The 72,089-nt window shown below is 42.0% G+C and overlaps 1 pseudogene; it reads right to left on the bottom strand.

Annotated features, from left to right (window-relative positions):
• Positions 1-8,153: 8,153 nt before the first annotated feature.
• On the bottom strand, positions 8,154-25,533 carry LOC135543057 (pseudouridine-5'-phosphatase-like; annotated as a pseudogene).
• Between the last annotated feature and the right edge of the window lie 46,556 nt (positions 25,534-72,089).

The following is a 72,089-nucleotide window of genomic DNA, read 5'->3' on the forward strand; positions in this document are numbered from 1 at the left end:
CATTGTAAATAAGAATTTGTTCTTAACTGACTTGCCAAGTTAAATAAAATAGTGCTGGCTGCTCATTCCATGTTGGAAGGCAAAGATTCATAATTTCATGTTCATTCTCGTCGATTTCATTATTCTTTTTTTAAATGATCTCTGGCTATATTAAAACATCAAGGCGGACATTTTGCTGCTTTAAATTAAATAACTAATCTATACAATTGAACTGATTTAGCATATTTATCCAGAACTTCAGGATTAATAAATGTTGAAAGTGGTGCACTCAAACACTGTATATCAAAACATCTTGAATTGTTGCTTGTCAACCCTGTTATGTGACATATTTCATTCAAAAGCTGTCACCTTGGAACATTCATTCAGTCTCGAGACTCTTGAGTTACATCAAAAAACTCCATCGACATCTCAATACAAAAGGACTGTGTCCTTTCTATCCTTTGCCTTCCTTTCAGACCGACCGCAATGCAAATAAAAGTAGATAATAAACCAACAGACATGCAGCCAGGACCATCCAGTGCTCCTACAGAAAGCTCCTATACAGCTCTCTGGTTTCAATGTCAAATCCCCTTTCAGAGTGACAGACACTCCATTCACACTCCATTCTGTTTCAGTGACACTGACGAGGCTTTGTTTACTCCCAGGGAAGCGAGAGAGACACTTCGTATTCAGACCAAACACGTTGCGCGTGTCCCAAATGGCACCCTATTCCCTATATAGTGCACTACTTTTGACCTAGAACGCTATATAGGGAAACGGTGACAGTTGGAAGGCACACATTGTGTAACGGCCGTTGGTGGTGGAAGAAGGTGAGGACCAATGCGCAGCGTGGTATGTGTTCATGATGTTATTATTTAATGAATCAAACTGAACACTGAAATACAAAACAACAAAGTGAAAGAACGAAACGACCATGAAACAGTCCTGTCTGGTGAAGACACACAACAGAAAAGAATCACCCACCACTCAAGGGTGAAAACAGGCTACCTATGTATGGTTCTCAATCAGGGCCAAACACAGAAATCCCAAATCATAGAAAAAAAGAACATAGACTGCCCACCCCAACTCACTCCCTGACCATACTAAAACAAAGACAAAACAAAGGAACTAAGGTCAGAACGTGACACACATTCATGATTTGTGTTTTTCAAACGGTCACAGATGGATTTCTTTGCCTTTGCCTGTACAAATGGTAGTTTGCTGTTCGCTGCTGAAATGCATCCTTGAAGCGCTGATGTATTGTACCAACAAATACAACACAACATTAAAGGCATTGTTGAAAATGTGATTTTTTTTTCAGCTGAATTCTGTAGCCTCCTTGAGTGTCACGGCCCCGGTTTAATAAAGTATTTCAATCTGTTCAGAATGTGAACCCTTATTTCAGAAACTCAAGTATTCTACTATGTCTTTATTTGAACATCAATTACATTTTTTGGTGTTTAGTTTCTTCTTTATAATTAAAAAAACATTTGTTCAAAGGTTTAGCAGACTCATTTTGTTCTTTCATATATGTGTTTTATTATAAATCTTTTTGAAGATTTATTGAAACAAACATAGCAATATTAGACCAAAAACACCTCAAATCCTCTGGGATTTCAGCACCAGGGACAGCGACTATCTCCCACATCTCTGGTGTGTGTGTGTGCCTCCGTTCATTCTGTCCAGCCAGCAGAGTTGTGTCCTGCATGCCCATCAGACAGACAGGCTATGGGGGCATCATTTACAGTCTACCCCAGGCCCCAGGGGAAGGGAGTGAATACAAGACTGTTAGCGACCTGCTATATTTCCACACTGTACAGCACATATGATCTGTAGTAGAACACTCACACACGATTCGGAACCACTGTATAGTGAGTGTGTGTGAAACCTCCGTCGTTGTGTTTGCGTGCGCATGTGTATAAATACTCATGTGTAGTCTACATGCACGCATGTCCATACACACACACACCCCACCAACATGTGCATTTATTTATTCGTTATTTTACCAGGTAAATTGACTGAGAACACATTCTCACTTGCAGCAGCGACCTGGGGAATAGTTACAGGGGAGAGGAGGGGGATGAATGAGCCAATTGTAAACTGGGGATTATTAGAGACCGTGATGGTTTGATGGCCAGATTGGGAATTTACACATTACACATTTACACATGAATAGATGTTGAGTGGAACTTACAGTAGGCAAACTGATGCACATCCATAATGCAGCATATCAGAGGTAAGCGGCAGCCCGGTGTTACTGCCGTGTTGTACATTCAGGCGCCAGAGGCCCTTTTAACGGCGCCCTGAGGACTCTTTACTGCACTGCTTAAACTCCTTAAATGGATTTGAGCCCTAAATGCATTTACATTCCAGTTGCTTACATATCTTTTAATGTCGCTTCTTCTTAGAGAGATCTATGGATGAGGAGATGGAGACGGGGGGCGGTTAGGTATAAAAATGTTTGTGAGTATTTGATTACATGCAAAGATAGGGGATCTAGGCTTACCACCAGACAGCATGCAGACTGTTTGTGGGGCTCCTCGGTGAGACTAGTGCTCGTTTGTAACTTTCGTACTGTGACGGTTGAAGCCCACTTGTCAGTGTTTCTCTGTTAGTGTTCCTGAACTAAGGATAGAGAGGAGAGGTGCATTGATCATCTGAAGAAGAAATTCTGTTAACACTGTATGTACATAACTACTGTATACCTTCTCATAAGTATAAGTGTTCCACTACACAAAATATGATATGCACATGTTTTTCAATAGCTTACACTACATATGGCATCGGAGAGAGCATTATTCGGTAGTCACATCTACTGGTGGAAAAGGTACCCAATTGTCATACTTGAGTAAAAGTAAAGATACCTTAATAGAAAATGACTCAAGTAAAATTGAAAGTCACCCAGTAAAACACTACATGAGTAAAAGTATAAAAGTATTTGGTTTTAAATATACTTAAGTATCAAAAGTGCATGTCATTGCTCAAATATACTTAAGTATCAAAAGTAAAAGTAATTTCAAATTCCTTATGTTAAGCAAACCAAACGGCAACCATTTTCTTGTTTTTACATTTACATTTATGGATAGCCAGGGGCATACTCCAACACTAGACATCATTTACAAACAAAGCATGTGTTCAGTGAGTCTGCCAGATCAGAGGCAGTAGGGATGACCAGGGATGCTCTCCTGAATTGGACCATTTTCCTGTCCTGCTAAGCATTCGAAATGGAATTAGTACTTTGGGGTGTTATGGGAAAATGTATGGAGTAAAAAGTATATTATTTTATTTAGGAATCTAGTGAAGTAAAAGTTGTTAAATATGTAAATAGTAAAGTACAGATACCCTAAAAAAAACTACTTAAGTAGTACTTTAAAGTATTTTTACTTAAATACTTTACACCGCTGCATCTACTGGACAAGGATTTATTTGCATTTGTAACTGAAACAAAAATCTGATCCTTACTCTTAGCTTTAGGTTGGGCGTTTGTTATTTGGTGAACTGTGAAAAAGAGATGTGTTGTTGCCATGTATTATATGATTGTATACATTCATATAAGGTGGCGCCAATGCCATGTGCAACATGTGGCACCTCCTTCAACTCTATCCTCCTACACAAAGATTTAGCTACATGTGAGCAGTGATGACTGCCCAACTATAATATCTGAAGTTCCGTTTGTCAAGGCAGACTATACGTGTCGTCTCATCTTCCTTAGTCTTCGTTTTCAACCCACACGTGAAAATGACTACTGACACGTGCAGCCTATTTCTATATCTGCGTCCATAATGACACCCTATTTCCTTTATAGTGCACTTGTCACGCCCTGACCTTAGAGAGCCTTTTTATGTCTCTATTTGGTTTGGTCAGGGTGTGATTTGGGTGAGCATTCTATGTTCTTTATTTCTATGTTTTGTGTTTCTATGTTTTGGCCAGGTATGGTTCTCAATCGGGTACAGCTGTCTATCGCTGTCTCTGATTGGGAATCATACTTAGGCAGCATGTTTTGCCACCTTAGGTTGTGGATGTTGGTTTTTGTTAGCTCTGTGTAGCCTTCAGAACGTGACATACTTTGTTCTTTTGTTGTTTTGTTTGGTGTTCAGATTAAATAAAGTATCATGAACCCGTACCACGCTGCACCTTGGTCCACTTCTTCCAACAAGCGTTACAGCACTACTTGTGACCAGGGCTCTAGTCAAAAGTAGTGCCTTATACAGGAAACAGAGTGTGCCATTTGAGACAAATCCTATCTTATTGTTATGATCTGGTGGCACACTGTGAAGAACGATCAAACGAGTGTGATTAAAGTCTAAATAATGAATCACTTCACAAGATGAATTAGTATGTGCAGAATGGATGAAATTACAAGCATACGACAGTATTAACATTTGATATGGTTAAATTGAATGTTGCAATGAATTTCAAATGAAAAACCAAATGTTCCAGGTTTGCGCTCACAACCCAAAATAGCACAAGGGACTCGGAGGGAGAAACCAGGGGAAGGATGAACATTTCTAGTTCCATTTCACTTCATATCAAATAGATTCATCAGTATTTCATTGTTCTATTTAAAACACGCATTTCTTGTTTCCTTGCATGCACAAACGTGTATCCGACGTTGTCATTTGTAACAAGCTACCTGCTCGTGTAATAACATCATACAATAATGCATAAACCATGAGGTGTAAACCCATATATTTGCATCTTTGAAGGATTGTTTGGTCTTGTAGAAATCGCAAAGCACTCGTCGCCATATCCTCTGCTACAGAAGACTGGCTCCTCTTGGCCAGCAGTCTTTCATATCTCAATCTGAGCTCCGCGAGATCCTTTGGATGCCAAGATCTGATTGAAGAACCCCCGATGAATGACATTTCTTCATTTTCATATTCCCAAGTCTACAGTTTTAAAGGAAAAGTGTCAAACTGATCATCATGGTGATGGCGCAAGTGATACTTTGCTTCCCGAAAGTCCAATATGTTGAAGACTTGACTGCTAAAATGCTAAACATTTTGGCACTGTATCAACAGTGGACTAATGAAATAAATACCTTTTTTTGTGTGGATTTGTCCTTTAAGGCAGTGGACTTAGTGAGTGGGAATATGACAATGGATCAACTGCATCCATAAAGAGCTTTTCAATCAGATCGAGCATTCTTTTGTGCGCCCTTCTTTTGCCGACTCAAATGCAGGCTGCAACCCAAAGATAAGCTAAAACAGCATCCAAAGTATGCCTAACAACTGCACACCAAATCTGTTTTGAAGTCGTCTTGGGGGCGACCCACCTTGCACACAGTGCAGTTATTTGTTTAGAATATTCTTGTCAGTAAGAACAAACAAAGAGGTTTTCTTTATTGTCACTATCATGGAATGCTACTCCAATGAACTAATTCCGTTCACAAAGTCAGCCTCCCTCATGACTTGGCACATGGGCTCCTCAACCGCTGAACTGCTCTTTGCATAGTAATGGTTTTCTATGTTGTTCAATACGAACTTGGAACTTTCGGATAAGAAATATCTTGAGGACCAAGGCCCATAGCCACAAAGTCTCAGAGACTGAGAAGGAATCCGTTCTGCCTTAAAGATCATAACAAATATGAGGGGGAAGCTGATCCTAGATCAGCACTCCTACTCTGATGTGAATATGGGCAACCAAATGTTTACCGTAAACAGTTTGTTGGCCCTTGCTGCTATTAATAACTGAAATCAATGACTTTTATGAGTATATCCCAAAGCAATAATGTCTCTGTGTCTATTTAATCCATTGCTTTCATTTTCTCAGGTGCTTTATCACATTAACGATGACTGTCTCAATCCCTAAAAGGAAATACATAAAGCAGTTATGCTTTTTTTAATGACAGCCACCACATACTGTGTATCTCTTGATAATGCACGACAGTGAAAATGTACAAGGACTGTCTGCCGTGATCAGATGAGCTTTCTCATTGAGCTTCAACCAGTGGGCTTGTCAGCCAGTAAGAGGATGAAAAAAAAGGAAAAGCTTTATTATAACATTCTAAAATGAAGTCATTCCATACAATGTCGGTTTTTAAAACTTCCCCTGTTGAGGGACACTCGTCTGAGTGTCTGATAAAATCCTGTATAGAAAACCAACTGACGTTGAAGATGAATGGGGGTTCACGGTCCCTCTTCTGCCCTCCCCAGCACAATGTGAAGACGAACCTGAGAAACATGTTAGCTACCCTCTCTCCCCTCCCTCACTTGCTCTCGCTTCCCTCTGTTTCTCTCCCCCTCACTTTGTCTCTGGCAGAATGACAGTTGAAAGGTCTGTTGGGTGGGATAAAATAATAGTTATTGGCAGTAGATGTAGAGACTGCTAATTTCCTAGGAGAGTTAGGAGCCATTGGGGCACTTCTAGTCACGAGTACTCAGGTGGACTGGCATGACAGGTGGAAGAGTAAGCTCTGATATCACCGCTATAGTGCTTTTCCTAGGCAGGCAGTGGCTGGATCATGAAGCTAAACCGGTGGTGATTGGTTGCCCAGATGAGACGTAGCCAATAGGCTGCTCCTGGACGGACCAAGCACCTCTCTCTGTGTCTGCTCACCAGCGTAGTCATAGACCTTGAGGGGGAGGATAAATCCTAGCAGAAGAGAAGAGAAAGCGCTATTATGTCACAACAAAAGGACAATATGCTTTGTGAATAGCAACGGTACACTGATGGGCTTTTCAGTGTATTTCACAGAAACACAATTGAAAATGCATGTTGAATGTTGAATGCCCACTTGTTAACTCCATGTGCCTTTTACAACAATACTGGTGAACAATGTATCTGCATTGAGCTACTACCATTTACCACAATAAAACATTTCTCTGTAGTAAATTATTAGATACAAAAGAAAATGCATTTCCAACCGCAAATTATAATTCCTTTAGGCTGTGGCAAATGGCAATGGCCATTATGTACCAATCATACCCTGAACTCACTACATTTTTTCAGACATGATGTTCTAACACCATCACACTTATTGCGTAAGTACACACACATAATGTACAGACACACACATGCATATACACAGTGTACAGAACACCTTCCTAATATTGAGTTGCACCCCCTTTTGCCCTCAGAACAGCCTCAATTCACCTCCTCTCCTTTATCGAGTGGATTTAACAAGTGACACCAATAAAGGATCATAGCTTTCACCTGGATTCACCTGGTCTGTCTAAGTCATGGTCATAATGTATTGTACACTCGGTGGATATTCACACAATCACACACACACTTCAGGGCATGAGGGGGTAAATTACTTGTAAAATGGCTGAGTGATGAGGAGCAGAAGAGGAAAAGCCTCAGAGATTAGCCCAAGTTGAGGATGAAAGGCCAGGGATGCATGGAGGCCGGGAGGAGGAAGAAGGTTAGTGGACGGAAGGATACTACAGCAGTGAAATCCTATTTCAACAGCCTGAGGGAGGTGAGGGAACAGGGCTCTGCATTAGCGCTCAGTAACTCTGCTCCTGTTTTCAGTCGTTTCAGGGGTTTTCTCAGGGAAGAGAAAACATGTGAATTCCAGCAGCACTGCTGAGGCAAACATGAGTGAAGATGAAAGAGCGGGAGATCTCTCGCCATCTTTATTGGATTACACATCCAAGCTGGGAAAAGTGTCTTTGGCATTTCAATAGGCCCCGCTCGAAGACGAGTGGCAAAAGGTATGATACGGGGAAAAGAGGGAGAATCCAACAGCTTCATCGCCAGTTGGTTAAGAAAGCTGTTCAAGGACATTAAGACTCAGAGACTGATACATCTTTACCTAGAATGACTGTGTTGGACTCAGGTCAAAAGTAGTGCACTATGTAGAGAATAGGGTGCCATTTGGGATGCACTCCATATCACAATAAGAAGCCTTCAAACTGATCGGCAACGAGTTGCTTACAATACCAACCTATGTAAAAGGTTCAGACAAAAAGAATGACATCTCAATTATGTTCAATTCAACCATTATTCTCAGTCGTTCTCATTATTTGGCCAAAGCATAAATATCAATATTTGACTAACAACAACTTGATCACAGTTCCAAGTAACAATCAAATTCAGCATCATTGCATAATTTGGATCAGCATTGTGATCATTGTGATTAGCATCATTACATTGCTCTGGTGGAAATAGGGGGTAAAAAGAAGGGGTGAATTGGAGGTTCTCAGTCCTGAGCAGGAAGCAGATGGAGCTCAGTCATAGGCCGGCAGGCTGAACATCTCTGGTTTGAAGTCCTCCATGGTCCTCAGGACCAGTGTGGCCTCCTGGGTAAGGCCTCGGTCCAGTTTGTCATCAGGGATCCTTACCACCTGCATCCCAGCCGGCCAGGCCGGCCTTAACACCCATAGGAGCATCCTCAAACACCAGGAAACAAGACAAGCAGGTGCTGGATGTCAAACAGTGTTAAATAAAAAGTGAAAGGAGACAAAAGGATTTTTAAATTCACATGGGGGCATAATGGAGTGAACAATGGTTCATGTAATTCTGCTATACAGTCAATTATGTATTATAACCTTGTGTGTCCACTACAGGAGGTTGAAGGCAAAATACCAGAAGTTATCCATTTAAAAAAAAGAGGAAGACAGACAATGATGCTGAATATGATGCCTTATTATGCAACCACAACATACAACAGTACAGTCTATTGACACAGCACAAAGCACAATGTTTTGGACAGAGAAGCCTATGTCTATGACCTGCAACTCAGTGTCTGGTGGAGAAAACAGAGCAGAGGAAGGCTGTCGTACTGAAGAACTCGTGTTGAGGTGAGGTGACCCACAGTATGATTCTGACTGTTACTTTTGCGTCACAGATGCATGAATAGAGGCAGCACATGAATGAAAAGCCAATATGGAAGCAGGGTTGAGAAGAATGGACAAAGAACTGAGTGACCAGAGCTTCCTTTTTATTCATTGGGAACTTCCGACATCCTGCGCTTTTTGAACCTCAATAGCTATGCTTCCTGGCTTTTCAAACAAAAACACCCCCTCCAAAGACGTCTCCCGCCACTCTACCTAATTCAAGGTTCAAGCAATCCCTATAATTTGAATGAGTGCACAAAAATAATCACATAGTTGCAATGTTCGTCGACATGGATTTCCCTCCAATTTGCCTTTGACTTACCTCACACACTAATGGTGACAAACGATGCAATTTAATTGTACCAGATTGACCTAGCAGCTTCGGAAATGCCCTAAATGCCCTGACTACCAGTCAGTCTCTTCTCTAATTCTTAAATGGAACTAAAATAACGTAAAGGTTCCCAGGTGGAACAATAGAGGCCGACTCGAGGACTCTAGAAGATTTGACTAATTGACTCTTGCCTAGAAGTAGCCTAGGAGAGGGACAATAAGTATGGAAACACAGAGCAGCAAGGCTACCGAGGGGCCCTCTCTAGGTAATGCCCCTTAATTGGGAGCAACTAAGACTGAATTAGGCAACAAGCCAGGCAAATTAACCTTAAATCAGTGTTCAAAGGCTGCATTGTAATGGACGAGAGGGAAACAGGACTCAAATGCACTGCATTTGGCTCAGGAGGAAGGCACATAGCACAAACAGACTGGCACTCAGACGATCATGCCAACTCCTTGTCACTCATTGTCATGCCAAACATGTTTGGCTTGACAATGAGCAATGGAGTTTGCAAGGACACAAGCAGATCTGTGACCAGGCTACAAGTCACAGCAGCAAAGAGAGATTGGGGTGTTGATTTGCCTTATAAAGGGTCAAGGGTCTTTTCTCCCACTCATTGTTAGGACCAAAGAAGTTTGCTTCAAAAATCTATATTTTATTGTTGCATTACAGGCCTGCTATTCCATGCATTGGGAACAGTGAATGGAGAACAGACAGAGAACCCAAAGTCGTTCACCATGCAGGCCTCCAACAGCCAGCCCCATGGAAGATTAACAACCAGTCCCGAGGCATACACCCAAACACATGCAACATTCATCAGAACCAATTTAATCTGTATTCACAGTGTACCCAAGGCAGTCAATGCCACAACACAAGAAGAGAAGAGGGGGAGACTCAGTGTGTGTGTGTGTGGATACTTTCCAAATGAAACCCTATTCCCTACATAATGCACTGCTTTTGACCAGGCTCTTCTCAAAAGAAGTGCATTACGTAGGGAATGGGATGCCATTAGGGACGCACATCAGACTACAGCGGCTGGTGCCAAGACTACTGTGAATAGCCAGCTCAGCAGCACGTCACACACACTCCCTTTACAACGGTGTATTAAGGGGAGATGACAGGACACAGCGTAGTGTTGTTATGGAGCAGATCCAGGGCCTGCTTGGCAGCCAGCAGCAACTACTTCAGCAGAACGGACCAGGACGTTTAATAGTTTACAGAACTATCACGGGACACTTAGAATAAGGAGAGAAAAGTTTCCCTCAGAGAGACTGGGACTGGGGAATGGGTTTTAATCATATGGACGCATGTTATGTGACTGAGTCATAAGTATGTACACTACTGTACACTACTGTTTAAAAGTTTGGGGTCACTTAAAAATGTCTGTGTTTTTGAAAGAAAAGCTCATTTTTTGTCCATCAAATAGCATCAAATTGATCTGAAATGCAGTTTAGACATTTGTTAATGTCGTAAATGACAATTGTAGATGGAAACGGCAGATCTTTTATGGAATATCTACATATGTGTACAGATGCCCATTATCAGCAACTATCACTCCTGTGTTTCAATGGCACGTTGTGTTAGCTAATCAAAGTTTGACATCTTAAAAGGCTAACTGATCATTAGAAAACCCCTTTGCAATTATGTTAGCACAGCTGAAAACTGTTGTGCTGATTAAAGAAGCATCAGCATTTCTGGGTTCAATTACAGGCTTAAAATGGCCAGAAAAAAGAACTTTCTTCTGAAACTTGTTAGTCTATTCTTGTTCTGAGAAATGAAGGTTATTCCATGCGAGAAATTGCCAAGAAACTGAAGATCTCGTAAAACGCTGTGTACTACTCCCTTCACAGAACAGCGCAAACTGGCTCTAACCAGAATAGAAAGGGGAGTGGGAGGCCCTGGTACATAACTGAGCAAGAGGACAAGTACATTAGAGTGTCTAGCTTGAGAAACAGACGCCTCACAAGTCCTCAACTGGCAGCTTCATTGAACAGTACCGGCAAAACACCAGTCTCAACGTTAACAGTGAAGATGCCACTCCGGGATGCTGGAAAAAGCCATATATTTTCTTACAAAGAAAAAGCCATATCTCAGACTGGCCAATTAAAAGTAAAGATTAAGATGTGCAAAAGAACATAGACACTGGACAGCGGAAGATTGGAAAAAGTGTTATGGACAGACAAATCTAAGTTTGAGGTGTTCGGATTACAAAGAAGAACATTCTTGAGATGCAGAAAAAATTTAAATATGCTGGAAGAGGGCTTGACGCCATTTGTCAAGCATGGTGGAGGCAATGTGATGGTCTGGGGGTGCTTTGGTGGTGGTAAAGTAGGAGATTTGTACAGGGTAAAAGGGATCTTGAAGAAGGTCTATCACTATCTATCTATTTTGGACGGCACTTAATTGGAGACAATTTCCTCCTACAACAGGACAATGACCCAAAGCACAGCTCCAAACTATGCAAGAACAATTTAGGGAAGAAGCAGTTAGCTGGTACTCTGTCTATATTGGAGTGGCCAGGATAGTCACCGGTTCTTAACCCTATTGAGCTGTTGTGGGAGCAGCTTGACCGTATGGTATGTAATCAAGCCAATCCAACTTGTGGGAGGTGCTTCAGGAAGCATGGGGTGAAATCTTTTCAGACACAATTTTTATTTCCATTAAAAATTATTTTAACCTTGTCAAAGTCTTGACTATATTTCCCATTGATTTTGCAACTAATTTCATGTGTTTTCATGGAAAACAAGGACATTTCTAAGTGACCCCAAACTTTTGAACGGTAGTGTATGTTATGTGATTTAATCAGATACACTATATATACACAAAAGTATGTGGACAACCCTTCAAATGAGTGGATTCTGCTATTTCAGCCACACCCATTGCTGACAGGTGTATAAAATCGAGCACACAGCCATGCAAATCTCTACAGACAAACATTAGCAGTAGAATGGCCTTACTGAAGAGCTCAGTGACTTTCAACGTGGCACTATTATAGGATGCCACCTTTCCGACCTTTCCAAGTCAGTTCGACAAAGTGCTGCCCTGCTAAAGCTGTCCCAGTGAACTGCAAGTGCTGTTATTGCGAAGTGGAAATGTCTAGGAGCAACAACGGCTCAGCCGCGAAGTGATAGGCCACACAAGCTCACAGAACAGGACCACTGAGTACAAAAAAAAATCATCTGTCCTCCTTTGCAACACTCACTACCGAGTTCCAAGCTGCCTGTGGAAGCAACGTCAGCACAAGAACTGTTCGTCAAGAGCTCCATGAAATGGGTTTCCGTGGCCGAGCAGCCACACATAAGCCTAAGATCACCATGCGCAATGCCAAGCGTTGGCTGGAATGGTGTAAAGCTCGACACCATTGAACTCTGGAGCAGTGGAAATGCATTCTCTGGGGATCACGTTTCACCATCAAATCAAATCAAAAAAATCAAATCAAATCAAATTTTATGTCACATACACATGGTTAGCAGATGTTAATGCGAGTGTAGCGAAATGCTTGTGCTTCTAGTTCCGACAATGCAGTAATAACCAACAAGTAATCTAACTAACAAATCCTAAACTACTGTCTTATACACAGTGTAAGGGGATAAAGAATATGTACATAAGGATATATGAATGAGTGATGGTACAGAGCAGCATAGGCAAGATACAGTAGATGGTATCGAGTACAGTATATACATATGAGATGAGTATGTAAACAAAGTGGCATAGTTAAAGTGGCTAGTGATACATGTATTACATAAGGATGCAGTCGCTGATATAGAGTACAGTATATACGTATGCATATGAGATGAATAATGTAGGGTAAGTAACATTATATAAGGTAGCATTGTTTAAAGTGGCTAGTGATATATTTACATCATTTCCCATCAATTCCCATTATTAAAGTGGCAGGAGTTGAGTCAGTGTCAGTGTGTTGGCAGCAGCCACTCAATGTTAGTGGTGGCTGTTTAACAGTCTGATGGCCTTGGGATAGAAGCTGTTTTTCAGTCTCTCGGTCCCAGCTTTTATGCACCTGTACTGACCTCGCCTACTGGATGATAGCGGGGTGAACAGGCAGTGGCTCGGGTGGTTGATGTCCTTGATGATCTTAATGGCCTTCCCGTAACATCGGGTGGTGTAGGTGTCCTGGAGGGCAGGTAGTTTGCCCCCGGTGATGCGTTGTGCAGACCTCACTACCCTCTGGAGAGCCTTACGGTTGAGGGCGGAGCAGTTGCCGTACCAGGCGGTGATCTGGCAGTCCGGTGGATTAATCGGGTTTGGCGGATGTTAGGAGAACGATACCTGCTTAAATGCATAGTACCAACTGTAAAATTTGGTGGAGGAAGAATAATGCTCTGGGACTGTTTTCCCTTTAGTTCCAGTGAAGGGAAATCCTAACGCTACAGCATTCAATGACATTTTAGACGATGCTGTGCTTCCAACTTTGTGGCAACAGTTTGGGGAAGGAAATTCATGTGTCAGCATGACAATGCCCTCGTGCACAAAGCGAGGTACATACAGAAATGGTTTGTCGAGATCGGTGTGGAACTTGACTGGACTACACAGAGCCCTGACCTCAACCCCATCGAACACCTTTGGGATGAATTAGAATGCCGACTGCAAGCCAGGCCTAATTACCCAACATCAGTGCCGACCTCACTAATGCTCGTGGCTGGATGGAAACAAGTCCCTGCAGCAATGTTTCAACATCTAGCGGAAAGAGGGGAGGCTTTTATAGCTGCAAAGGGGGGGGTGTAACCCAACTCCATATTAACGCCCATGATTTTGGAATGAGATGTTCGACGAGTTCGTCCACATACTTTTGGTGATGTAGTGTATGGATGTTGTATGATGGAATCATATGTACTGTGTGTTATGTTACGGAATCATATGTACTGTATGTTATGGCAGATGAGTGTGTAGGCTTGCTGCTAGACAGTGGGCTCATGCTATTTTATTGTAAAATGTATTATTTATTGTAAACAGAGAGCAGGGTCTGGATCTGTCACATAGACTTGACAGCATGGTCAGTCCCTGGGGAACCCTCATTAGATGAGCCATTCGGCCCAGATGGAGAAGCAGAGAACCTTAGGTTGAGTGCGTATGGTGACTGTGATATGATATGGACCAGGGAAACTAGGAAATAAAGCTGGGTTTACCAAATCTACACACAGATGAATGAGAAGAGGAAGGTATAGTGGAGCTCGAAAGGTATTTCACAGAAAACACATTAAGAAGACTTTCAGCATTCATGTAGGGAAGAGCACTCAACATGCTCGGCCCTGACATATTACTTGATTGGATGAAAGAAATTGGTAGTAAGAAGCGGTTTTGTTAGACCATCATTGATCAAAACCTATTGCTGAAAGAAAGAAAAAAACACTTAAGTGTTATGGATTTGCATCCCCTCAATCATGAATTAGCCATCTAATAGAACACAGCGTTGTTTTATTTTTCGAAACTTCTAATGCAAATTCAGTTGAGTGCGGTGTACTGCAGGGCAGCCGGCTTGGGCCATTGTTTTCTATTAAAACGACCTTCCACAGAATATACACTGAGTGTACTGTCACGTACGCCTCTCGGAGGAGGGAACGCAACACCCTGCTACAACTCAATTACCTGTGGAGTGTAAAAGGTATGTGATTGTAGGTGCGGGTAAGGATGACAGAGGGAGAGAATGTTACTGTTTACAGGGAATTTATTCTTCCTTCACACGGTAAGGTGGGGAAACGGGGCTGGAAGGAACCAAAGCAAAGAAAGTTAAAGTTCCCCCTCTCCTACCACCTGGCACACTAACCAAAATACAGGGGGCGGTTCGCGCAGGTCTTACCTAGTGTGCATAGACAGAGTAAATACTACAGGCCTCTTGCCTAAACACTCCTAAGGTGACTTCCCCCCCCCCGAGAACAAATGAAACAGAATAATTCAAATTTAGTGAACAATTTCAAATAATCCAAAAACACTAGGTACTATGGTATTCACATACCTCTACAGGAACAGCTACAAAACACTTTCACACAAAAACCAACACAGCATATACAAAGAAGCTTTCTCACCTAACAAAGGAACACTGGCTTTTCAAGCTGCAGGAGTCAGTAATTGGAGACAGCTTTATCCCCTGACAAGAGGGCGGAGTCAGAGCTCCATTTCGTGATGGGCCGACCAATCAGCTGCTTTGGAATCCAGGAAGCCATCCTGAAATACACACATAAGTACTTAACATAGAGCTCCAGTCAGTTTTAAAATAGGTAACTAGCAATAGGCTGGTGCTAAATATTTAAAAAAATAACTACAAATATTGTTTTTGGGACAAATCACTCACTCAACCCTAAAGCTCCTCCAGATCTATTATTGAATAATGTGGCGATTGAGCAACTTAAAGAGACTAAACTTCTGGGTGTAACCCTAGATAGCAAGCTACAGAATCATGGTAAAATCATATGGACTCAATGGTTACTACATTTACATTTACATTTAAGTCATTTAGCAGACGCTCTAAAACATGATGAGGTGTTGCTCTGCTTTCTTGACATCTCAGTCGACCAGACAGGTCCTACAGGCCTTTGTCGCACCTGGACTACTGCCCAGTCGTGGGGTCGTGTGCGGCAAAGAGGGACATAGGTCAATGACAGTCGGTCCAGAACAGAGCAGCACGTAATTGCATGTAGATGTACACAGATGGCGAATGTCAGTGACATGCATGTCAATCTCTCCTAGCTCCGAGTAGAAGAGAGACTGACTGCATCACTATCGGTCTTTGTGCGAGATATCGATGTGTTGAAGGTATTGAACTGTCTGTTCAAGCAGTTGGTACACAGTTCAGACACTCATCGGTACAACACAAGACACGCAACCAGGAGGTCTCTTCACAGTCACCAGGTCCAGAACAGAGGCTGGGATAACGCACAGTATTAATTGAGCCATGACAACATGGAGCTCTCTGCCACCTCCGGTAACTCAAGAAAGCAATAAAAACAGATTTAAAAATAAATAAAAAAACAGATAAAAGAAACCCTTACGGCACAACGGGGACTGTGAAGAGAGCCATTTTGATATATTTTGTATTGTAATTTGCACTGTGTTGTGTATTGAATGATGTAGGTGGGTGGCTTTGCACAAGCCACGGCTTGTCTGAGTCAGAATGGCTCATAGGGCAGGAGACAGGAGATTATGTATATTATGTATTTTAGTGTGTGCCCCCCCCCTGCATGGATCCCAATAAATACTACTACTAAATACTACCTCAACTGTGTCATTTTCTCTTTTATTATGTCTTTTCTTATGTCATTTTGTGTCATTTTTATGTTTTATGTTTTTTTAAACGTATTTTGAATGGAATTTTGACACACACAGTTGTTTGACAGTGATCCATTCAACAAATCATTTTCTTTTTTCCTCAGGTGTTATATCTTAAAGAGGCTGATCCTCTGCTCCAACCTATTACTTCACCTGTCGCTTTTGTCAACGTCTGACACGACAAAGCTAACCAACTATGTCAACACCAGAGTGCCTGTGTGTCTGTTAACTTTCGCACGGCTTTAAAACGTGGCTTGTCACAGTCACACAGCCATTCACTGAAATAACAGCGCCTGTACAGTCTCTTTCCCTTCAATATTTAACCAGAGCAGTTGATGTTTTGTTTATGTCGGGTAAATGAAACAATCCTTCTGCCTCTCGTCTTGCTCCGACACCAATCTGGTCTGAGCTTAATGCAATAAGGGAGGGAGTGTGTGTGTTCATACATCAAAAAGTCGGTCTCAAACTTGATGAACGGTACCTTAGCAAGAAAATACCTGAAACTAACACATCACACAGTGAGGAGTTGCGCGAGTGTGTATATTCGAGCCGGCAACGTGGGTTGTTGAGTGAGTGAAGAGACCGTGATAGATTGCCTGCTACCTCTTCTAAACCATCTAAGCCCAGGGCAGGCTGACTACAGGGATGTGTAACGTTTCATCACCTGTGTTATGGGGTACTTTGTTATACACAGGAAACAGGAAATGCAGGCCATCATTTTAAAAATCTGGAGGTCATGGAGGTTTGCGTCCTAAATGGCGCCCTAATTCCCTTTACAGTGCCCAACTTTTGACCAGGGTCCATAGGGCTCTGGAGTGCACTCAAAAGTTGCGCACTATGAAGGGAAATAGGGTGTCATTTGGGATGCAACCCTGGAGGGCACAGTATAAACGCATAACAGGGCAATCCATTGGCCTCCAGAGGGCTGCGTTCACAAGGCTAATGAGTGGTTTGGTCAACCATGAGGAAAATCACATGGAGAGGTCAGTCAGATGTTTGTCATTTTAGGCCGGATGGCAGACAGGTGCGGAATAGCTTTCATTTGGTGTCTGAGGAGTGAGGACCCGTTTTCATCTTTTACTCAGAAAAAGACTAGATTTAGAATAGTCTCTTCTAACATGCCACTGTGCTTGCGGAGCGCCCGGAATCGGTTGAGAGAGATTAGATTTTGAAAGACTTGGGATACATGCAGGCTATGGAAGAGGTAGACTTCATAAATAACCCTAGGTAAGGGTCACGTTATCTAGAAATGGTGGACATAGAAGGTCAAGGTAAAGACATACCTATTGATGATTGAGTGAAGTCAATTCTCTCCCGCACCACATTCCACAACTACCCTCCAGATAAGAAAATCATTAGCAAACCATGATACTTCAACTAGACCCCCAGGAAATAGCCTTTAACTTGTTTAACGGCTGTGACAGTGACACTCCCCGGGAGCTCATAAAAATCCCCATTGACCGAGTGTCTGTCCGTAAATCTTATATCTCCATGCCAGTGTTGGCATTTCTTTCCAACAGAATAAAAGGAGTGATCAATATTGTTAAATCTCCTCATAAACTCAGACAGACCCGCTGACAATGTATTCTCCCTGTTCCTGATTTGGTGTGGACGGAAAAGGACCCAACAGGCTTAGTGAAAAACGAACACGGAAGTCTGTGTTCAGAAAGGACTTTAACAAATCAAATAATGTTGTGCATCTGAAATGAATGGGAGTTCGCAGGGTTTTAGGCCACTAAAATGTGGCGCTAGACATAAAAACCTAAACAAGCACATTACTGCTGAGTATAGGGCAAGCGGAATTACATCTACTGCTATTAAGAACAGACCTTCTGACCACTTAAAGCAACACTGTGTCCATAATATTTTTTGCAGAGAACTTCAAAGCTCAAGTATTGAATATTTCATAGAGCTGATATTAAAAAAAACACTCCTGTTTTTAAAAACATTTTATTCGCAGCGAGGCCCCACCTTCTCCGTCAAAGCACATGGGACTGTTCATAAGGAACATCATTAGGGCTGTAGAATAGCACGGCCTTCACTATTCAGATAGATAGATCAAGCCTGTTTTAGTCCCTGACCATTTCAATCCACCAGCACCAAACACACTGGGCACAACAAACGCATCACAGTTCGTACTGTGATAGCTAAATTGAAGAATACAATTTAAAAAAATGGACTATGTGGTTGAGAAATATTGAATAATGTGTCCATTTTGGGATTATAGCAGCAGTTACAATTTATTATGTGGTTGGTGCATCTGCACTGCAGAGAGGCCCACTGGGTCCCGATAGTTGAAATGCCCATAAAATACGGGGGTGTAGCCGAGGCGACTGGTTGTCCCTAAATCAGCGTTGTGTTGTTGTTGTTGTTGTAATATCATTATCTAGGCTAGCTACAGATCCAAGCTCTGGAGCCAATACGGTCTCTGTACTGACTCTTTACACTCTCTGTGTGAGCCTCTCTATGACTTAAGTCCCAAATGGCACCCTATTCCCTACACAGTGCACTAATTTTGACCAGAGCCCTAAGGCCCCTGGTCAAAAGTACTGCATGAAGAGGGAATATATTGTCATTTGGGATGTAAGTGGGTCTTTCTGAAACCTATTGTCGCCTCACTGTTTGGTTGGGTTTCTTTTACTATATTCTACACAGGGTTATTAGACTCAGTAGGAGTGTGAAGACATTGGCCTTTAAGTAAGGCACAACTCTTTCCCATGCACATAATTCAGTATCTAACTCAACTACCTGCAACAGTTAAACAACAGTCTCTCTTTCAATATCTTTAAGATGATCCATGTTATAATGAGCCTATTTCTTTTTACACAAGTTCATTTCATGTCCTAATTGTACCGTTTTTGGTGCTATAAACCTTTCCTTGGTGTAAGGTCATTTATGATTAATGGTAGCGGAATTACTGTTCTCCCTGCCTTTCAATGTATGTCCCAAATTGCACCCTACTTCATTAATCTTAGTTGGTAGGCTGAGCACACACACCTTTAGTGAAAACCTTTTCTCTATCTCCCTCGGCCTCCCTCCCTTTCTCCCTCACTCTCTCTATGTCATAGTATTTTTTAGTGCTGGGGAGAAAGTGAAAAATGGAGGAGGTGGAGGACTATTTCCTTGCCTTTGGTCACCATAGAGACAGAGTACTGGGCTGGGCACATTACTCACTTGTGAGAAGGTTTTAAGCAGTCTGCCAGGCATATTACCTGCAGTGTTGCATAGCATCATCATGGCCCTCAAAATGCCTCACGTCACTCCATGCCTGTATTCCAAGGAAACCTTCCTCCCAATAACGTTGATATAAATAGCAACCTTTAAAGCACCAGAAGACAAATGCATCCTGAAGAAATGGATTGAAATTTCACTGCATGACTGTTATTGAACATGTACAGTTGTAGGGAAAGCTTAAAATGATGCTTACATTTTAGAGGTAAAAAGGACAACAACGAAAAATACAACGCAAATGTATCACCTAAGCCTGTCTTCGCTGCAGTTTCTGTAAAATGCCTCACTACAATGAATTCAACTCATTGTAAATTCATCACTGCTTCTACTAATCTGGGGGTAGGAGAGACGCTGCGAACACAATGTTAATACACCTTCGCCTTTTTCTTTTTCTTGCATTCTGTCTTTCTCCTGTCTCCTCCTTACGATCCTGAACCGCAATTTGTCCCCTCCCTCCCTGTTTCTCTCTCTCCCTCTGTGCTTAGGCAAAACTGTCACGGAGAGAGGAGCCAGGGTGTGATGCATCAGAATTCGTTATTCCACTAAACACTGAACCGATTCCCCTCTCAGCCGCGGTTCCATGTCTCATCAAGAAAAACGCAAGTCCTAACTGGATATGTTTGAAAGCCTCCAAGATTAAAAAAAGCAGGCCGACAAGTATTGAAGGCTACTGCTGCAGCAGATCCATTTTGCCGAAAAATCTACAGCCCTGCACCTGTTAGGGAGATTCATTTACCTCGAAAAGGAAAACAACAAATCCAAAGCTGTTAACCTCTCTTTTCGGGTTCCCATTTTCCGTTTTCCATTTGATCGCTCTCTGTAAAACTAACTGAATGTAGTCTTCTAACCCTAATGATTGTAGACCTATTTCATAGGTGGGTTTGCTAAAACAGGCATGGAAGGAAGGTTTTTAAACATGGTTGTGGCTACATCCCAAGTAGCACCTTATTCCCTATATAGTGCACTACATTTGACGAGTGCACTATGGGCCCTGGTCAAATGTAGTGCACTATAAAAGGGAATAGGTTGCCATCCGGGAATGTACACAGTGTGATTTCTCAGTGTTGTGGGAGTGTTGGGGGCATTTTCATGGCTGGTGTTGACAACACAGATCTGTTACTTACAGTTACCCTTAATAAGCCAAAACATTGGCATTGAAAATGGAAATGAATGAGAGAGTATGAAGTTGGTTATAGGCTTAATCATTTCCCTCACTTTCTGGATGTGTAAATAAATTACATTTCATAGGTTCTTATAAATAGAAGCTAAACCTTCGATAGCCTAGTTTGGATCTGCTGCAGTCGATCAGTCAGTTAGTCAGTGTCTAGATAATAATTCCTTTGACATGTCTTAAGAACAGGTGATAGCTGGGGCATTGAAGCATGACAGGATGACATTGACCTTGGGAACCTTCCTAACAACAGAATTGGTTATGGGCTTAAGAGGTAACCCACTTTCTTGGAGGTACTGTATAAACGCAATTCCACAGGTTCCAATTAAAACTATTTAGTTTATCTGGTCAATGATTAGCCTACGAATGAATATACTAAGTAACAAATGAAAAACAACGGAATTGGTGTACAACTTTTAGGGGTTGCTCTTTTTCAGCGTTATAAGTTGTGCCAGCCCACTGTCAACTACCCTGTCCCATTTCCTATCATTTATAGCATCTGAGCCATGATTGGTAAGAATTGGTGACCTTCGGGCTGCTTTCCCCCTCCAACATTACTAGGTGTGTATGAGAGTATCTTAGAGTGTCTACTGGTCTGTCTCTCTTATTGTGGCTGGTTATTTTATGATTAGCTTATTTATTCATGAGGCAAGTATAGGGCAATAGTCTACTCCACTACCCACTGTAGGCTACTGTCCCTATTACCGTGCCTGGAGGCACAGGAGGAGTGAACCTGTTGGCACACACCAAGAAGAAGTCAGGCTGAGGTTTGCTGTTTTTTACATTGGGGTCATCCCCCAGGATGATGTGGCTCAACAAGTCAAAAAAGGCTTTGTGATGACTGGTCTTCATCTCAAACGTCAGGCCTGCTGAGCTTGTCACTATGGCGATGGGCACGTTGCGTTTACAGAGATGGTGGTTGAGCTTCTCCACTCCTGGTTACCAGTTAAAGTTTGGACACACCTACTCATTCAAGGGTTTCTCTTTATTTGTACAATTTCTACATAGTAGAATAATAGTGAAGACATCAACACTATGAAATAACACATGTGAAATCATGTACTGTCGTGGCCTCAAGTTTTGAGAATGACGCAAATATTAATTTGCACAAAGTTTGCTGCTTCAGTGTCTTTAGATATTTTTGTCAGATGTTACTATAGAATGCTGAAGTATAATTACAAGCAATTCATAAGTTTCAAAGGCATTTATTGACAATTACATGAAGTTGATGCAAAGAGTCAATATTTGCAGCGTTGACCCTTCTTTTTCAAGACCTCTGCAATCCACCCTGACATGCTGTCAATTAACTTCTGGGCCACAGATGGCAGCACATTCTTGCATAATCAATGCTTGGAGTTTGACAGAATTTGTGGGTTTTTGATTGTCCAGCCGCCTCTTGAGGATTGACCACAAGTTCTCAATGTGATTAAGGTCTGGGGAGTTTCCTGGCCATGGACCCAAAATATCAATGTTTTGTTCCCGAGCCACTTAGTTATCACTTTTGCCTTATGGCAAGCTGCTCCATCATGCTGGAAAAGGCATTGTTCATCACCAAACTGTTCCTGGATGGTTGGGAGAAGTTGCAGAATATCAGTCTGTCCCTGATGTTTTTCCTGGAGAGAAGTAGCTTCTTTGCTGCCCTTCTTGACACCAGGCCATCCTCCAAAAGTTTTCGCCACACTGTGCGTGCAGATGCACTCACACCTGCCTGCTGCCATTCCTGAGCAAGCACTGTACTGGTGGTGCCCCGATCCCGCAGCTGAATCAACTTTAGGAGATGGTCCTAGCGCTTGCTGGACTTTCTTGGGTGCCCTGAAGCCTTCTTCACAACAATTTAACTGCTCTCCTTGAAGTTCTTTATGATCAGATAAATGATTGATTTAGGTGCAATCTTACTCGCAGCATTACCCTTGCCTGGTAAGCCCTTTTCATGCAAAGCAATGATGATGGCACGTGTTTCCTTGCAGGTAACCATAGTTGACAGAGGAAGAACAATGATTCCAAGCACCACCCTCCTTTTGAAGATTCCAGTCTGTTATTCGAACTCAATCAGCATGACAGAGTGATCTCCTGCCTCCAGACTGACATGATGTCAGTTGGTCCTTTTGTGGCAGGGCTGAAATGCAGTGGACATTTTTTGGGGGGGCGGGTTCAGTTCATTTGCATGGCAAAGAGGGACTTTGCAATTAATTGCAATTAATCTGATCACTCTTCATAACATTCTGGAGTATATGAAAATTGACATCATACAAACTGAGGCAGCAGACTTGTATATTTGTGTCATTCTCAAAACTTTTGGCCACGACTGTAGTAACCAAAAAAGTGTTAAACAAATCAAAATATATTTTATATTTGAGGTTCTTCAAAGTAGCCACGCTTTGCTTTCACACTCTTGGCATTCTCTCAACCAGCTTCATGAGATAGTCCCCTTGAATGCATTTCAATTATCACATGTGCCTTGTTAAAAGTTAATTTGTGGAATTTATTTTCTTCTTTAATGCATTTGCACCAATTGTGTTGTGACAAGGTAGGGGTGGTATACAGAAGATAGCCCTATTTGGTAAAAGACCAAGTCCATATTATGGCAAGAACAGCTCAAATAAGCAAAGAGAAATGACAGTCCATCATTACTTTAAGACATGGAGGTCAGTCAATACGGAACATTTCAAGAACTTTGAACATTTCTTCTAGTGCAGTCGCAAAAACCATCAAGCACTATGATGAAACTGGCTCTCGTGAGGACTGCCACAGGAAAGAAAGACCTTGAGTTACCTCTGCTGCAGAGGATCTGTTCATAAAAGATAACTGAACCTCAGATTGCAGCCAAAATAAATGCTTCACAGAGTTCAAGTAACAGACACATCTCAACATCAACTGTTCAGAGGAGACTGCGTGAATCAGGCCTTCATGGTCAGATTGCTGCAAAGAAACCACTACTAAAGGACACCAATAATAAGAAGAGACTTGCTTGGGCCAAGAAACACGAGCAATGGACATTAGACCGATAGAAATCTGTCCTTTGGTCTGATGAGTCCAAATTTTAGATTTTTGGTTCCACCGCTGTCTTTGTGAGACGGAGAGTAGGTGAACAGATGAGCTCTGTGGGTGTGGTTCCCACCATGAAACATGGAGGAGGTGTGATGGTGTAGGGGTGTTTTGCTGGTGACACTGGCTGTGATTTATTTAGAATGCAAGGCACACTTAACCAGCAGGGCTACCACAGCATTCTGCAGCGGTTTGCGCTTAGTGGGACTATCATTTGTTTTTCAACAGGACAAAAACCTAACACACCTCCAGGCTGTGTAAGGGCTATTTGACCAAGAAGGAGAGTGTGGGAGTGCTGCATCAGATGACCTGGCCTCCACAATCACCCGACCTCAACCCAATTGCAATGGTTTGGGATGAGTCTTAACTATTATTCTACGATGTAGAAAACAGTAAAAAAAAAATAACAAAACCCCTTGAATGAGTAGATGTGTCCATACTTTTGACTGGTACTGTACAGTACACATAATTGGTTAGTCCTACACACAGTGAATACTAACAAATCCAAACAAATTGAGCCCTGTTCAAATCCAGGATCACACTCCCTCTGCCTCATGCCTTATAGCAGGAGTACTCAACTTACGCTATGAAGTCCAGAGCCTGCTGATCTTCTATTCTACCTGATGAATGAAAACATGAGATTAAAATTTGTTCGTCAATAAACTCACCAGAAACTGATATTTCCTAGGTGAGAATAAATTATTTTGTTCATGTTATGGTAACCATGAAAACTTTCACAAACTACAACTATACCACACACACACACACACACACACACACACACACACACACACACACACACACACACACACACACACACACACACACACACACACACACTTAGTTACCTTGCATCATTTGAGCTGAAGGAAGTATCCTCTCCTGTATTTTTCTAGTCTCACTCAGAAGTTCCTCAGGTGTCATTGGTAGTTCTAGGGAGTCTCGTATAATGGTGGAAGCCTCCATAGCTTTCTTTCCATTCACATCCCAGGTGTATTTCTTTCCAAACCGGTCGCGTACTCCCTGGTATGACATCGTGTACAGCCTCTCTGTATCTGCAAGTTCAAAACAGTGCAAAATAAAAGTTAGATAGCTATGTTAAAGCTAAAATCCTTAGTTGCTAGATCAAGTTTTGGACTTATAAAGTAATGATATATACCCATTGATTCTGGAAGAATATAACTTATCTCACGAGCTTAGTTCAACTGTCATAACCCATCAGAACCCAAATGATACGCTTTGTTTTACTACAATGTTTGTAAAGAACAGAAATGTAAACAAAGGTATAGCTTTAAAACATGGTTTAATCTATCATTTTGATATCATGGATGGTCAGTCCTTGGGCATTCAAATCTCTATGCATTTTAATGGTTACATTTACCCACACCCATCCCCCTGCTCTTTACTGAAACAGAGGTTTTTAACTAAGGATTCTAGATTTAAATCACGAAATTCAGAAGACTATGCAAGACCGCACATGGAAATGATTAGCGAGTGTTATGGTTGTAGAAAGATTATTTTACGAATAGCAAGCGTTACATGTTCATTTTGCTTCACCATGGTTAACACGCATGAATGAATGAGCCGTTACTGAATGCTAGGCCTCGGTAGCTCATTCGTGTCACATTCTGTTTTGCTTGATCGTCTTATGTGTATATAGAAAGTGTATGTGAATAACCTAATAATAATTCATCCATGTCAAAAAGAACATGGGTCACCGGTTTAAAAATCGATTGTGTAGATATAATTACAGTAGCTGCCAACACCACAACAAAATCCAATCTTGAAATCGAAGAACCAACTAGCTAGCAAGCTAACGATAGTTATGGTTAGCAAGAAGATGGACAACTGGTACCAAAATCTCAACTATCACGTAGAAAACTAAATGTATGCTTTTATTCATTTCTAGAACATACTGTTTACATTACACAACATCAAATGAATTTAGATTCACAAAAATGACGCTGCCGCAAATAAAAGGTGATTCTTTAGTCGTCCAATATTTTGTAATGGGTAATGTAGTTTTATTCCCAGAACCCACTTCTGCCTATTCACTCAAGAAGAATCAGTCTCGTAATAATCTACTTATCGACAGAAATGTAGGCTAATCTAAATGTGATTTATACATTTAAAACACATTTACGTCACTGTTTATTTTTAGATAACATCACATACAAAATATTGTGCTTTGACCTTTTCTGGACCTTTGTGCTGTTGACTGTGCCCAATAATTTTTGTACCATGTTTTGCGCTGTTAAAAACGTTCTGTTGCTACCATGTTGTTGTTATGTTGTGTTGCTACCATGCTGGGTTGTCATGTGTTGCTGCCTTGCTATATTGTTGTCTTAGGTCTCTCTTTACGTAGTGTTGTCTCTCTTTATGTGATGTGTGTTTTGTCCTATATTTATATTGTATTTACAGTTGAAGTCGGAAGTTTACATACACTTAGGTTGGAGTCAATAAAACTTGTTTTTCAACCACTCCACAAGTTTTGGTAAGTCAGTTAGGACATCTACTTTGTGCATGACACAAGTAATTTTTCCAACTATTGTTTACAGACAGATTATTTCACTTATTGACTGTATCACAATTCCAGTGGGTCAGAGGTTTACATACACTAAGTTGAAACAGCTTGGAAAAATCCAGAAAATCATGTCATGGCCTTAGAAGACTCTGATGGGCTAATTGACATCATTTGAGTCAATTGGAGGTGTACCTGTGGATGTATGTCAAGGCCTACCTTCAAACTCAGTGTGTCTTTGCCTGACATCATGGGAAAATCAAAGGAGATCTGGTTCAAACTCCTAAAGGTACCACGTTCATCTGTACAAACAATAGTATGCAAGCATAAACACCATGGGACCACACAGCCGTCATACTGCTCAGAAAGGAGACGCATTCTGTCTCCTAGAGATGAACGCACTTTGGTGCGAAAATTGCAAATCAATCCCAGAACAATGGCAAAGAACCTTGTGAAGGTGCTGGAGGAAACAGGTACGAAAGTATCTATATCCACAGTAAAACGAGTCCTATATCGACATAACCTGAAGGGCTGCTCAGCAAGGAAGAAGCCACTGCTCCAAAACTGCCACAAAAAAGCCAGACTACGGTTTGCAACTGCACATGGGGACAAATATCGTACCTTTTGGAGAAATGTCCTCTGGTCTGATGAAACAAAAATAGAACTGTTTGGCCATGACCATCGTTATGTTTGGAGGAAAAAGGGGGAGGCTTTCAAGCTGAACAACACCATCCCAATCGTGAAGTACGGGTGTGGCAGCATCATGGTGTGAGGGTGCTTTGCTGCAGGAGAGACTGGTGCACTTCACAAAATAGATGGCATCATGAGGAAGGGAAATGATGTGGATATATTGAAGCAACATCTCAAGACATCAGTCAGGAAGTTAAAGCTTGGTCGCAAATGCGTCTTCCGAATGGACAATGATCCCAAGCATACTTCCAAAGTTGTGGCAAAATGGCTTAAGGACAACAAAGTCAAGGTATTGGAGTGGTCATCACAAAGCCCTGACCTCAATCCTATAGAACATTTGAGGGCAGAAGTGAAAAAGCGTGTGCGAGCAAGGAGGCCTACAAACCTGACTCAGTTACACCAGTTCTGTCAGGAGGAATGGGCCAAAATTTCACCCAACTTATTGTGGGAAGCTTGTGGAAGGCTACCCAAAACGTTTGACCCAGTTAAACAATCTAAAGGCAATGCTACCAAATACTAATTGAGTGTATGTAAACTTCTGACCCACTGGAAATGTGATGAAATAAATTAAAGCTGAAATAAATCATTCTCTCTACTATTATTCTATTTCACATTCTTAAAATAAAGTGGTGATCCTAACTGTCAGGGAATCTTTACTAGGATTAAATGACAGGAATTGTGAAAAACTGAGTTTAAATGTATTTGGCTAAGGTGTATGTAAACTTCCAACTTCGACTGTATTTATTTATTTTAATCCCAGGCCCCATGTCCCCGCAGGAGGCCTTTTGCCTTTTGGTTGGCCGTCGTTGTAAATTAGAATTTGTTCTTAACTGACTTGCCAAGTTAAATAAGGGTAAAATTTAAAAAAATGTACAAAAATGTACTTTTTTTATTCAAACAGACAAGCAGTGCTGGACCTAAACCATTGATGTAAACTGATGAATGTAGGCTTACTTTTCACTTGTCAATATTTATATGTAGGCAGCATTTAACATGTCAAATATTGTCTATATTTTCAATTAATTAATTAATTATCACAGGGTTATAAACATTATTGAGCATTATGCGGTGACGGCTCTGGGTGAGGCCAGGATAACTCTCGTTCGTCACCCACAATGGCATCGCCAATGTGTACAGTCCCAGAGCTCTGTCTACACGTTAATAATCTCGCTTGTGATACAGTTTTGGAAACTGTACTTTCATATGTAGAAATGATTTTCAAAAAACTAGAGGTAACTCACTATGCACCTTTTTTTGGCTGTCATTGGCTCATCATCACAAAGCCTAGCCTTCATTAGACTATCAGACACAATCCTAAGCACACCACCCCTAAAGCAATCCATCAATAAATATAGGCTAGCTGAACACCAAACCCTGACTGTAGTCTAGGCCGATTCTAGACTAAATTATTTTTCATTAAAATGAACTATGTTGATTTATTCATCCGCATTCCAAGGGGGTAGTCTATATCACACAATACAGGTGGATCCGTTGTTGCAGATTAAATTAACAAAGCCTGTGGACCTGTGTTCTAGTGTTACATTTTACAGAATAATTGGAACCTCAATGTTTGTCTTGTTAAGGTGAGAGAAAGAGACATCGGGGGAATGAGCCCTCCAACCTGGGCGAGCTAATGAGGCTATGGATTCCGGTCTAATTGGGAATAGCTGAGGCCCAGACTCAAACAAAGCTTAGGTCCAAAATATCACCCTATTCCCTGTATAGTGCACTACTTTTGACCAGGGCCCATACCTATTTGGGACATACCTTTTGTTTGAGTCCTTCAGGGTGAGTTTGCCTCTTTTTACCAATTGTGTTTCATACCTTTGTGTCTTTTTGGGAATTGCTTCAGACCGAACACTCAATCATTTTTCTACCTAATTGTTCACAAAGTGAGCACTAAAGGGAAGAAGAAAAGTCGGGGCACCTTAATTTTTAAATATTTGATTTACATAGCTTGACATTCATATCTTTGCTATAATGTATTTACCTACTATATATTGTAATCATACAATTTCATGTGGTTTACACTCTTTATAGCTTTATGCGATACAGCTATAGGCCAGTAAATCTAATTGCCACTTTTTTTCTCACATAAATTAGTAAAGGCCTACATTTTAGACTGAAGTTAATTCTATTTATTTAATCATTGCATTACCTTGCAGATACAAACATGACACTTGCATAGAAGGGGAAGGTCTTAAGCAATTAACATCTGCACTATTTACATTATGCTGATAAGCTCATTAATTTTGGGCGACTGATTGGTATCAACCTTCGCTGCAAATCCCCCGTGATTTTTTGGCCTCTGCGAGATATTTGCAATCACCCTTTTAAATGAGGAAAAGTGAACTGAAATGCAAATTCAGCAGCTAAGATCAATAGAGTTTGCTCTGGGGAAAGCTAAGCACAGGACCTATTGCGAAGACAAACTCAGCCATGTCCTTGATGAGTAAGTGTTCAGCAAAGGCCAGGCATGAAACCATAGTAGAGGTAGAAAATTCACAGGTAGTTTACGCTAATGCAGAGGGAAAACCCTGACTGATCCTGACGGGCCAACCCCAGGTGGTAAAGGTACTGTAAGGCAGCAACACCGCCGCTACGCTGGGCCCCACAAGGGTGGGTGCTCAGCCTCCTCCTGTACTCCTTGTTCACCCATGACTGTGTGGCCACGAACGTCTCCAACTTGCAGACGATGCAGCAGTAGTAGGCCTGATTACCAACAATGACGAGACAGCCTACAGTGAGGTGGTGAGGGCACTGGTGGAGTGGTGCCAGGAAAATAACCTCTCCCTAAATGTCAACTAAACGAAGGAGATGATTATGGACTTAAGGAGGCAGCAGAGGGAGCAGGCTCCCATCCACCCTCAGTGGAAAGGGTCAAAATCACTAACATGCACATCACTAACAACCTGAAATGGTCCATCCACACATACAACGCTGTGAAGAACCTCAGGAGGCTGAAGAAATTCGTCTTGGCTTCTAAGACACTCACACACTTCTACAGATGCTCCATTGAGAGCATCCTGTCGGGATGTATCACCGCCTGGTATGGCAACTGCACCGTCCATAACTGCAGGGCTCTCCAGAGGGTGGTGCGTTTAGCCCAACACATCACCAGGGTCATACTGTCTGCCCTCCAGGACATCTACAGCACCCGGTGTCTAATTAAGGCCAAGAAGATCATCAAGGACCTCAGCCACCCGAGCCACAGCCTGTTCACCCCCTAGAAGGCAGAAACAATACAGGTTTATTAAAGCTGGGACAGAGAGACTGAAAAACAGCTTCAGGCCATCTCCAGGCCGTGTTACTAGCCAGCTAGCACCAAGTAGTCATTGAACACTTTAATAATGTTTATATACTTTTACACACTTCATATACAGTGGGGAGAACAAGTATTTGATACACTGCAGATTTTGAAGGTTTTCCTACTTACAAAGCATGTAGAGGTCTGTAATTTCTATCATAGGTACACGTCAACTGTGTGAGACGAAATCTTAAACAAAAATCCAGAAAATCACATTGCAAGCATATTGGTGAGAAGGCAACAACTGTTGGCACAATTATTAGAAAATGGAAGAAGTTCAAGATGACGGTCAATCACCCTCGGTCTGGGGCTCCATGCAAGATCTCACTTCGTGGGGCATCAATGATCATGAGGAAGGTGAGGGATCAGCCCAGAACTACATTGCAGGACCTGGTCAATGACCTGAATAGAGCTGGGACCAAAGTCTCAAAGAAAACCATTAGTAACACACTACACCGCCATGGATTAAAATCCTGCAGCGCACGCAAGGTCCCCCTGCTCAAGCGAGTGTATGTCCAGGCCCGTCTGAAGTTTGCCAATGATGATCCAGAGGAGGAATTGGAGAAGGTCATGTGTATAGAGCTTTTTGGTCTAAACTCCACTCGCCATGTTTGGAGGAAGAAGAAGGATGAGTACAACCCCAAGAACACCATCCCAACCGTGAAGCATGGAGGTGGAAACATCATTCTTTGGGAATGCTTTCCTGCAAAGGGGACAGGAAGACTGCACCGTATTGAGGGGAGGATGGATCATGAGATCTTGGCCAACAACCTCCTTCCCTCAGTAAGAGCATTGAAGATGGGTCATGGCTGGGTCTTCCAGCATGACAGCGACCCGAAACAGACAGCAACGGGCAACAAAGGAGTGGCTCTGTAAGAAGCATCTCAAGGTCCTGGAGTGGCCTACTCAGTCTCCAGACCTGAACCCAATAGAAAACCTTTGGAGGGAGCTGAAAGTCCATATTGCCCAGCAACAGACCGGAGACTTGAAGAATCTGGAGAAGGTCTGTATGGAGGAGTGGGCCAAAATCCCTGCTGCAGTGTGTGCAAACCTGGTCAAGAACTACAGGAAACGTATGATCTCTGTAATTGCCAAGAAAGGTTTCTGTACCAAATATTAAGTTCTGCTTTTCTGATGTATCAAATACTTCTGTCATGCAATAAAATGCAAATTAATTACTTAAAAATCATACAATGTGATTTTCTGGATTTTTGTTTTAGATTTCGTCTCTCACAGTTGAAGTGTACCTATGATAAAAAAAAATACAGACCTCTACATGCTTTGTAAGTAGGAAAGCCTGCAAAATCGGCAGTGTATCAAATACTTGTTCTCCCCACTATATATATATATATATATATACTGTATTCTAGTTGAGGCTCATCCTATATAACTGCTGCTGTACACACCTTTTCTATTCATATACTGTTCATAATGTCTATACACACCATCATATACTGTACATATACTGTATATTTATATTCCAGGATTTTGGATATGCGCGTATTGTTTTGTATTGTTAGATATTACTGCACTGGTGGAGCTAGGAACATAAGTTTTAAGCTTCACCCACGATAACATCTGCAAAATATGTGTACGCGACCAATACAATTTTACTTATTTTATTTGGATTTATTTCTACTAAATTCATTGTTATTAAATACTATTGTGTTATAGGCTATACCAAAGTTAATGTCCTCTTTCATTCACCCAAAATAAATGTAATTGTAGTCCAGGGGTGATGTCGGTTTTTGAACATTGGGGAGACCCATTTTGGCGCTGTTGTGTGGGGCCTCCCCAGATTTAAAAAAAAAATTGAAAACTAATTTCTGGAATTTTAAAGGCCCAATGCAGCTGTTTTCATCTCAATAGCAAATCATTTCTGGGCAACAATTAAGTACCTTACTGTAATAGTTTTCCATTAAAGTTGTCAAAAAGAGGCCTCCCAAGTGACTGCATCGCAGTGCTAGTTGAGTCACTACAGATCTGGGTTCAATCCAAGGCTGTGTCGCAGCTGGCTGTGACCGTGAGACCCATGAGACGCCACACAATTGACCCAGTGTCGACCGAGTTAGGGGAGGGTTTGGCTGGCCAGGATGTCCTTGCCCCATCACAGGGTCATGTTTTGGAGGACCCATGGCTTTCGACCTTTGCCTCTCCTGAGTCCATACGGGGTAAAAAATACTAATACAATTTTTAAAAAGTAGTCAAAAATAAACATTGTTGTTTGTTGTTGCTAAAAACTATTTCTCAAGCAAGAATTTCGCTATGATTGTCTGGGAGTGGTCTGAGCAGGAAGGGGAAGGGGACCTCCAAAACCTGCTGATATTTTCAACCAGCAACTATTAGGAAATAACAGCTGAAAAGATCAGTTGATGTACTATATGACACAAAATTTGTTATGATACTGAATTTTGACTGAACTGGGCCTTTAAGATTTGCCATTACTCATGGCCTCTCTGGAAGGTCGGTAGAAATCATAGGAAAAAATAGGAAAAAAAATTGAGTGACGTATTAAGGACAATACAGGAAATACAGTGGTTGTGAAAATTTGTACCAATAAAATCTCAGCGTCAAAGCATTTTTTTTTATTGAAGAAACTTAATTTGGTTAATTTGCCACACAAGATATTAAAACCCCTTGTTTGTTTTTTGAGGTGCAAATGAAAATCACTATTCAAAGATGCTCTGTTGGTCAATATTCTGTGAAAAAAATGGAGCAGATATCTTCTACTAATCTGTCTGTGTAGGATTTTATCCGTAACCAGGCCCAGGCATAAAACAAGCCTTGGTAAGAAGGTATGTAAAGCCTTGGACGAGTAAGCCTTGTCTGAGCCAGAATGGCCCATAGCGGAAAGAGCTTATCTTCTGTAGTATGAAGCAGCTAGATCTACCAGTACACCCCCTGGACAGGACATTAATTGTATAATAAATTCAACCAATCTCCTTAATGCCAAGCACAGGGACATCAGGTCCCATTCTAAACTGGGCATCAAACCGCCCGCCAACCTTTCAATCTCAGGATTGACTCTTTAACCACCAAGGCCAAAGCAATTATTTTGAAATACATACAGTGCCTTCAGAAAGTATTCATACCCCTTGACTTATTCAACATTTTGTTGTGTTACAGCCTGAATTCAAAAGGGATAAAATGTGTTTTTCTCACCCATCTACACACGATACCCCAAAATTACAAAGTGAACACATGTTTATTGAAATGTTTGCAAATGTATTGAGAATAATATACAAATAAATTATGTGCCGCTCTAAATTGAGCTCAGGTGTATTCAATGTCCTTTGATCATCCTTGAAATGCCGCTGCAATTTGATTGGAGCCCACCTATGGCCAATTCAATTGTTTGGACATCATTTAGGAAGAAACACAGCTGCCTGTATAAGGTCCCCCAGTTGACAATGCATGTCAGAGCAGAAACTATACCACGAAGTCCAAGGAACTGTCCGTAGGTCTCAAAGATAGAATTGTGATGAGACATACAGCTCTTTCAGAAAGTATTCACACCCCTTGACTTTTTCCAAATGTTTTTCTGTTACAGCCTGAATTTAAAATGGATTCAATTGAGATGTTCTGTCACTGGCATCCACATAATACCCTTTGATGTCAAAGTGGAATTATGTTTTTAGAAATGTTTACAAATTAATACATTAAAAGCTGAAATTTCTTGACTCAATTAGTATTCAACCCCTTTTGTTATGGCATGGCATGCCTAAGTTCAGGAGTAAAAATGAGCTTAACAAGTCACAATAAGTTGCATGGACTCACTATGTGTGCAATAATAGTGTTTATAATTATTGTTGAATGACTACAATTATCTTGTAAGATCTCTCAGTCGAGCAGTCAATTTCAAACACAGATTCCACCACAAAGACCAGGGATGTTTTCAATGCCTCGCAAAGAAGGTCACCTATTGGTAGTTGGGTGAAAATAAAAGTTATCCATTGAATATCCCTTTGAGCAGGGGTGTCAAACTCCATGGAGGGCCTAATGCCTGCTGTTTTTTTGTTTTCCCCTTTAAATCAAGACCTAGACAACCAGGTGAGGGGAGTTCCTTACCAGTGGTGGAAAAAGTACACAATTTTCAAACTTGAGTAAAAGTGAAGATACCTTAATAGAAAATGATTCAATTAAAAGTTAGTCATCCAGTATAATAGGACTTGAGTAAAAGTCTAAAAGTATTAGATTTTAAATATACTTAAGTATCAAAAGTAAATGTCATTGCTAAAAAAACACTTAAGTATCAAAAGAATATATTACTAAATTCTAATTCCTTATCTTAAGCAAACCAGACGGAACGATTGTTTAGTTTTTCTCATTTGGAACATATGGAACAATTGTTTTGTTTGTACAATTTGCTGATGGCCAAGGGCACACTCCAACACTCAGACATAATTTACAAATGAAGCATTTGTGTTAAGAGAGTCCAGCAGATGAGTGGCAATAGTGATGACCAGGGATGTTCTCTTGATAAGAGTGTGAATTGGATCGTTTCCTCTCCTGCTAAACAATCCAAATGCCAGGGAAAATATATGGAGTAAAAAGTATATCATTTTCTTTAGGAATGTTGTGGAGTAGAAATTAAAGTAGTCAAAACTATAAATAGTAAGTACAGATACCCCAAAAAACTACTTAAGTAGTAGGCAAAAATTGTGATTTTGCTTCCATCTGTCAATTTTCTGTTTATGGGATATTTTGCAACGATAACTTCCGTACTTTCATGAAATGTACAAATAAATTGGCAATAGTATATAAATACTTAATTTGTATCATTTTATCCCAACTCCTTCAACTACACCTAGCAACTCACGATCCCCTACGATGAAATTCCACTCCGCGGGATACATTTTCCGTGAGTAGAAGGCGCCTGGATGTAATTTAGGCGTTGATCCAGTGCATTGGGAGAGGACAGCCCCTACTCTAACCTCGGAGGCATCCACCTCCACGATGAAGGGCAAAGACGGGTCAGGATGAGCCAGAACAGGTACGTTCGTAAAACATTCCTTGAGCACACGGAAGGTTTCGTTGGCCTCCGCAGTCCAGCGCAGCTGTCTAGGACCTCCCTTCAGGAGGGAGGTTAGAGGGGCCACTACTGTGCTGATCCCCCTAATGAAGTGCCTGAAATAGTTGGAAAAAACCTAGGAAGCGCTGCACCACCTTTATGTTGGATGGAACAGGCCACGACCGCACTGCACTGACCCTCTTCCAGCTCCAATTCCGGGGTGGACATCTGATAGCCCAGGAAGGAGACCACCTGCTGGAGGAAAATGCACATCTCCGCCTTGGTGTACAGGTGATGCCCTATCAGCCTCTCCAAAACGGACCTGACATGAGACATGTTGTTCACGTGTAGTGGAGCACACCACTACACAGTGACCCACCATGTCTCTAAACACCTTGGTAATGAAGGGTTGAAACACAGAGGGTACATTTGTTAGGCCGTAGGGTATTACCCTGTATTCGTACTGCCCGGAGCTGGTGTTGAAGGTGGTCTTTCACTCATCCCCCTCTCTGATGCGCACCAGTTTGTAGGCACTGTGTAAATCCAATTTGGTAAAGTACTGAGCACCATGCATCTGTTCGATCACAGTGGGTATGAGAGGCAGGGGTAATCGATACAGGGGCGGCGACCTCTGTCCTTCGTCACAAAAAAATAAGCTGGAGGAGGCTGGAGAGGTAGACGGACAGACAAATCCTTGGGCCAGCGCCTCCTGGACATAGACCTCCATGGCTTAGGTCTCTGCATGTGAGAGAGGGTAGATGTGCCCCCACGGGAGGGTAGGCCCAGGCAGTAGGTCGATAGTACAGTCTCATGGGCTGTGAGAGGGCAGGCACGTGGCACGAGTCTTCAAAAAAGCCATCTGTAGGTCCCGGTATTCCTACCGGATAGGGACGTGGGTGGCCTGGTCCGGACTTTCCACGGAGGTGGCACAGATAGACATAGAGAGACCTCCCCTGACACTCCCCTGACACGACAAACCCAACAACCTCCTCTCTGTCCACGATATCCTGGGGTTATGCAACTGTAACAGGGAAACCTAAAACTATGGGGTGTGCAGGAGCAACTGTGAGGGGAATGGGAATCGTGGTCTGGCACACTAGTCCTGTTCCTAGAGGACGGTTGGCTAGGGCATGGACTGGGATAGGAGGTTGTAAAGGGAATGCGTAATGATAAGGCCAGTGACTGGTCTAGGAAATTGCCTGCAGAACCTGAGTCCACTAGGGCAGGAATCAGTGGGGGGCCAGGATAGTCCGGGAAGGTGACAGGAAGGAGGACAGGCTGTGTGGACAGGGAGTAAGGCACGTCCATGCCTACATGGGAAGGTGCAGGAGCGCTCCTCGGCCTGTCGCTTCCTCGCCTGGTTCTCCTTCTGGGACAGGTGTTCCAGGGATGGTCTGACTCCCCGCTGTAGGAGCAGACCCTGTTAACGGCGGCATTGACGTTCCTCTGGGGGAAGATGATTATCCAGGCGGATGGCCATGGTGATGAGCTGAAGGTGAGGTCATCATCGCGACAGGCCAGCTCGGGTCTGGACGTCCGCCTGTAGCCTGCTGTGGAAAACTGTCCTGGACCAGACACTGTCCTGGACCTCTGGCGTAGACGGAGGAGACGCTCACCTCCCTCAGCACCAGCAACAACTCAAAGAGGGCCTTACATATGGGGCAAGCAAGGCTGATTCATGTTCTGTACATTTCAACAGCCATACAAAAGCCTTGTATTTGAGAAATTGAGCAAAATTATTTGATAATTTGCCCAAAACTGCAGATTTGCGCGACAGACCAGTATTCAAATCATGTGCTCTATTGCTTGAAAGAAATGTATTAAATGTGCTAATGTATTTGTAAAAGGCATATTGGATGTTTATTTGTCCGTTTTGAAGTGATATATAAATAAGAGATTAATTAATGTGACATAAATGGTCATATTTATGGAAAGTACATTTTAATTGCATTAGACTATCTTTTATCGTCCATTTTCTCCAGTTTCCCGTGAGACAATTATTTTTTCTCAGTCTTCAATGAATGTAATTTCACATTATTCCACACAAAGATTCTTACATCTTATAGTCAAACCTTTACAGAGGCTTTTTTATATCTTGTGTAATTTTGATTTTAAGTTTAACTTCTTGGCACACCCATCCCGTTAGCGGGATCATTTTCGTCAACATCCTCTGAATTGCAGAGTGCCAAATTCAAATTAATATAATATATTTTTTAATTTGAATATTTAATTTTCATGAAATCACAAGTGCAATATAGCAAAACACAGCTTAGCTTGTTGTTAATCCACCTGGCGTGTTAGATGTCAAAAAAGCTTTACAGCAAAAGCTATCCAAGCGTTTATGTTAGGACATCTCTCTCAGCAAACAAAACATTACAAACCGCTAGCAGCTGATGATCTTTGGATGTTTGCACCCACGAGACTCCCAGTTACACAATAAATGTTCCTTTTGTTCGATAAAGATTATTTTTATATCCAAAAACCTCCATTTGGTTGGCACCTTTTGTTCAGAAATCCACAGGCTCGTGTAGGTCATGACGGGCAGAAGAAAATTCCAAATAGTATCTGAAAAGTTTGTAAAAACATGTCAAACATTTTTTATAATCAATCCTCAGGTTGTTTTTACAATAAATAATCGATAATATTTCAACCGGACCGTAGCTTTTTCAATAGGAGAGAGAGAGAGAAAAACTCTGCTGGCACCCAGGCATCCACTGACGAGATGTGATTGTTCTCGCTCATTTTTCATAATAAAAGGCTGAAACTATGTCTAAAGACTGTTCACACCATGTGGAAGCCATAGGGAAAGGAATCTGGTTGATATCCCTTTAAATGGAGGGAAGGCATGCAATGGAACAGGGAGATTCGTTTTTCTTAAGCACTTCCTCGTTGGATTTTCCTCAGGTTTTCACCTGCAATATCAGTTCTGTTATACTCACAGGCAATAGTTTGACCATTTTGGAAACTTTAGAGTGTTTTCTATCCTAATCTTTTTTTTTTTTTTTTTCACCTTTATTTAACCAGGTAGGCTAGTTGAGAACAAGTTCTCATTTGCAACTGCGACCTGGCCAAGATAAAGCTTAGCAGTGTGAACAGACACCACAGAGTTACACATGGAGTAAACAATTAACAAGTCAATAACACAGTACAAAAAAAAGGCGAGTCTATATACATTGTGTGCAAAAGGCATGAGGAGGTAGGCAAATAATTACAATTATATGCATATTCTAGATTCTGGGCCTGAGAAATAGGCAGCTTCATTTGGGTACGTTTTTCATCCAAACATCAAAATACTGCCCCCTACACTCAACAGGTTAATTGTATCTGTAAATATGTGCAACATATGCATCTGTCATTCATGTGAATAGTGTTCCATGAAATTACACAATTTTTATCAACTGTTCCGTAAACATCTGACCGTTGAGTGTCTATTCACAATAAAACAAAACAAAATATTTCTTCCATGAAGCAATGTGTTGAAAAACAGATTCTCGTAATATGCGAAGTAATGCATTTGCATATTTTAATTAAAAAAAAAATACAACTTGTAATGCAAAAATATATTGTATTTATTTATACATTCAACTGGTAAAGTTTCAGTCTGATAAGAGTAAAGGTGGAAAAATCTGTGATGACTGGCCTTAAGTACTTTGCACTGGTCTTTACTAATCAATGACCTTAATTAATCAATAAAGTCCAAGGGAGGAGTGAAAACCCGCAGACACCCGGCCCTCCGTGGAATGAGTTTGACACATGTGCCTCTGAGCATGGTGAAGTTATTAATTGCGCTTTGGATGGTGTATCAATAAACCCAGTCACTACAAAAAGATACAGGCATCCTGTATCAGTTGCTGGAAAGGAAGTAAACCGTCTCAGGGATTTCACTATGAGACCAATGGTGACGTTAAAATGGTTACAGTTTAATGATAGGAGAAAACTGAGGATGGATCAACAACATTGAAATACTTCACAATACTAACCTAAATGACAGAGTGAAAAGAAGGAAGCCTGTACAGAAAAATAAATATTCCAAAACATGCATCCTATCTATCCTGTTTGCAATAAGGCACTAAAGTAAAACTGAAAAAAATGGCAAAGAAATGTACTTTATGTCCTGAATACAGTATTATGTTTGGGGCAAATCCAACACAACACATCACTGAGTACCACTTCATATTTTCAAACATGGTGGTGGCTGCATCATGTTATGGGTATGCTTGTCATCGGCAAGGACTAGGGAGTATTTTAGGATCAAAATAAACGGAATAGCCCAGGCAAAATCCTAGAGGAAAACCTGCCTCAGTCTGCTTTCCAGCAGACACTGGGAGTTAAATGCACCTTTCAGCAGGACGATAACTTAAAACACAAGGCCAAAATAAACTGGAGTTGCTTACCAAGACGACATTGAATGTTCCTGAATGGCCTAGTTACAGTTTTGACTTAAATCGGCTTGAAAACCAATGCAAGACTTGAAAATGTCTGTCTAGCAATGATCAACATACAATTTGACAGAGCTGGAAGAATTGTTTAAATAATAATGTGCAAATATTATACAATCCAGGTGTGCAAAACTCTTAGTCCATGTTCACATTGGCAGTTTGAAGTGACTCAAATGCAATTTTTCTGCATATCCCTATTCGAATCTGTTCTTTTTCCAGCAGACTGAATAGCCAAAAAGTACATGGAATCATATATTTCAAGCCACATTTCAAATGACTTTCATAGGTGGTTTGAAGTCAGATGCAAATCTGATTCCTGGTTGTGCGACTTGTGTATGAACGTTCAAATCTGATTTATTTGCCCTCAAGTGCCCTCAAGTGGTTTTTAGACTTATTTGGCATATCTGGTTACTCTGTTGACAGTTTGACAAGAACACGTGGTAGCCAACTAGCTTGGTAATTGTTTACAAAGAACAATTATGAATTTGTTAGAAAGCTAAACAGTTACCATCTTATCCTTTGAGGCTTTAAACGTGTTTTTACACTTTGATATTGAACATTTAAAGTAACTGGGAAACGTCCACAGAAGGCATTGTTGTCACCTGAGCCTGCTAGATAACTTCTGACTGACAGGAAGCACAAGCACCAACACCAATCAGCCTACACCACTGCGCACACACCCGTCGTTGCTATGACAACTAGTGTAGCCTCGTTCACACTGTCAAAACAGAAAACTACAAGTGACCAAATTGGATTTGGGTCTGAACACACTAATCCGATTTGGTCACTTGTAACTTGCTGTTTGGATCGTCAGTATTCCAAGACTGATTTGAGCAGTAAAATGTAACTAAATGTAATGGAAAATGTAATCTATTTAATCCCCAAAAGTAATTTGTGCTGCATACTGAAGGGTAAAATCTCACCTTTCTGGTAAAAAAATAGTTATAAATTGTTGCAATGTAGTCTCTTTTGAGGACACATGCTCAAGTATACAGTACAAATATGTTAAAAATATGAAATATTTTATTTGATGTATTCCCTATTCATCAAAACTGTATGACTAAGGCTTTAAATGACTTATATTCTTTCTAAATATAGTATAATCAAATAATAAAATGACTAACTATAGATTTCACCTTCCTTATAACTGTAAAATACATATTTATATGTTTAGTGTTAGAGAAAATGTGCATATTTTCGAAAGGTCTATCTTGATCGAAACATCTGCCCCCATCACTGTGAATGTCTCACGGAGCTCTAGATTGGCTTTCTGAACTGGTTAGGAACCCGCCTTTCATCTCATATTAATATTGCCCATCTATGACAAACATATGTAAATTGATCTCTGAATGTGGTACCGTGGTGAATATTGAAAAAAGGGGCCAATCCTTAAGAGGTTTAAAAGTAGTGCACTAAATATGAATTAGAGGTGCCATTTGGGGAGCATTAATTGTTTACCCTGTTCACTGTTCAGTCATTAAAAAAAGCCTGCACGATACAAATGATTTCAGAGCATCTTCAGCCTCTTCCTCTTCCCCTTCCATAGCCTAATTAGCCACACAGAGACCATAAGCACATGAAACTGAAGTGTGATCTAATTTACACACCATTGATAATAATGGTGATCAAGGCAATCAATTGTCACTTGTTGGCTTCTCCTGATTTTCAATTACAGGGTTTATGGTAAGACTATGGCAACATTACTGTAGGCTGGAGTGGAGAAGAGGTTTAAGAGTTTTATCTGGTTAACTAGCAGGATAACAGAGGTAGAACTATTTTTATTCCATCTTACACACACTAGTGAATAAAGACTTGAGATCCTGTTCTTCTCATCTTGGTCTCTGGTAGCTAGCTTCTTAGTTTGGATCCCGCAACACAGTTGGCATCAGTTGCTGGGACTGCTTGTCTCTTTCCAGTGATCTTGCTGACCAAGGACGGGTCTGAGGAGCTATTTGGGGAGCTAGCCTAGGTGCTAGCTAGCTGCATATCAATCTATCTGGGTTTCTTAAACGCAGCCCATGACGCAGTTAGCCATTGTGGCTGGGACTGAGGATTGTGCCAGGTTTGTGGTTGTCTAGATCCCTGCTGATTGTTGTTTTCAATCTTCCCCATGACCTGCCCTGTCTGGAACTGCGAGGAGTAACAGCATAACCTACGTTGCTAGCTACCATGACAAAGAACAAAGCCGGCAGTGGTGTCACTCTGTCACACTTGGAGGTTCTTTTAAACTAGTTAGGGATAGGCGGGACGCAAATGTCTCAACTGGCCAATTGCCAGGGAAAATGCAGAGTGCCAGATTCAAATAAAATAATATAAAATTCAAACTTTCATTATTAAATCACACAAGTAAGATACTCAATTAAAGCTACACTCGTTGTGAATCCAGCCAACATGTCAGATTTAAAAAATGCTTTTCGGCGAAAGTATAAGCAGCTATTATCTGATGATAGCACAGCAGTAAACAAAGGGGTTAGCATATTTCAACCCGCAGGCACTACACAAAACGCTGAAATAAAATTTTAAACATGCATTACATTTGACGAGCTTCTTTTGTTGGCACTCCAATATGTCCCATAAACATCACAATTGTTACTTTTGTTTTGATTAATTCCGTCCATATACATCCAAAATGTCCATTTATAAAGCGCGTTTGATCCAGAAAAAGACAGCTTACAAAAAACGCAATGTCACTACAAAATATTTCAAAAGTTGCCTATAAACTTTGCCAAAATATTTCAAACTACTTTTGTAATACAAAAGGTATTTTTAAACGTTAATAATCAATCAAATTGTAGACGGGGCAATCTGTGTTCAATACAGGAATGAAAACAAACCAGTGCCACTTTTCACTTCTTGCGCAACTCACAAAAGTGTACCCAGTTCCTAGTTGGCCTACTTCTTCATTGCACAAAGGAATAACCTCAACCAAATTCCAAAGACTGGTGACATCCAGTGAAAGCGGTAGGAACTGAAAACAGGTTCCTAAGAACCTTGGCAATAACATCTCAGGGAACAGAGAGAGGGGAAAAATAATTCTGAACAGTTAGTCCTTGGGGTTTTGCCTGCTGCATAAGTTATGTTATACTCACAGACATGATTCAAACAGTTTTAGAAACTTCAGAGTGTTTTCTATCCAAATCTATGAATAATATGCATATCTTATATTCTTGGCATGAGTAGCAGGAAGTTGAAATTGGGCATGCTATTTATCCAAAAGGGAAAATTCCGCCCCCTAACCCCAAGAGGGGGCAAAAGAGAGACCTACAATGAGTTGTTTCAACAACAACAAAATAGTTTCAAGATGACCAGACCAGAGAAGTCCAGGACCTGAAGAACAGTTTGCAGGTCTCCCAGGGTCTCCCAGCTCGATGAGTTGAAACAGGAGAACGGCAAGATGACAGCAATCTGTAAGTCATTGAGAGAGGACATCAGTTCTGTGTGAGAATCTATGATAACAATGACAGAAAAATCAGACTCGGGGGACAATCAAGGCAGAACAACATGGTTGTGGACGGAATTGCAGAATCTCCACATGAGACCTGGATGGAGTCTGAGGACAACGTGAGGGAAATTATCTCTGAAGAAACTGAAGATGGACCACAGGAAGATTGAGGTGGAGCGTGCCCACAGGACTGGAAAACCCACCACAAGGTCCTGAGGTTCAAGGACGAGGTAGCTGTTCTGGAAAGAGTCAAGAACTTGAGAGGAACGTATGGCTTCCTCAACGAGGACTATCCTGAAGCTGTGTGCCAGAAGAGGAAAGAACTGATCCCAGCCATGAAAGCTGCCAGAGCACATGGGGACATTGCTTACATTCGCTATGACAGGCTCATTGTCCACCCCCTCCCAGAAGCCTGGAAGGGATGAGAGAGCCAAGCCTATGGGTTCGTAACTTCAACCCCGCATCACAAACACACACCAATTGATTAATGACATGCTGAATGTATAATTGTTTTCTTACATTGTTTGCTCTCTCCAGTATAATGTCTGTCTCTGATAAGCTACCCAGGAAAGGACTGAAAATAGCCCATATTAATATGTGTAGCCTTAGAAATAAGGTTCACTAAATCAATAACTTGCTAACATCAGATAACATTCATATATTAGCCATTTCTGAGACTCACTTAGATAATTCATTTGATGATACATCAGTAGCAATACAAGGATATAACATCTATAGAAGAGACAGAAATGCTTATGGGGGAGGTGTTGCTGTATATATTCAGAGCCATATCCCTGTAATGCTTAGAGAAGATCTTATGTCAAGTGTTATTGAAGTGTTGCGGTTGCAGGTTCTCTTGGCACATCTAAAGCCTTTTCTTTTGGGGTGTTGGTATAGGCCACTTACTGTATGTGCTAACAGTCAGTATCTAAATAATATGTGTGAAATGCTTGATTGTAAACAGAGAGGTCTACTTTCTTGGGGACCTGAATATTGACTGGTTTCATCAAGCCGTCCGCTCAAGAGGAAGCTTCTTACTGTAACCAGTGCCTGTAATCTGGTTCAGGTTATTAACCAACCTACCAGGGTGTTTACAAACACTAAAGGAACAAGATCATCCACATGTATGCATCATGTTTTTACTAATGCTGTAGAACTTTGTTCTAAAGCTGTTTCCGTACCCATTGGATGCAGTGATCACAATATAGTGGCTATATCCAGGAAAGCCAACGTTCCAACAGCTGGTGCCTAAAATCATGTATAAGAGATCATACAAAAGATTTTGCTGTGACTCTTGTGTGAATGATGTTGAAAATATTTGTTGGTCTGATGTGATTAATGAGGAGCATCCAGACGCTGCACTTGATGCATTTATGAAATTGCTTCTTCCAATTGTTGATAAACATGCTGTTAAGAAACTCACTGTTAGAACTGTTAAGGTTACATGGATTGATGAGGAATTGAAAAACTGTATGGTTTAAAGAGATGGAGTGAAAGGAGTGGCTAATAAGTCTGGCTGCACATCTGACTGGCTTACTTACTGCAAATTGAGAAATGATGAGACTAAACTGAACAAAATAAGAAGAAACTGTATTATGAAGACAATATCAATGATATAAAGAATGATGGAAAAAAAACTTTTGTGTACTTTAAATTAAATTAAGGGCAGAAAGACAAATTCAACTCCATCTTTCATTGAATCAGATGGCTTATTCATCACAATACCATTTGATGTTGCCAATAATTGTAATTATTATTTCATTGGCAAAGTGGGCAAACGTAGGCAGGGAATACATAAAAAAAACTAATAATGAAAGAAAAGCATTGGAAGTTTGAATTTTGTAAAGGTGGTGTGGGAGAGGTGGGAAAATTATTGTTATTAATAATGACAAACCTCCTGGCATTGACAACTTAGATGGAAAGCTACTGAGGATGGTAGCTGACTCTATGTTTAATCTGAGCCTAGAGGAAATTCTTTGTCCTCAGGCCTGGAAGGAAGCCAAAGTAATTATGTTACCTAAGAGTGGTAAAGCAGCCTTTACTGGTTCTAACAGCAGACCTATAAGCTTGCTGCCAGCTCTTAGCAAACAGTTGGAAAAAATTGTGTTTGACCAAATACAATGCTATTTCTCGGTAAACAAATTAACTACAGACTTTCAGCATGCTTATTTATAGAGAAGGGCACTCAACATGTACTGCACAGACACAAATGACTGGTGATTGGTTGAAAGAAATTGATGACAAGAAGATTGTGGGCGCTGCACTGTTAGATTTCAGTGCAGCCTTTGATATTATTGACCATAGCCTGTTGTTGAAAAAACGTATGTGCTATGACTTTTCAACCTCTGCCATATCAGGGATTCAGAGCTATCTATCGAATAGAACTCAGAGGGTTTTCTTTAATGGAAGCTTCTCTAATGTCAAACATGTAAAGTGTGGTGTATCGCAGGGCAGCTCTCTAAGCACTCTACTCTTTTCTAGTTTTATCAATGACCTGCCACTGGCATTAAACAAAGCATGTGTGTCCGTGTATGCTGATGATTCAACTATACATGGATCAGCAACCACAGCTAATCAATTCACTGAAGCTCTTAACAAATATTTGCGGTCTGTTTTGGAATGGGTGGCCAGTAGTAAACTGGTCCTGAACATCTCTAAAACTAAGAGCATTGTATTTGGTACAAATCATTCCTTAAGTTCTAGACCTTAGCTGAATCTGGTAATGAATGGTGCTGTTGCGCAAGTTGACTAAAATACTTGGCGTTACCTTAGCGTTACCTTAGATTGTAAAGTGTTGTGGTCAAAACATATAGATTCAATGGTTGTAAAAAATGTGGAGAGGTCTGTCCATAATAAAGAGATGCTCTGCTTTTTGACACCACACTCCAAAAAGCAACTCCTCTGAAGGCAAAAGGTTTGATAGGTTTCAAACGCACAGCAGGACTGTCTGTAATTGATCTCTGTTGCCTTCACAGCGGCGCAATTAAGTCTTCAGATCTTCCCCAGATCCCTTGAATGTCAATCAGGAAGCAGTAATCAGGAAGCAGTACATCATCAAGAAGAGAGAAACCGTGCCAGTGTTGGTTACAAACCCGTTTATAACGCATCTCAGAGTAGGAGTGCTGATCTAGAATCAGGTCCCCTCCCGTCCATGTTATCTTATTCATTGGGACCTAAACTGATCCTAGATCAGAGACTCTGAGACGATTGACATTTAGTAAATAGGTGTCAGTGTTGGTTACCACGGTTACAAACCAGGTCTGACACACTCTAACACTTTGAGGCCCAAGGTCCAAATCACTCGCTATTACATCATCATCACGTCACTGAGATCCACATCATGTAGCCTATGGATGAAGGCAGTTCCTCAAGGTGAAAAGTTAACCTTCCCAGCGTCTTTTGACTTATGAGATATCAAGCACTCGTATTTTCTTGACTTCTGCCCAGATGTGGACGAATGCCTGGACCTGTCAACTTGTGCCAACAGGAAATGTTTCAACCTCGAGGGTCACGCTCAGTTTAGATCGACGAGTCTTGCAAAGGTAAGATCCTAATTCTATGCCCCAATGCCTGTCTGTTTACAATGTCGACAAGGACATTGTAGTGTCGGAGTGCCACAAAATACATTTGCCTGAAATAGTAACTGTTCTGGCAAAAATAACCATAGTTTACATTGATATTGGTCCTCATAAGTATAACCACGCAGATGAACCTATCAACCTAAAAATGCAGGTCTATGTTTTGGTCATTCCAACCTCAACCAGTCATATTATGAGAATCATTGCATACATCCCAAACGTAAGGAAAAGAAAACAATTGACATGAAGATGACATGACACTGTTCATGTGAAATGAACCCCCACCTTTGACTATACCTCTCAGAGGACAACAATCGCTTCTCACTGGGTCGTGTTCCAAATAGCATCCCTATTCCCGTGTCTGTTTTGTTTCAATCGATGTGGCATCAGAACATGCCATCCTGTAACAGACCTGAGTGCTTTGAGGTGATTTCAATCACAACGGGATTGATAATGTGTTTGTGAACAGAACTCTCCCCACGTGTCTTTAGTTATTGTGCAACCTGTTTCATTCCTGTTATAGAGTTATGTGTATTATAGTGGATTCTGCTACCGTGTGTTGCTGCTCAAGAAAAGACCACGACTGCGTCCAAAATGGGCCCTATTCCCCCTTGTAATGTACCACTTTTAACCAGGGCCCATAGGGCTCTAGTCCGAAGTAGACGCCACCTTATGAAAGACCAAGGTATGTGTTTTGTTTTGAAAATGCCGCAAAAATCAATACAACTGTCACTGAAACAAACAAAACATCTCACAGAGGGAAATGGCCAATGAGGATGTCAATGTTCTTCATAAAATTCGACTAAAACACTGCTTCTAAGCCTCACTTAAACACTTTTGGTCAGAATTCCAGAATAAGTCGTTGGTTTTAAGCAATGGGAGAAGTTACCGATTGTACATGAGGGCTGAATATATTCTCAAACAAAATACTAGCATGGGAGTGAAGACATACTGCATTAAACAGTATCAGATATTATTTCCCTGAGTAACAACCACCTGGAGGCGATGTGGATTGTTTTCAGAGGTTGTTGTTGTCGGAATAGCACACTTGACATTATTGTTATAGCTTCTATGATGAGCCCCGATAGCTTGTGTCCTTGCTGGTACACGGAGATGACGGCTCTTGTAATTGTGCCAAGGCGACATGGTGTACAATCTGGCTCATGTCGTTGAGAGCAGGTAGTGGGTATGTCCTCTACTGCAAACACAAGGGAAAGCTGCCTAATTGAAAGTCTGCGGTAAGAGAGAATTAGAGCCAGAGACAGAGAAAGAGGGAGGAAGAGAGGAAGTACGAGGGAAAGCGAGGGAGAGAGACACACACACGTAGAGACCTGGCCACTGCAGCTATCTCTGTACTGTAAAAAGAACAGTGGTTTCAGTCCACTACTCTTCAGATTCATTCCCTGGCTGCTTGATTTACGTGTCACGGATGACATGCACCGACCCCTGAGCACTCCGATCCAATATTCATATCTTTTGCTGGGCACACCAGCGTACGTCTTTGCATCTGTCCTGGCGATCTGCCTCTCTGTGAAATGTTGGCTTCCCTCTCTCTCTCTCTCTCTCTCTCTCTCTCTCTCTCTTTTACATTTTACAATAAATAAATAAATAGCATACCGACCACAGACCAATGTCCTGTTGGAAATAGATGTCCAAAAGAGATCACAATAGCCCATGGTTTTTGGACACAATGTAATGTGTTTAAATTAAGCCCCATGTGGGGTGCAGGAATAATAGTATTATAATAGTATGGTTCTAATTAGAAACGATTAACAAAATCCCAAAGGCAAGGCTATGATTATTGTGTTTGAAGGGAGGTAAGGGATCAAATGCTAACCGACAATTTGATTAATATACAGTAGGTACAGCATCAAATTAACAGAATGGTCCCTCCGAAAGGTGTTGGTCAGAGACTATTTACGATAAGTGATGTGATCCTTTTCTTCTACTGTAAAGAGCGGTCACTAATGTGCACAATGATCAGGGGTACAGTGGACCAGCCATGTGTTACATGAACTAAATGTAAAAATGACATGTTAAAAAAAAATGAAAGAATCTATTCAATTAGCTGATTCCCATGTATTTCATTCCCACTGTTTAATAACTGGAACTACAAAACCTCATCTGATATCCGTCTGCCTCATTACATCTACCATAGCTAAATGTATCAGTCTGGTAACGCGAGTTCACTTATTTACACTTCAGTAATTAGACATTGCAGAGTCAGATCTTCGTCGCTGCATCTTTATTCAGAGAGATGAATTGTCTTGTCATAAGCGGATCATTTCCTTGGCTAAGGGGGCCAACAGAAAAGACAGAGAAAATGGAAGAGAGAAAGAGATAACTGAAGTAAGAAAGAAAAAAAACTTGATTCAATTATAGAACAAACGGCATGGCACTTACAAAGTGTTTAAATCACTGGATTTAATGAATTACTTTTTTTTAAAGCACAGGGGGAAATATGACAAATGGCTAATGCCTAGAGTATAGGGAACTTGTGTTAGCTAGATTACATGAAAGTGGCAGTGTATTTTTTTCCACCTTAAATATAATTCATTCCATACTGTACAATCCTTGCCAGCCGGCAGGGCACAAAGGCGTAACACACTAACATGGGAATGACACACACCGCCACTGCTGTCTCCACAAGTAGAATTTCGGACCTGTCGCTCCACGTGGCCTAACAATGTAAATGAATAGCATTTCAAAGGCATAGTCGAGGTGTGGGTGGGTGGGTGGGTGTGTGTACGTGTGCGTGCGTGCCATATAACTGTGTAAAAGTGTGTGTGCGTGTGTGTGCATGCCATGTACTGTGTGGTTATGTGTGTGTATGTTTGTAAATGTGTGTGTATGTTTGTAAATGGTGGACAGAGAGAGAGAGAGAGAGAGGGTGAGGGAGAGAGAGAGAGAGACCAAGAGAGAGAGACAGAGAGAGAGAGAGAGAGAGCGAGAGAGAGACCAAGAGAGAGAGAGAGAGAGAGACACAGAGAGAGAGAGTGAGAGAGAGAGGGGAGAGGGAGAGACCAAATAAGAGAGAGGGGGAGAGAGAGAGGGAGAGAGAGAGAGAGATAGGATAAAGAGAACTAGAGAGAGAGAGCGGGAGAGAGCGAGGATAAAGAGAACTAGAGAGAGAGAGAGAGACAGAGGATAAAGAGAACTAGAGAGAGAGAGGGGGAGAGAGAGAGGGGGAGAGAGAGAGAGAGAGAGAGAGAGAGAGAGAGAGAGGAGGATAAAGAGAACTAGAGAGAGACCAAGAGAGAGAGACAGAGAGAGAGAGAGAGCGAGCGAGAGAGAGACCAAGAGAGAGAGAGAGAGAGACACAGAGAGAGAGAGTGAGAGAGAGAGGGGAGAGGGAGAGAGAGACCAAATAAGAGAGAGGGGGAGAGAGAGAGAGAGAGAGAGAGAGAGAGAGAGAGAGAGAGAGAGAGAGAGAGAGAGAGACCAAGAGAGAGAGCGAGAGAGAGAGAGAGACAGAGAGAGAGAGAGAGAGAGGAGAGGGAGAGAGAGACCAAGTCAGAGAGAGGGGGAGAGAGACACAGAGAGAGAGAGTGAGAGAGAGAGGGGAGAGGGAGAGATAGACCAAGTAAGAGAGAGGGGGAGAGAGAGAGAGAGAGAGAGAGAGAGAGAGAGAGAGAGGGGGGGGCGAGAGAGAGAGACCGAGAGAGAGCGAGAGAGAGAGACAGAGAGAGAGAGAGAGAGAGAGAGAGAGAGAGAGAGAGAGAGAGGAGGGGGAGAGAGAGACCAAGTCAGAGAGAGGGAGAGAGAGAAAGAGAGAGAGAGACCAAGAGAGAGAGAGAGGGAGACCAAGAGAGAGAGAGGGAGAGGGAGTGAGAGAGAGAGAGAGAGAGAGAGAGAGAGAGAGAGAGAGACAGTGACAGTGTGATTAATAGGACCATAACAAGGGCGCTCCATGAAAAATGGCATGAAAGATACGTAAGGACAACAACAACCCATCAACCGATCATCAATCTCCAGACTAGGACTTGAACATACACTACCGTTGCACCTATGTTAGCACAGCTGAAAACTGACGCCTCACAAGTCCTCAACTGGCAGCTTCATTAAATAGGACCTGCAAACACCAGTCTCAATGTCAACAGTGAAGAGGCGACTCCGGGATGCTGGCCTTCTAGGCAGAGTTCCTCTGTCCAGTGCCTGTGTTCTTTTGCCCATCTTAATCTTTTCTTTGTATTGGCCAGTCTGAGAAGTAACTCTGCCTAGAAGGCCAGCATCCCAGAGTCGCCTCTTCCCTGTTGCTTTTCTTTCAAAAACAAGGACATTTCTAAGTGACCCAAAACATTTGAATGGTAGTGTACATTTACACAAAGCCAGGCCTCTGAAGCAAGCCATGAATAAAGCCAGTTCCTCTTACATTCAAGGTGTTAGGATTTATGGCTCAGAAAGACAAGTCATCGACAAGTCATCAAAATGCACCCTATTCCCTTTAAAGTGCATTACTTTTGACCAGGGGCTGATAGTGCTCAGCTCAAAAGACATGCATTATATAGGGAATAGGGTGCCATTTGGGATGCATCCTTAGCCTACCACTCAGCAAGAGTGAGGAGATGGGAATGAACGTTCCAGGCCTCCACTCCCACTCCCTCTGTCCATCTGCATACTGCCTGTCATTTGAAGCATGATGGTGAGTGCTGGACTGTACAGTATGTGGTCCCACAGGGTCTTTGCATGAGCATTATAACAATAATAATAATAATGGTCTTATCTAATTACCATCAACAATCCCAGTTCCCAGGCCTGTCTGGCCTACACTGGACTATACATGTCACTGTCAAGCATCCAGCCGCAGCAATTAACATGAACAGAGCTCTCGCTCTCGTTCACTCTATCTCTGCTCTCCCTCTCTCTCTCTGCTCTCCGTCTCACTCTCTGCTCTCCGTCTCTCTCTCTGCTCCCAGTCTTTCTCTCTGCTCTCCCTCTCTCTCTTGCTACCGTCTCTCGTTCTGCTCTCCATCTCTCTCTCTGCTCTCTGTCTCTATCTCTCTGCTCTCCCTCTCGCTCTGCTCTCCATCTCTCTCTCTCTGCTCTCCGTCTCTCTGCTCTCCCACTCTCTCTGCTCTCCCTCTCTCTCTCTGCTCTCCGTCTCTCTGCTCTCCCACTCTCTCTGCTCTCTCTCTCTCTCTGCTCCCCATCTCTCTCTCTGCTCCCAGTCTTTCTCTCTGCTCTCCCTCTCTCTCTGCTACCCGTCTCTCTCTGCTCTCCATCTCTCTCTGCTCTCCATCTCTCTCTGCTCTCCATCTCTCTCTCTGCTCTCCGTCTCTCTCTGCTCTCCCTCTCTCTCTCTGTCTCCCTCTCTCTCTCTCCGTCTCCCTCTCTCTCTCTGCTCTCTGTCTCTCTCTCTCTCTGCTCCCCGTCTCTCTCTCTGCTCTCCGTCTCTCGCTCTGCTCTCCATCTCTCTCTGCTCTCTGTCTCTATCGCTCTGCTTCTCCCTCTCTCTCTGCTCTCCATTTCTCTCTCTCTGCTCTCCGTATCTCTCTGCTCTCCCACTCTCTGTGCTCTTCCTCTCTCTCTCTCTGCTCTCCCTCTCTCTCTCTGCTCTCCGTCTATCTCTCTGCTCTCCCTCTCTCTCTGCTCTCCGTCTCTCTGCTCTCCCTCTCTCTCTGCTCTCCCTCGCTCTCTCTCCACTCTCCCTCTCTCTCTGCTCTCCGTCTCTCTCTCTGCTCTCCGTCTCTCTGTCTGCTCTCCCTCTCTCTCTCTGCTCTCTGTCTCTCTCTCTCTGATCTCCATCTCTCTCTCTGCTCTCTGTCTCTCTCTCTCTGCTCTCCGTCTCTCTCTGCTTTCCCTCTCTCTCTCTGCTCTCCCTCTCTCTCTGCTCTCCATCTCTCTCTGCTCTGCTCTCCCTCTCTCTCTGCTCTCCATCTCTCTCTGCTCTCCATCTCTGTCTCTGCTCTCCCTCTCCCTCTCCCTCTCTCTCTGCTCTCTCTCCCTCTCAAATTCAAATTCAAGCTGCTTTATTGGCATGAAAAACATTGTGTCAATATTGCCAAAGCAACAATGTATACAATATACATTGTAACAAAATTCTAAATGATAGCAAATATAAAATATAAAAGTGTAGTAAATAATAATACAAAATTAAATACAAAAATAATAATAATTACAGTAATAACAATAATAGCAATAACAATTAAGTTACTGCTTACTATGCAGATGTTATTATTCAGTGTCCCTCAGGCTATGGCAGGAAAATACATATTTGGCTGCAAGAGAAGCCATTGCTCCTTCGCCCATGAGTATTCTTAGTTTTTCCTCTGGGTTCAATTTGTAAGAATTTGGAATATGTTTAGTAATTTCTGTGAATAATGAATCTCTTTGTGAGGAATATTTATCACAGTAAAGGAGAAAGTGCATCTCTGTCTCTACCTCCCCTGTTATGCAGTGACGACATACACGCTCCTCTTTGGGTAGCCATGTCTTTTTATGTCTGCCGGTTTCTATTGCCAATCGGTGGTCACTCAGCCTGTACTTGGTAAGGATCTGTCTCTGCTTCGTATCTCTGACAGAGTAGAGATAATCAGCCAATTCATATTCTCTGTTTAGGGTCAGATAGCAATTTAGTCGGCTTTGGGATTTTGTTTCATTTTTCCAATGTTGTAAATATGATTCCTTTGATTGGTTCATGATTTTGCTTATTGGAATTCTTTCTTTTGAAGCAGTGCTGGTGTCAGCTTGGTTGGTGAGGTCCAACACCAGCTGACTAAGAGGGCTCGTTTCTGGGCTCAGCTCTTGGGTTTGAAGTGATTTAAATTGCAGACTTGAATTTGGACTTGAATTCAGATGTAGCCAAAATTTTAATGATCTTTTCTGTATTTTCATTATTACTGGAAAACGGCCCAATTCTGCCCTACATGCATTAGTTGGTGTATTTCTCTGGACTGGAATTCTGCATGTAGGGCTTCAATTGGATGTTTGTCCCACATTTTAAAGTCCAGTTTATTGAGTGGCCCCCAAACCTCACTTCCATAAAGAGCTATTGGTAGGATTACACTGTCAAATATTTTAGTCCAAATTCTAATTGGGATGTTGATTTTGAATAATTTCATTTTTATTGCATACATTGCTCTGCGGGCTTTTTCTTTGAGTGCATTCACTGCCATATTAAAGTTTCCCGATGCAGATATGGTCAGACCAAGATAGGTGTAATTTTTTGTGTGTTCAATTAAGGTGTTGTTCAGGGTGAATTTATATTTGTGTTTCTGACATCTGGGTTTTTTTTGGAAAATCATGATTTTAGTTTTTTGGAAATTTACTGCCAGGGCCCAATTATGGCAATATTGCTCCAGAATATTAATTTTCTGTTGAAGAGCTTCTTTGGTTGGTGATAGAAGTACCACGTCATCAGCATATAGCAGGTATTTCACCTCTGTGTCAAATAGTGTGAGTCCTGGGGCTGGAGATTGGTCCAACATGTCTGCTAATTCATTGATATAAATGTTGAAAAGATTTGGACTCAAACTGCAGCCTTGTCTCACACCTCGACATTGTGAAAAAAATTCTGTTCTTTGGTTTTTGATTTTTATTGCACACTTGTTTTCTGTGTACATACATTTTATTAAGTCATATACCTTACCACCAAGCCCACTTTGTAGAATTTTGTAGAATAGCCCTTCGTGCCAAATCGAATCAAATGCTTTTTTAAAGTCAATAAAGCAAGCAAAGATTTTGCCCTCTTTTTTTTTGGTGGACGTGTTTATTAATTAGTGTGTGTAAGGTGTATATATGGTCAGTAGTGCGATGGTTAGGGAGAAAGCCAATTTGACATTTACTTATTACATTTTTTCTTGAAGAAAGGTTTGAATTCTTGAATTCAAAATGCTACAGAAAATCTTTCCCAAGTTACTGTTTACGCAAATTCCCCTGTAATTATTGGGGTCTGATTTGTCTCCACTTTTGTGGATAGGGGAGATGAGCCCCTGGTTCCAGACATCAGGGAAGCAGCCAGAAGTTAAAACCATGTTGAACAATTTAAGCACAGCATTTTGCAACTCAGGTGTGCTGTTTTTCAGCATTTCATTTCTGATGTTGTCTAGACCACAAGCCTTCTTTGATTTAATAGATTTTAGCTTTTCATTTAGTTCTTGTTGGGTTATTGGGTAATCTAATGGATTTTGGTTGTTTTTAATGACTGATTCAAGGATGTTCAATTTTTCTTTAATTTCTAATTGGTTCTGTTGCAAGTCTTTTTGTGGGATGTTTTTGTATAGATTATCAAAATAAGTTTTCCAAATTCCTACATCTTGTATTGCTAATTCTTGTGGCTTTGTTGTGCTTAAATTGTTCCACATGTCCCAGAACTGATTTTGGTCAATTGCGTTTTCAATTTCATCAAGTGTCCTGTTGGTATAATTAAATTTCTTGCGTTTCAGTGTTTGTTTATACTGTTTCAGAGTTTCAAAGTATTCATATCGTAGCTCTGGGTTGTTTTGCTGCTTATGTTTTTTGTTTGACATTTGTCTCAAGTGTTTTCTAATTGTTTTACATTCATTATCAAACCATTTGTCAGAAACATTTTGATTTTTGCTTCTGATGTTGCATTTCTTTGGTTTTCTCAAATTTGCTTTCGATGCTGCTTTTTGGAATATGCAGTTGATGTTTTGAGTAGCTGAATTGACACCATCTTTATTGTTTTGGTACCGTGAGTTATTGAAAAACTGTATAGAGTTCATTATTTCATTTGAGTTCAATGTTTCAGTGAATCTCTGCACTGTTTGGAGCCCATCTGTATGATTGGTTTATGTTGTAGAGTTTATTGGGCTGTTTTTTTGAATGAATATTGCCGGTTAATTTCTTCAGAAACACGTTGATCTGACTGTGATCTGACAAGGGTGTCTGTGGTCTGACAGTGAATGCACTAATGGAAGAGGGGTCAATGTCAGTGATGGCATAATCGACTACACTTGTCCCAAGAGCTGAGCAGTAAGTAAACTGACCTAAAGAGTCCCCTCTGATTCTACCATTAAGCATGTACAGGCCTAAGGCTCGACAGAGATGTACTAACTCCTTTCCATTTTTGTTCAGTATTTGGTCAGGACTGTTTCTATTATTTATAATAGGGCTACTGTATAAGGACGGGTGTCCAAATATGTGATGGTTACCTCCCGCATCAGTGTAGTCAGGCTCAGAACCTGTTCTTGCATTGAAATCTCCACAAAGAAGCACTTTACCCTGTGCCTGAAATGTAATGATTTCTGTCTGGAGATTGTCAAAAAACTGATCATCATAATATGATGAATCTGAAGGAGGAGCATAAGCTGCACATATGTATACATCATTGTCACAATAGATTGTACCTTTGTTAAGTTTTAGCCAAATGTGAGTGGTACCTTTTTTCATTTCATCCAGCGCTAAGTCCCGCTTATGCCAAATGATGATTCCACCTGAGTCTCGGCCCCGTTTAACATGTTTATGTTGGATTGACGGTAGTAAACTTTCTCTATAGCCTGAGGGACACTGAGTATCTATATCTCCACGACACCATGTTTCCAGTAGGATTATGATGTCCTGTCCCTTGATGTTTTTAAGCAATTCTGGATTTGTTGTTTTATAACCAAAATGTGAAGAGTATAGGCCCTGGATATTCCAAGAGCTGATACTTAATGATCTCATTTATAATAAGTGATATTCACTGGTTTGAGTAAAGGACATCGAAAAAAAACAAATAAAAATAATACTATATATATATATATACATATACATATACATATACATATACACATACATACATACATACATACATACATACATACATACATACATACATACATACATACATACATACATACATACACACACACACACACACACACACACACACACACACACACACACACACACACACACACACACACACACATGCAGATACACATATATACACGCACACACACCATCACACAGAATTATTATTATAATACCGGTGTCAATAAAATTAAGAATAGTTATAAACAAATTAATAAGAATGGAATAAGATTGCACATAAAATAAGTACAATGCAATCTGCAACCCTGTGTGTGTGTGTGTGTGTGTGTGTGTGTGTGCGTGCGTGCGTGCCTGTGTGTGAATTAAAGGGACTGTCTAGCTCAGTAGTCTGCATATTAGTTGCAGTAGTTGGCGCACCTCTCCTATCTCTGATTGTTCTAGGGGTCTTCTGCCAGAGGTTACCTCAGCATATGTAGGCTGATGATCTGACTGATACAAGGTGTGGACTGCGTCATGTGGTCTACTTCCCTGAAGGGCAGTGTTCTGTCCGACCCTGGAGTAGTGGTCAGAGCTGTGTTGTGATGGGCTGGGTCTAGTAGAGCTGTGTTGTGATGACCTGGGTCTAGTAGAGCTGTGTTGTGATGGGCTGGGTCTAGTAGAGCTGTGTTGTGATGGGCTGGGTCTAGTAGAGCTCTGTTGTGATGGGCTGGGTCTAGTAGAGCTATGTTGTGATGGGCCAGGTCTAGTAGAGCTGTGTTGTGATGGGATGGGTCTAGTCGTGCTGTCCTGAGGCGGGTCTGGTCTGGTAAATATGTGCTGTGGTTGGCCTGGTCTAGTATAGCTGTGCTGTAATAAGCTGTGTCTAGCTCTTTTCTCCTCGGGATGGTTGAGGTACTGTTGTTTCAGATGGTGGGGCGGGGGACCTTTGTTGCTGGGGTGATGGGTGTGTGGGTCCCTGCCAAGTGTTGCATCTTTTAGGTCCTTGGCAAAGGTTCTGATACTGTCCTGATCAAGATGTACATTATCATATAAGTGTTGACATGTCAGAGTGGGGTGGTGAGCCGTTCTGACGTTGAGCAGTGAGGCACAGTCCACAGTGATCTGTTGATTTATTTTGTCGATCAACTTTCCTGGGAAGTCTTTTCTTGGTAGGAGGGTGGACACAACTATATTGGTTGTAGGGAACATAGCCTGTGCCAGTTCTGCCACTCTTCTCACTGCCCCAGATACATTTTCACCTTTAGCATGAAGGTTGTTTGTGCCAGTGTGGATGATGATGTTGTCAGGGGTGTCAATCTTGGTCTGACTGAGTAGCTGCATTGCACTCTCAGCTGTAGGACACCAGAACTTATACACCTTGTGTCTAGGGAATAATCTTTCCTGGACTAAGAACTTCCCATTTGAATCAATTAGGATTGCAGTTGTGGGTGATTTTCTGGGTGGCGCAGACTGGGAGGCTGGTAAGTTGACCTGGGTTGGAGCAGACTGGGATGCTGGTAAGTTGACCTGGGCTGAAGCAGACTGGGATGCTGGTAAGTTGACCTGGGCTGGAGCAGACTGAGAGGCTGGTAGGCTGACCTGGGCTGGAGCAGATTGGGATGCTGGTAAATTGACCTGGGTTGGAGCAGACTGGGATGCTGGCTTGAGCAAACTGGGATGCTGGTAAGTTGACCTGGGCTGGAGCAGACTGGGATGCTGGTAAGTTGACCTGGGCTGGAGCAAACTGGGATGCTGGTAAGTTGACCTGGGCTGGAGCAGACTGGGAGGCTGGTAGGTTGACCTGGGCTGGAGCAGTGTCATCAGGCTGTGTGGTGAAGGCCATGCTGGTCTCAGGTTCTGATTGTGTTATGCCAAGCTGGTGGACATGTTCTCTAGATACAGAGGACACAATGACTCGCTGCCGGTTGAGGGTGTCAATGTACCTCTCTTTTTGTTCTAGCTCCTTTCTTGTTGTGCTCAGTTGGTCTCTGAGGTCATCATTTGTCTGACTCAGCTTGTCCATTCTGCTTTCTAATTTAGCAATAGATGCTCTGCTCTCCTCCCTGAACTGTTTCATCTCTTCTTTGAGTTTCTGGATAGTGTCCTCCTCTTGAAGCTTGTTCTCTCTGAGTTCTATGACCTCTGCTTCGACTAGAGAGAGGGTGTCGTGGAAACGTTGCATAGCAGGTGTTCTTATTGAAATTGACATGTCCTTGACTCTGTCTGCTGCAGGTGAGGTAGGTAGAGGGACATTGAGGGCTTCCTGCTGGGTCACAGAGACCATTGGGGTCTGCTTTTCTCCATCTCCCTCCTTGACCTCAGTTTCTGAGATGATTTCAGCGTCTGCTTTTAGGGCAGCAAACCTATTCTCAAAAGCTTGGAGGCTTGAATCATTGCCTTGTATCAATACAGTTCCATTATTATATAAGTTTACTGTTTGATATGTGTTGCTCTGGTCAGCTTCTTCAAAAATGCTGATCTGACATCCTTGGCTGATGCCCCTCTTTTTTGAGAAAGGAAAATGTTTGCAAATAACCTTTTTCCATATGTTCCCTCGATTGGTATTAAAAATTAAATTTGCTCTTGTTTTGTAACTGGTAAGATCTGCAAACAGGCATTCATGGTTCTGTCCCATCAACAAACCTTTGAAACTTTTCTTAGCTTTCTCTGTTTGGATGTCTGGTGGGTAAACAATTTCCATAGCAACGCTGGTGATGTTTGCTACAATGTTGCAATAGAAGCAATGTTTCTTGTATTATGGTCTCTTGTTTCTTTAGAGGACTGTTTCACTTTGTTGTCCTTTTTCTTTTCCTTTTTCTTCTGTCCTTATTTTGTCCTTATTTTGTCTTCCTTTCTTCTGTTCTTTTTGTTATTCTTTGATAGCTTGCTAGCTTCTTCCAGGAGAGTCCCTAGCAACTGCTTAGCAACAAGTAAACAATTCAGCTAGCAATTCAGCTAGCTAAGATAACTGTACAATTTTATGAAAAATAGTTACTTTTTTCAAAAGCCTGTCTTTTTGGTTTGTTGCTTGTTTTGTCTTCTATTGAGTCTTGCGGTTTTCTTTTGATTTTTTCGATGTACTTCACTCTAAAAAACCATTTAAATCTCAATATATACAGGAGCTCATTTTTCAGCAGCTGCTCAAAAACCTCTCTCTCTGTCTGCTCTCCGTCTCTCTCTCTGCTCTCCGTCTCTCTCTCTCTGCTCTCCCTCTCTCTCTGCTCTCCGTCTCTCTCTATCTGCTCTCCCTCTTTCTCTCTGCTCTCCCTCTCTCTCTGTCTGCACTCCGTCTCTCTCTCTGCTCTCCGTCTCTCTCTCTCTGCACTCCGTCTCTCTCTCTGCTCTCCGTCTCTCTCTATCTGCTCTCCCTCTTTCTCTCTGCTCTCCATCTCTCTCTCTCTGCACTCCGTATCTCTCTCTGCTCTCCGTCTCTCTCTCTCTGCTCTCCCTCTCTCTCTGCTCTCTGTCTCTCTGCTCTCTGTCTCTCTCTCTGCTCCTCATCTCTCTCTCTCTGCTCTCCGTCTCTCTCTGCTCTCCATCTCTCTCTCTGCTCTCCGTCTCTCTCTGCTCTCCCTCTCTCTCTCTGTCTCCCTCTCTCTCTCTCCGTCTCCCTCTCTCTCACTGCTCTCCGTCTCTCTCTCTCTCTCTGCTCCCCGTCTCTCTCTCTGCTCTCCGTCTCTCGCTCTGCTCTCCATCTCTCTCTCTGCTCTCTGTCTCTCTCTCTCTGCTCTCCATCTCTCTCTGCTTTCCCTCTCTCTCTCTCTGCTCTCCATCTCTCTCTATGCTCTCCATCTCTCTCTGCTCTCCGTCTCTCTCTCTGCTCTCCCTCTCTCTCTGCTCTCCATCTCTCTCTGCTCTCCATCTCTGTCTCTGCTCTCCCTCTCCCTCTCTCTCTCTGCTCTCTCTCCCTCTCTCTCTGTCTGCTCTCCGTCTCTCTCTCTGCTCTCCGTCTCTCTCTCTCTGCTCTCCCTCTCTCTGCTCTCCGTCTCTCTCTATCTGCACTCCCTCTTTCTCTCTCTCTGCTCTCCGTCTGCACTCCTCTCTATCTGCTCTCCCTCTTCTCTCTGCTCTCCGTCTCTCTCTCTCTGCACTCCGTCTCTCTCTCTGCTCTCCGTCTGTCTCTCTCTCTCTGCTCTCCCTCTCTCTCTGCTCTCCGTCTCTCTGCTCTCTGTCTCTCTCTCTGCTCTCCATCTCTCTCTCTCTCTGCTCTCCATCTCTATCTCTGCTCTCCGTCTCTCTCTCTCTCTGCTCTCCGTCTCTCTCTCTCTGCTCTCCGTCTCTCTCTCTCTGCACTCCGTCTCTCTCGCTCTCTGCTCTCCGTCTCTCTCTCTCTCTGCTCTCCCTCTCTCTCTGGTCTCCGTCTCTCTCTGCTATCCGTCTCTCTCTCTCTCTGCTCTCCGTCTCTCTCTCTCTCTGCTCTCCGTCTCTCTCTCTGCTCTCCCTCTCTCTCTGCTCTCCGTCTCTCTCTCTGCTCTCCATCTCTCTCTCTCTCTCTCTGCTCTCCGTCTCTCTCTCTCTCTCTGCACTCCGTCTCTCTCTCTGCTCTCCTTCTCTCTCTCTGCTCTCCGTCTCTCTCTCTGCTCTCCGTCTCTCTCTCTGCTCTCCGTCTCTCTCTCTCTCTGCTCTCCATCTCTCTCTCCCTGCTCTCCCTCTCTCTCTCTGCTCTCCCTCTCTCACTCACTCACTCACTCACTCACTCACTCACACTCTCTCTCTCTCTGCTCTCCCTTTCTCTTTCTATCTCTTTCTCTCATGTGTATTGTGTGTGTCCTTGCATGTAGTTCTGTGCGTGTGCCTGTCTGCTTGCCTATGTGCATGTGTGTGTGTGGGACACGTACAACCACACTTGACTTGCCGTGTGTGTGTGTGTGTGTGTGTGTGTGTGTGTGTGTGTGTGTGTGTGTGTGTGTGTGTGTGTGTGTGTGTGTGTGTGTGTGTGTGTGTGTGTGTGTGTGTGTGTGTGTGTGTGTGTGTGTGTGTGTGTGCCCATTTCATTTGCTCTGGGGAGCCTGTAGTACATGAGTGTTGGTCTCTGGTTATCACCCTGTACACTGGTCACTCTGCTAATAGTGAATTATATAGTAGCCTATTATCAAGAACAGATGCTACTGGTGAGAGGCCAGGAAACACTTAGACTGTGTCCCAGAAGGCACACTATTTAAATTATTGTGCACTACTTCTGACCAGGGCTCTGATCAAAAGTAGTGCACTATAAAGGGAATAGGGTGCCATTTGGGACACCTCCTTACACACTCGAACCACTCCTTATGTGTTGTGTTTCTGAAGGTCACGGTTAATTAATTTGTACTGCAAGTTCAAAATAAACTGATTAATGGCACCATTTAAACTCAGAAGTAATTTATTTTTAAAAATTCTACACAATGGTAAAATTTATACTCACGAGAACAGTACATTGCCATTCACTTATGAAGGCTTGAAGATGATTGTAATTGTTAACAGTCATCCTAACTAACAATGTGCCATATGAATAGAAAGGGCTTATGTGATAGAGTTACTCTAATGAACAACCGTGCTGCTCCTGAATCTCCCTCACACTGTGTCGTGTGGCTGATTTTTTCACTGATGTGTCACTTATCTTACTTCCACCCACGTCATACAATTAGCACCTGCTTGTGTATTTTGAAATATTTTTTTTTTACATTTTGCTCCAGCTGTCACGCATCCCTCCGGAACATTCGTTACGCACACCTGGCCCCTATTCCCACTGATTGTATTTGTATATATGTGCCCTTTGGTTTCCATTGGGCGGTCGATTTATGTTCCCATGTCCGTTGGTGGCATGAGTACCTATGCGTTGGGGCTATACTATATATTGTGTGTTACGGGTATCGTCCCGTGTCGTTCAACGAGGTTTACCCCCACTCTTTTGTTTGGGTACAGCCCAGTGTTTTTGTATACGTGTTTCGTTTCGGGTGTATTAAAAAATATATATTGTGTTTTCATGTGCCTGTCTCCAGAATCCTTTATACAAGCAGAACACTAGCGCTTTTCATACAGCGCTTTGAACTGCTGCATGAAAAGTGATACACAGATAAATGTCTCACTATTATTAGAACAAATGGCTTAGGTTTAAAGGATTGTTTTAGTTAAATATATTACAGATCCTCAATCACCCACATTAGGTGGAGCTTCCACACTACCATTCAAAAAGTTTGGGGTCATTTAGAAATGTCCTTGTTGTTTTTTATACATTCCCAACTACATCATTCATAGAAGAAGAAAACACATTTTTATACTGTATATCCTGTCATAGTGGCATCCCATGACCACCTGGTAAGAGATTAAATGACAGCAATACACTGCTATTGAGTTAGTATAGTCTAAGCAGAACCATTGAAAACCTCTCACAATATTTACAATGCTTTGGGCTGAGGTGGCACCACTATCTCGCTCTCTCTTACCCTCTCTCCCCGGTCTTTCCACTTCTCTCTTTCTTTATTTCTCTCTTTCCCTCTCTGCCCTCTCTCTCTCTCTTTCTTTCCCTTTCTCCCCTCTCCCTCTTTCCCCCTCTCTCATCTCTCTCTTTCCCACTTCTTGCTCCCTCTTATTCCCTCGTGGTTTCAGTCAGGAGAAGAGGAGGATGGCTGGAATCGATAAAAACATTTCTCCCCAGAGTCCTCCAGTAACTGACTTGGCTCTCTCTGTGCTGTCCAGACAGACATTCAATCTCAGTGGCACTTTACGAAAAGAACTCTCATGCTCTCCCTGCCTTCCTTTAGAAGCGCTGAATGTCAGGAGGCTTTATTACACGGGTGTGGGGGACCTCCAAGCGGGTCCCGGCCTCTTACCGGCCCTCCCCTTCCCTTCAGCTAACTTCTAAGTGACATATCAGTGTGTGGTGCAAGGCGAGCCAGTGGCAAGACGAGGTAATTCCGCACCCTGCTAGCTATCGACCTATACTGAACTTTAAACCAGCTCCACTTACACTGTGGGCAGGTTGTTTCATTTGAGGGACCAGGTCTTCTAAAGTGCTTCCCTATGTCCAAACTAGTATTAGTTTTCGTTCCTGTATTAGTATTAGTTCCTGTATTAGTTCCTCTCCAAAAATGGAATAGCAAATAGCCTGCCAGTTGCCCTAGTTGTGCTCACCAGTCCTGCTAAAGTCTATTCTGGTCCTGCGGTCTCATCTTGAGCTATGATGAAAAAGCCTATAGCCTGTGTAGATATCAGTGAGTAATGTATCATAGCATCACCCTCTTTTGGTTTGCTAAATCGTTTTAGACATACGTATGTAGCTAGCTGATGATAACTGGTATGTATCTATTTAACGTTTCAAAGATATTCAATTAAAGTTTTAATTTGGATACAGGGTAGCCCTTATACAGTAAGAAATAAACCGTTTCTTCACCTGAAGCTCGGTTTGAAGCACAGACATTTCCACAACAAAAACAAAGCATAAAAATCACTCATAAGATTTTAAAAAATCAATACAATCTACCAGGGTGGTTCTTCAATCACTTATAGGCAACGCTCCAGGCCCCCGACACTACGCATTTCCAATGTATTTAACATACATGCAAACACATGAATATGATCATCCAGCCAGCTCTCCCATGGTGACTGAGTGAGTTATACAGTTCCATGAGCAGATCCCAGGGAAAGCACATTATAGAACATACCGTATTACCAACGCCAATGAATTCTCACACCCTCTCTCAGATGAACATTTAATGGAGGATCTCAAGCTTAAATGTGACTAGGCAAAGCCTTACTCATACTATTCTCAATAGGCAAAAGGGCATTAGAAATAGGACTGTACATCAGAATTGGAATTTCAAAAGCTGGTCGAATTTACAACTGCTTTTTGTACCAGTGATCTGCCCACTAATTGATAACACCAAGCACCTTATATTAAATCATTGGTCCTCTGTTCGGTACAGCTGTTAGCCTGACATTACATCTAGCGTTCAACACTTTTTATTTTTCAGAATAGTACATCGTTATCCTCATCCTCCTTAACTTACAATAGCCTAATGTAATAGGGATCTAACAATAACAATTTGAGTTAATTGGGGATATTTTCATTTGAACTATGTAGCAATATTAAAGCTTCATACCCATGTTTTCATGCTATATGACAGTCGCGGGCCATGGGCAGTTTGAGACATGTATGAGGCATAAATGCACGTAGAAAGAAACCAATTACTAGCCACATGGTTTGCTAATTACATTTCATATGTTCTGTACCTCAGAGTACTGAATGAGAACATTGTGAAATGTACTAGCTAGTGGGCCATCTATAAAGTGAGACACCACTGCTTACTGCAGATTGCTGTGCATGGTGGTGACTATGCATCAGTCAACAATAAAGCAAAAACAACATTTAGCATCCATATTCTGGGCCTTGGGCCATGTAACACCTGGGCATCCCGAACGGCACCCTATTCCCTGTATAGTGCGCTACTTTTGACCAGGGCCGTATGGGCTTTGGGCAAAAGTAGTGCACTATGTAGGGAATAGGGTGCCATTCGGGACAGAACCCCAGAGAATAGATAAATAATCCCCCCTCAGACTTTGGAGAGGTTCGTATTTACAGTCGAGGTGACAGCTAATTCGGGAATATATGCCACAGCCCATCAGTGGAGGTCAGTCCAGCAGTGCCTTATTAAATGTCATCGCACTGCACACAATATTGTGTGTGTGTGTGCGTGCGTGTGCGTACGCATGTGTGTGCATGTGCATGTGTGTGTTACAAACAAATTGAAGGAAGGAAGGAAGGAAGGAAGGAAGGAAGGAAGGAAGGAAGGAAGGAAGGAAGGAAGGAAGGAAGGAAGGAAGGAAGGACAGCTGTTCTGATGTGTATCGGTGACATCTACAGTACGTCCATTGGTCAGGCAGGCAGGCTCAATATTTTGACATTTTGGCACTTGCCGAGACGGCTGTAGAAATCTGGCCCAGATTTCAAGCCGAACAGGGAGCACCACTTCACTCTCCATTCCAAAGTTGCCGCAATGCATATTTCATGAACCCGCTGAATTAAAAGGCAATGATTAGATATTTGATGACAGATCATCTGAGCCAAGAACATTGCATAGCTGAATGATGTAGTACATGAAGGACTCTTCTCCTTAGGGTTTCCCTTCCACTGCAAGATCTGTAGAAACAGAATAAATGAAATTCCGTCAATAACACCGGAATCTCTAGGAATCGCAGTTGCATTTACAGTTGCCATAAGTTTGATCCCTCTGGCCATGGACACAGAACCAGTCGATGTTGTCCTTCTAAGTAACAGCACTCTGGCTTTGGGACATTAACACTCTCTCTCCTTCAGCATGTATAAAATCAAATCAAATGTTATTGGTCACATACACATGGTTAGCAGATGTGATTGTGAGTGTAGAGAAATGCTTGTGCTTCTAGTTCCGACAGTGCACCAATATCTAACAAGTAATCTAACAATTCCACAACAACTACCCAATACACACAAATCTAAGTAAAGGAATGGAATAAAAATATAGAAATATAAAACTATCCAATTATAATGTAATACTCTATATGCAAACCCCATACATTAGCGTTAGCCTCTACACCCCTGCACCAGCAGCGCAATGACACCGGTCTCGTGGACAATCACAGGAACGCAGTGCGGGTCGATCAGGACCCAATGCAGCTGCCGAAGTTGCCTCGTCGTCGGACGGGCCAGTTGCTGCTGCCAAAGTTGCCGCGGCGTCAGACGGACCAGTAGCGGTGGCGTCGGATGGACCGGTTGTGGCAGCGTAGGACAGGCCAGTTGTGGCTACTGAAGTTGTCGTCTTATGGACGCGTTGTGGCGAAGTCGGACGGGCCAGTCTCCCTCAATTGTCGATTATTCTGTCACGTTGGCATAAATGATTCAGAAGACAGGCACAGGAATGCGTAATAGGGTTTTATATGAAGCCCCTACATGACGGCGTGCCGTGTAAAGGCTTGGGGACGAAGACCAAACAAACACGGAACAAAAACACAGGGTTGTAACCCAAACAAAAGAGTGAGGAGTACCTCGAATAAATAACACTAGCACCCAATGATTATCACAGGGGACGAGGCCCGTCATCATCTGCGCAGTCCACAAGGGCACAAAAGCCCAAAACACACAGCACAGGTACTCACACGCACCAACGAACATTGGAACAATAATTGAAGCACCGTGGTGAACAAAGGGAACATATGTACAAATACAATCAGTGGGAATAGGGGCCAGGTGTGCGCAATGAAAGTTCCAGAGGGATCTGTGACATGATGGAACAATTAGAAGAAAGTGCAAGTCATCTTTCTGATATCTAAGTAATACAATAGAATGAGAACTAACTGAACCAGACACTTCGTTTTAGCCAAATCAGTCTAGTAATAATGATCTATTTTGCTGATCATTATGTGACTGGATACTGAACTGCCCCAGACAGGATCAATACCATTATATAATATCAAAGAGAGAGAGAGAGAGAGAGAGAGAGAGAGAGGAAGCAAAGATATAGATTTGTGGAGAGACAGAGAGAGAGACAGAGAGAGAGAGAGAGCGAGAGAGAGAGAGAGAGAGAGAGAGAGAGAGAGAGAGAGAGAGAGAGAGGGAGGAAGCAGAGATATAGATTTGAGAGAGAGAGAGAGAGAGAGAGAGAGAGAGAGAGAGAAAGGCTATATCCCTTTCCTTGTCCTTCCTCTACTTTGCTCTTGTCCTTCAGTGGGAAGCCTATCCCATGAGACATACTGTAGGTGCAACTGAAACACAGTCGGGCACACAGGTCCACCAAGGCCTCACTAGCTTGTGATCGCAGAGGTTGCCAAGATAGCACAGCATCCTACTCCTCCAACACCTTCACCTCCTCCAACCCTCATCCTCCTCCCCCCTGCCGCCCCTCCTCCTCCACCACACCATACTCCTCATGGGTTTTAACAGATTTATACTCTTAAGATTTTGAGAGACAATAAAAGAAAAATGATGGACATGCAGGCTTTTGTTTCTGTTGGTTTTGCTTTCAGCACTAATTTATCACAGAAAGTATCATAATGATACATCATTGCAACATGTCAGTCACTATTTTCCTCATCGCGCCTCAGCGCACGTGAAAAACACCCCATAATAACCCACATAGCATACGAGATGCCTATCACTTTGACGATGCAAAATATTTTTTTTGTGAAACAAACAAGAAATAAGACGAAAAAACTGAAAACTTGAGCGTGCATAACTATTCACCCCCCCAAAGTCAATACTTTGTAGAGCCACCTTTTGCAGTAATTACAGCTGCAAGTCTCTTGGGGTATGTCTCTATAAGCTTGGCACTACCAGCCACTGGGATGTTTGCCTATTCTTCAAGACAAAACTGCTTCAGCTCCTTCAAGTTGGATGGGTTCCGCTGGTGTACAGCAATGTTTAAAGTCGTACCACAGATCCTCAATTGGATTGAGGTCTGGGCTTTGACTAGGCCATTCCAAGAAATTTAAATGTTTCCCCTTAAACCACTCGAGTGTTGCTTTAGGAGTATGCTTAGAGTCATTGTCCCAGTCTCAAATCTCTGGAAGACTGAAACAGGTTTCCCTCAAGAATTTCCATCATTCCTTCAACTCTGAACAGTTTCCCAGTCCCTGATGATGAAAAACATCCCCACAGCATGATGCTGCCACCACCATGCTTCACTGTGGGGATGGTGTTCTCAGAGTGATGTGAGGTGTTGGGTTCGCGCCAGACATAGCATTTCCTTGATGGCCAAAAAGCTAGATTTTAACCTCATCTGACCAGAGTACCTTCTTCCAAAAGTTTGGGGAGTCTCCCACATGCTTTAAGCAATGGATTTTTTCTGGCCACTCTTCCATAAAGCCCAGCTCTGTGGAGTGTACGGCTTAAAGTGGTCCTATGGACAGATACTCCAGTCTCCGCTGTGGAGCTTTGCAACTCCTTCAGGGTTATCTTTGGTCTCTCTGTTGCCTCTCTGATTAATGCCCTCCTTGCCTGGTCCTTGAGCTATGTTGGGTGGCCCTCTCTTGTCAGGTTTGTTGTGGTGCCATATTCTTTCCATTTTTTAATAATGGATTTAATGGCGCTCCGTGGGATGGTCAAAGTTTCAGATAGTTTTTTATAACCCAAACCTGATCTGTACTTCTCCACAACTTTGTCCCTGACCTGTTTGTAGAGCTCCTTGGTCTTCATGGTGCCACTTGCTTGGTGGTTGTCCCTTGCTTAGGGGTGTTGCCGATTGTTGTGCCTTTCAGAACAGTTGTACACATACTGAGATCATGTGACAGATCATGTGACACTTAGATTTCACACAGGTGGACTTTATTGAACTATTTATGTGACTTCTGAAGGTATTTGGTTGCACCATATCTTATTTAGGGGCTTCATAGCAAAGGGAGTGAATACAAATGCACACACAACTTTTCCATTTGATTTTTGTTTCATTTCACTTCACCAGTTTAGACTATTATGTGTCTATCCATTACATGAAATCCAAATAAAAATCTATTTAATTTACAGATTGTAATGCAACAAGATAGGAAAAGCGCCAAGGGGATGAATACTTTTGCAAGGAAATGTAACTTCACATTGAACGTATGTCGTTCAACCACAACACTTAGAATCTGAGTTGGGGTGCACATGCTTCTAATACACCTACAGTTGCACTGTTTTGAGGAGAAGTGAGTGGGTTTGGTCTGAAACACTACATTGTTATGTATTGCTGATATTGACCTGTGGTGCCTGGATGTGTTTGTGTTTTACCACACAGTGACATGAGATGGTCTGGCTGTCAGGCCTGCTTTGGCTGCACTATTCCACTTTTTATATACAGCAGTGAATGCAATCTGTCTGCCACATCATCCGGGAAAAACACGCTGTCAACGTTCCCCAACGCTTGTGTGTGTGTGTGTGTGTGTGTGTGTGTGTGTGTGTGTGTGTGTGTGTGTGTGTGTGTGTGTGTGTGTGTGTGTGTGTGTGTGTGTGTGTGTGTGTGTGTGTGTGTGTGTGTGTGTGTGCGCGTGCGCGTGTGCGTGTGTGTGTGTGTGTGTGTGCGTGTGTGCGTGTGCGTGTGTCCTGTATACTTATGTGGCAGGCGGCTTCAGCATGAAAAAAGCATATACAGTGTATTATACGACAGGTCTCTCCTGAGCCGTCAATGGCAATATTGATCATCTGAAGTAATTTCCTGTTTGCCTGAATGTCAGGAGGACTTAAGTGAAGGCTCGCTGCCTGCTGGAGTGTTCCTCACCAACGCATACTGACATCAAAAAAGATGAACCCAGTGCAGTGGCACTTTGGAGAAAATGTGTGCACATATGATTCATTGATTTACTCTTGTGGAAACACAATTGAATGTCGAAATTCATAGAAGCACAGATGGTATGTTTATTGGGTGCGAAACACACACACACACATCCTACTATACGCCAAGACAGGTTGAGTTCAAAATACATGTCCTGGGTGATGTCCACTGAAGGAAGCCACTGTGGAAACGGTAGAAAGTAAAAAGGTGTCTGAACTGACAGTAACACCCGCCCTTTAAGTTTCAAACTTTAGTGTAACACCTCGACAGTCAGAGTTCTTCCCACCATGACTCAGAGACTCACAGTCCTGCAGTGCCTTTATCCTTGAGCTTGTGTGTGTGCGCTTGTGCACGTGCGTGTGTGTGCGCTTGTGCACGTGCGTGTAGGGTTTCAAAGCTAGGGGTAATTTAACAAAGTTACTTACATTTTCAGTAATTTTGGAAATTAACATGTAATGATTATTGTAATCTATGGTAACTTTGGTAAATTATACTTAAATATAAAAAAGTATTCACTCATATTTATTCATTTATTATATTCAAAATAGTCTAATAGTTCATTTTTAAAGCATCTAATCAACAATGGCATTATTTTGACTGAACTCTTCCAACTATTGACATTTTATACAACTGCCACCAGATTGGTGTTAAAACATTTTAATATTTTTTTTTTTAATAAAGGGTGAATCAGCTTTAATATCGCAGAAAGATTGTTGCTTCCATCAATGTAAATGTCTGCCTAATTTCCAATCCCCCATATATTTTGGGGGTAAATACCTGTATATATATCCATATACAGTACATACATACACATACATATATACATACACACATATACATACTTTTTTTAGAATATACCTTTAGTATTCCCTGCAAACCCTACCACCCCTCCCCTCAGGCACCCCAAGTGGTGTAAACTAATAAACAATAACACTGAGGCTTCTACCTTCAGTTTATATATATTATACACATTTTACAACAGTTATATTTTGTTTGTTTTTAGTCCTTTCTCTATTTCTGATGTCCATCCAGTTTGATTTCTATTTGTAACTGTGCTATTTCACAACCTGTCTGAACCTGTATACATTTTACACCGGTTGTCTTGTTATTAGTTCCACCCTTCAGCTCCATTCAACCCCTCCCATCTATTTCTTAACATCATCCATTTTGGATTTCTATTTGGCATCTATGTTTCAACTGTGCTGTGATGCTTCACAAAAGTGCTGAACCTTTCTATTCTCATAGCTTCAACAGATTGTAAATTAAAGATAAACATGTTTGCTAAAATAATTATATTATTGATTGATTGGCTATGACTTTTCAAATAACTCAGTATTGCTAATGTCACACCCTGACCTTAGAGAGCCTTTTTATTTCTCTATTTGGTTAGGTCAGGGTGTGATTTGGGTGGGCATTCTAGTTTTCTATTTCTTTGTTGGCTGGGTATGGTTCCCAATCAGAGACAGCTGTCTATCGTTGTCTCTGATTGGGAATCGTACTTAGGCAGCCTGTTTTCCACCCTAGTTTGTGGGATCTTGTCTTTGTATAGTTGCTGTTAAGCTTTATGTTCGTTTCGTGTGTTGTTTTTTTTTGGTTGGTGTCATTATAAAATAAAGAAATATGTATGCCTACCACGCTGTACCTTGGTCTCATTCTAACGACGGACGTAACAGCTATCTGCAGCGTTAGTTCTTGGCAAATGTTGCAATTCTTCAACCATTCCTGGACCTGTGACCAAACACAAGCTGCATATAGACAGTATTCAAATAAATGATCTAATGACTCTGCCTCCTCACAGCAAAATGTGCAGAGTTGAGAAGATTGTATCCCCCATAAAAATAACATTCTATTGGTTGCAAGAATTTTGAATAATAATTTAAATTGAACAATTTGAAGTTTTGAATCCGTCGTTGTTTGCGTGTCAATTCATAAACCCATGTGTCATGGAATGGGTACATCGAAAATCTCTTCCCAACTATTTTGCAAATTATATGGCACACCTGTCAATTGTTTGGTCCTTAAATTAAATTGGTATGTTTTTATTTATCATTTTCTTCAACCATTTATGGTCTTTAATGCAGTGCCGACAAGTTCCTTACGTTTTCCCCGTTCTACTTGCCTCTTCCATTTTTGTGGTAATGCTGCAATTAGTTGGTTGTAATTTTGTGTAGAGCAGACATTTCCATATGTCTGTGTTAGCTACATGTGTGACATAACTCCACCAGTCCTATTTATGATATAATTTACAAAAATTATACCTTTAAAAAAAAAATCTAAAACAATATTTTTTTAATCAATTTGTATATTTCAGTTTAACCACAATATTTGTTT

The sequence above is a fragment of the Oncorhynchus masou genome, chromosome 7 (genome assembly GCF_036934945.1).
Source record: "Oncorhynchus masou masou isolate Uvic2021 chromosome 7, UVic_Omas_1.1, whole genome shotgun sequence".
In the NCBI taxonomy this organism is placed as follows: Eukaryota; Metazoa; Chordata; class Actinopteri; order Salmoniformes; family Salmonidae; genus Oncorhynchus; species Oncorhynchus masou.